The 70,464-nt window shown below is 48.0% G+C and overlaps 5 protein-coding genes across 5 annotated transcripts; all 5 read left to right on the forward strand.

Moving 5' to 3' along the window:
- The first annotated feature begins 3,539 nt into the window (after positions 1-3,539).
- Positions 3,540-7,440, forward strand: LOC146036967 (tumor necrosis factor-like). The gene is made up of 4 exons (XM_083160794.1): positions 3,540-3,837; positions 4,313-4,358; positions 6,491-6,547; positions 6,865-7,440. Exons 1-4 carry the CDS (start codon positions 3,673-3,675, stop codon positions 7,260-7,262), a joined length of 666 nt encoding a protein of 221 aa, XP_083016920.1. The 5' UTR covers positions 3,540-3,672; the 3' UTR covers positions 7,263-7,440.
- A 9,958-nt stretch (positions 7,441-17,398) lies between these two features.
- LOC146036743 (tumor necrosis factor-like) lies at positions 17,399-20,465 on the forward strand. The gene is made up of 4 exons (XM_083160632.1): positions 17,399-17,563; positions 18,057-18,102; positions 19,165-19,221; positions 19,550-20,465. Exons 1-4 carry the CDS (start codon positions 17,399-17,401, stop codon positions 19,945-19,947), a joined length of 666 nt encoding a protein of 221 aa, XP_083016758.1. The 3' UTR covers positions 19,948-20,465.
- A 17,169-nt stretch (positions 20,466-37,634) lies between these two features.
- On the forward strand, positions 37,635-40,157 carry LOC146036745 (tumor necrosis factor-like). Its single transcript, XM_083160633.1, has 4 exons — positions 37,635-37,819; positions 38,294-38,339; positions 38,996-39,052; positions 39,381-40,157. Exons 1-4 carry the CDS (start codon positions 37,655-37,657, stop codon positions 39,776-39,778), a joined length of 666 nt encoding a protein of 221 aa, XP_083016759.1. The 5' UTR covers positions 37,635-37,654; the 3' UTR covers positions 39,779-40,157.
- A 7,740-nt stretch (positions 40,158-47,897) lies between these two features.
- On the forward strand, positions 47,898-50,290 carry LOC146036746 (tumor necrosis factor-like). Its single transcript, XM_083160634.1, has 4 exons — positions 47,898-48,119; positions 48,633-48,678; positions 49,508-49,564; positions 49,893-50,290. The coding sequence occupies exons 1-4, from the start codon at positions 47,955-47,957 to the stop codon at positions 50,288-50,290; spliced, it is 666 nt and encodes a 221-aa protein (XP_083016760.1). The 5' UTR covers positions 47,898-47,954.
- A 15,912-nt stretch (positions 50,291-66,202) lies between these two features.
- LOC146036747 (tumor necrosis factor-like) lies at positions 66,203-68,752 on the forward strand. The gene is made up of 4 exons (XM_083160635.1): positions 66,203-66,424; positions 66,899-66,944; positions 67,846-67,902; positions 68,231-68,752. Exons 1-4 carry the CDS (start codon positions 66,260-66,262, stop codon positions 68,626-68,628), a joined length of 666 nt encoding a protein of 221 aa, XP_083016761.1. The 5' UTR covers positions 66,203-66,259; the 3' UTR covers positions 68,629-68,752.
- Positions 68,753-70,464: the final 1,712 nt, after the last annotated feature.

Consider the following 70,464-nt stretch of genomic DNA (forward strand, 5'->3'; position numbering starts at 1 on the left):
CTGTGAGTACCGCTATACATCAGCATCCTCTATGACCCAGTCCTGTGAGTTCCGCTATACATCAGCATCCTCTATGACCCAGTCCTGTTAGTACCGCTATACATCAGCATCCTCTATGACCCAGTCCTGTGAGTACCGCTATACATCAGCATCCTCTATGACCCAGTCCTGTGAGTACCGCTATACATCAGCATCCTCTATGACCCAGTCCTGTGAGTACCGCTATACATCAGCATCCTCTATGACCCAGTCCTGTGAGTACCGCTATACATCAGCATCCTCTATGACCTGGTCCTGTGAGTACCGCTATACATCAGTGTTCTCTATGACCTGGTCCTGTGAGTACCGCTATACATCAGCATCCTCTATGACCCAGTCCTGTGAGTACCGCTATACATCAGCATCCTCTATGACCTGGTCCTGTGAGTACCGCTATACATCAGTGTTCTCTATGACCTGGTCCTGTGAGTACCGCTATACATCAGCATCCTCTATGACCTGGTCCTGTGAGTACCGCTACACATCAGCATCCTCTATGACCCAGTCCTGTGAGTACCGCTACACATCAGCATCCTCTATGACCCAGTCCTGTGAGTACCGCTACACATCAGCATCCTCTATGAGCTAGTCCTGTGAGTACCGCTACACATCAGCATCCTCTATGAGTCCTGTCCTGTTGAGCAAACATAGTGAGTAATGTATGTCGTGTGAGACACTCTCTCATAGTATTTGATAGAGGAAAATGTGCTTTTGTCTATTAATATCGTGTTGTTATGCAACATCCTGTGACCCGGGGGAGCGACAGATCATCTTTACATTGACACATTTACATATTTATTACACTTTTACACAATCATCTGTCTTTTCATAACCAGATTTAGTTAACTATGTATTGTTCCCATACAGAATGTTTGGGTTGCGGTGATCGCTTTCTGTGACTGGGGAATTTTTATCAGTGATGCAACTTCATATGAAGAGCGGTGTAATGTATGAGATATATATTACCTAGAGAGCTCGGGACATCTGGACTTCCAGTGGATGGTTCTTTCCTTAATATGGAGCACCAATCCTAAAATAAACTACATTACATTTCTCTCTCTTTTATGGGGATACGGTCATTTGGTCTACATCAAGAAGGTTGACAAGCATTGGCTCGACATGTAGAAAGGTCGACATGGGGTCCAGGTCGACATGAGTCTAGGTCAACATTGATTAGATGGACAGGGTCATAAGGTCGCCACATGCATTAGGTCGACATGGGCAAGCAAGCATAAAATACCGACAGGCGGTATTTTATGCCCTACCATCCACTGGGGCGTGGTGGGCGCTCGGCACTGAGCCCGAAGCATTGCGAGCCATGGGAGGGGACGCGGTGCACTTCAACCTGTGTCCATGTTGACTGTGTCGACATTCGGGTAAAAAAAACCAGTGAAAAACCCCATGTCGGCCTTTTGGCTGTCGACCTTGCCCATGTTGACCTAATAACCCTGTCGACCTAGACCCATGTCAACCTTTCTGCATGTTGTCCTAATGGTGTCGACCCAATGCTTGTTGACCAACTTCTTGTAGACCTAATGATACATACCCCTTTTATGCACGACCCCTAATGCCGTCAAAGTGTACCCCTGCGTTCCCCATGCTTCAGGCACCCTACTATATTTTATTCTCCCGCCATGCCGTAGTGGATGGTAGGGCATGAAATGTCGGCTCAAAAAAAACATGAAAAACTGATGTTGGCCTTTTGACTGTCAACCTTCCCATTGTCAACCTTCGAACCCTATCGACCTTAGCCATGTCGACCTTTAGTGGTCGACCCAATGCATAATCCCCCTCCTCCAAAACTGGCTGCCCAGCACATTTACGCACTTGGTCAGGATCGGGGTTGTCAGGTGCAGTGCGGTGAAGTGAGGCAGAGTGTCCGGGAGCGGTGTGGGAGAGTGCTGGCGCTACCGGCAGGCTATACATCGTGATCTCTGACCGCGTCATGCTACACAAAGCCCCACAGCTGGTGACAGGAGCAGCCGGGCAGCGTCTAAACGGGTGCTGAAATGCTGCCCGGTATTAAACTGCACATGCTCAGTCTAATCCAGAAATTCCAGGATTAAAAACTCCAATCCCGGCAATTTTAGGGCCAAATCCTGGGATCCATAGGTGCCGATTTATGTTTTTGCTGGTGGGTGCTCAAGCCAATAATATAGAGAAGTGGCTTAATGGGGAAGGGGTGTGGCCACAAAATAATACCAATTTATATTATGGAGCACAGTTGTCTCCAATATTAAAATTACGGCAACAGAGTTCCACATACATAAATTTCCCCCACAGTGCAGGTACATAAATGCCCCCACAGTGTAGGTACATAAATGCCCCCACAGTGCAGGTACATAAATGCCCCCACAGTGCAGGTACATAAATTTCCCCCACAGTGCAGGTACATAAATGCCCCCACAGTGCAGGTACATAAATGCCCCCACAGTGCAGGTACATAAATGCCCCCACAGTGCAGTTACTCCGTGGACAGAATACACTCTTCCTGGCATACTGTTTCCCAGGTGGCGGGTCTGGCGATGTGGGTGCTGCAGCCGCAAATTAGCAAGTTAATATGGCGGCCCAGCAGTGGGACTCGGGCCCATGGGTGCTCATCAATTTCCGTGGGTGCTCGGGCCCTTGAGTGTCTGCGGGCGGCGGGCCTGCAGAAACTCGTGAGATGATGACATCATCATCTCGCAAGTGCTTCTGTCATGCTGCGGAGGCAGTCCTGGCAGGCGCTGCGGCTGTTAGAGATGCGGAGAGTCGGCAAATAGGGCAGGGAGGCTTTTTCAGACACCCGGATTCCGGGAGAATCCCAGAATCCGGGAGATTGAAAAAGCCACCAAAATCAGGAGATTCCCCAAAAATCTTATTGGTTGCTATGAGCAATATCACCACTTTTCACTGTTAGAAGCTTTAGTAAATTTACCCCCCAGTGTTTCTGCTACCTGGTGATGTCAGCAGCCATTAAAGTCCAGCATAAGATATCGACCATTGCTTCACAGAAAATAGAGGAAGCATCACCATCGGTTCTGAAACATCGATGGTTGACAACCTTTTTTGTCTGTTGGTCATCTTTAGCCCGATCCCCTCCAGCCCGATCTGCTTGGCGAGCTGCTTAACGATGACACCCAGCGTCTGGCCAGGGAATAAAGAGAAACATGCAACAACTGTGCACAATCAGATATCCCTGCTTGAACACAGATGACCATTAACCAATTAGTTCCCCATAGCCCAGACACAAACGAATATATTCAAGGCTATTTTAGGAACTCTACGGACAGTCATCGTTTGCATTAATTAACAAGTACAACCCGGGTTACACCATAGACCCGCTCGTTTCTAAAAATGACACCAGTAAAAATAAAGCAGAAGTCTCTTTGTGTTCCAGGATTGCAGCGACGTTGCTTTTCCTGAGGAGTTTCTCTTTCAAAACGTTTTTTTCATTTTCCACCAATGCAGTGGGAGGAGCCAGAGCCTGATGTCACTGGGGAAATTCTGGAGCCCGGCTTTATATTGCTGCAGGAGACAGATGCAGTTAAAAAGCAGAATCCACCTCCAAAAGCAGCACATCCAGCCCCAGGACAATATAAAGGGAATAGTACAATTCATACAAGGGAAAAAGTCAAAACAAAACACAGTAAGATGGAGCTGACACAGGTACGCACTGAGGAACCTCTGCTGCAGCACGTGCAGAAGAGTCGGACACCCTGGTACCATTGGCTGAGCATCTGTTCCTTCATCATCTTGCTGGGAGCCACTATCATCCTGACTCTTCTCCACTTTCAGATCATCCCCACTACAAATAAGGTGAGTGTCTCCCTAATGCCTCCAGACTAAACTCCTGCTGATAATTATCCATTTGTATTAATAATAATAATAATTATATAGATCTGCATTGTATCTGCGCTGTTAGCACACTTCTGGGTGCTATAATAGTTGCAACCAATTTATAATAAAACTTTAAGAGACATGGGAGGGGGATTCCAGTCTTGCTGTCCACCAGAGGTCCAGAAAAGTTTACAAGTAATGCTGGTACTTGTAGTTCTACAGCAGCTGCAGCACTACAAGTTGCCTAAACGCGATCAGCGCTGAACTTTCCAACAGAGGCGGACGACTAATCCTCGTAATACCGGGTTACCAAGCTAATATAAGGAAGTACTTCCTCCTGTACCTAGCCAGTATAATACATGAAGGAGATAAGAATGATCCGTGAGATCAGCTCTGTGCCTGAATCACCGCACACCACTTTGTCACTGACTGGTTTTCTGTATGTTTGTTATAGGAGGAATTTCAGATGCCGGAAGTCCTTCACATCAAGAGTTATTTAGGTAAGTTTGGTTCCACGCTGAAATCTTTGTTACCCAGGGAGTGGAGAGATGTAAACAAGCTTTAATAAGTGAACTGCAAATGCTGTGCTGTTTGCAAAAGAGGTATAACACATGCATTGCTAAATGGCGCCCGATAACTCCAGTTGCACCAGTTATATGTTTGCATAGAAGAGTTAGAGTTAGGTAAAACACATAGGGGGAGATTCTCTAAGAATCTCCGCCCCCCTTCGCCGCCCATCGCATACTTAATTATCGCATATGCTGTAACATATGCGATAATTAAGGCAAAGGACAGCTCTTGCGTTAAGAGCTGTCCTTTGCGGTGAGAGTCGCCGGGTCCCAGCAGGTCCCGGCGGCTCTCCCAGAGCCGGCCCTAGCCTAAATGTCACCCTAGGCAAGATTTTGGCTGGTGCCCCCTAGCACCGCCACTAGTTCCGCCTCTGACCCTGCTCCACTTTCCCAGCAACATCAACCCTCATCATAGCAGTCATCATTTTGGTGCTCCTACCCACAATATTTTAAATAGAAACAGTGCACACATTCGGTGCTCAGCCCAAACAGGGGTGTGTTCTTGCTGGGAAGGGGCATGGCCACACAATAGTACCCCCAATTCTAATTATGCCACACAGTAGTGCAACTTTATTCACATTATATCTTGCGATGGTGTCCCTTATTCTAGTTCCATCACACAGTAGTACATGACACACATAATGTCCCTTACACATATGCTGAACACTATTGCACAAGCAACCCACCCGCAGATAGCACTCGCACAGCCACTAACACTGTGAACTCTGCCTCTGCTTGGATACAGATGTTTCCTCATACATCTTGACTCAATAAGCCATGCAGCTCCTGGCCAGTTCTGCTAACGTTGGGTGCCTTTTTTGCTGAAAATTCGACTTATTTGCATTGTTATGTGACCAGCACTATTTCATATGCAGATACAGCCTCAGTCACAAACAGAATATAGGCATGCTGCATATCATTTTAATCAGCAGAAGCTGCTGATGCCCCTAGGCATTCCAAATGCCCTAGGCAATTGCCTAGTTTGCCTATGCCTAAGGCCGGCTCTGGGCTCTCCCCTCCCTCCCACTCCCGGCGCTGCTGCTGCTGCGCCGGGCTCTCCTCCTCCCTGCACCCGGAAGAGGATAAGTGCAGGGAGGAGGTCACAGGTCCGGGCAGCACTGCGCTGTGCTGCCCGGACACAGGTGAGGGGGGAGGGGGCGATGCGGGGCGGCGGGGGGTCGATGCGGGGCGGCAGAGGGTTGCGATAGAAGCCCATTGGCTTCTATGGGGCATCGCCAGATTTTTCTGGCGATGCCCCCCGGCGCGGTAACCCGGCGGGGGATGCTTACAGCATCCCAAAATGCGGTAAAAACCCCGATAACGGGGTTTTTACCGCATTTTTAGCTTAGAGAATCCCGCCCATAGAATTAATTTACTAAGATGATTGTTATATTGAAGATACTCAGATACTGGGCCAGATACACTAAGCTTCAAAAGTGATAAAATGGAGAGTGTTAAACAACCAGCCAATCAGCTCCTGCCTGCCATGTCACAAACCATGTTTGAAAAATGTCCAAGCAGGAGCTGATTGGCTGGTTGTTTATCTCCATTTTATCACTTTTGAAGCTTAGTGCATCTGGCCCTCTATCTTTTAGAAGGTGCTAAAAAATAAGTAGAATCTGTTTGCTATCAGCATCATCTCATCTTCAACAGAACTGCCATCTTAGTAAATTTACCTCAGAGATGCTGATTGTGAAAAAAGCAAACAAAAGTAGCTATGCCCAAAACTTGGCACAACCACAATGCAACTGCACAGTATACTAATAAAGGTGTGCCGCATTTGGGCTACATGCAAAAGCAGACAGTATTGACCCTGCATGCAATTTGAATAAAGGTATTTACTGCCCTTGTATTGCAGCATGGTTTGTTAAAGATGCACTCAGAGTATAGTATATAGTATATTAGTGTATTAGTATAGTCCCTATAGTAGGTACCGTATATGTAGGTAACGGTTCCTCGCTGTTTACAGTATATATAGTGCCAGCTATAATAGCTACAAGCTGCAGATACGATTGCACAAAAGTCCAATGTGTTAATGTGATTTTTTATTTGTATTTCTACAGAGTCTGTACCGCAAACCCAGGCAATGACCGGAAAGCGAGTAGCGGCCCATATGCGAGGTAAGTGATTTCTCCGACCTTCTCATTCTGGTGCTCATTTATCAAAGAGGGATAAAACTCACAGTGAGTGATAATACTTGCTGCATATGTAAAATGATGCTCCAGCAAATAAGCTCCCGACTGTCACATTTTTGAAAAATAACAGTAGGGAGCTGATTGGCCGGCGCATCACTTATCATATGCTTCAAGTTACATATCATCCTTGAGTTTTATCAATGGGCCCTTATCGTTGAACCACCATGAGCAGCTCTTATCTCTGCATGTTCCCTGTTGGGGTAACCTGTACCTAACATGTATGTATTCCTTGATCTTTGCAGGGATAGTAGAAGGAGGCGAAATAATCTGGCAGCAATCTGCCACGTTGAATTTCTTCAAGGATACGGATATCGTTCTCGAGGATAACAAAATGATCATCCCAAAAGACGGCCTCTACTTTGTTTACACCCAGGTGGTGTTCACAGGGATGAACTGCTTGGACATGAAAGACAAAGACCTGACCCACTCGGTCAGTCGAAAAGGTTACGACAAAATTGAGGCGCCCATCCTCACATCAACCAAAACAGTTTGCGAGAACCCGTCGGACTCCTCCTGGACCCAACCTATCTACCAAGGTGGACTTTTCAATCTTGAGGAGGGAGATATTCTTTCCACCGAAACTACAAACGTCCAATATATCAACTCCAACAATGTCTACTTTGGTATTCTTGCAATTTAACCAGATGGACCCTATTGGACGTTCACCAGATTGGGTGATACTCCCAGGAGATTGTCATCTGGACTTCATATTCAAATCTCCAGCATTAAAACGGGCGCAAAGTGCCCTGTTTGACAACCACTAGGTCACTATGGACATGAGGACCTCCTGAGAAGAAGCTATGGGACATCACTGGTAGAACCTGTCAGAACACTGCAGTCTATTGGACCATCGAGATTATATTGTGGCGGGAGAAACCGCTGAGTCCTTCTATCACTTGAGCTTTAAAACTACGCATTTCAATGTTTCTCTCTTCGTCGCAAGACTCAGTTTTGCAAATGTTTATTTAATAACTATTTATTTATTTTATTTATGTAATTTTTATGGTTGTGTATTAGTGTTGTTGGGGCCAAATTAGATATTTGTATGCATACAGTGTATGTACTCCTCACTAGTACATCTTGCTAAATGGTTAAATGCTGCAGGTCTTCTGCATCTTGTTGCTCTGCCGCAATTGTGTCAATACAGATCCCAGTAAACCGCGCGGCATGCTGGGAGTTGTAGTTGTTACACAAGAGCTGCTGGGTTATTGGTTTTTAGAGGCCTCCTTCAAACTGTACTGTTGTTTCACAGTAGAAACTTGCAATTAATGTGTTGGCACCTTGTGTCGTGTCTATAATTGGGTGTGAACTCAAGGGTGTAACTACCATAGGTGCAGGCAGTGCAGCTGCTATGGGGCCCAGATCTGAAAGGGGCCCACCTTCCCTGTCAATGTTACTTGTGTTATATAAATTTTTTTACCATAAGGGCCCTTACACTTTTTGCTATGGGGCCTACAAATATCTAGTTACACCCTTTACACCCTGTAACCACCCTTTGAAGCTAGCGGAAAAATTTCTTTTCTCTCAAGGTTTTTTAATATAGAGACACAATTACTGAGCAAAGGACAAATATCGGTACTACATTGCTGAGCAATGCTTGTTTTCACTGTTATCATGTAACACTATCTTGAGTTGTAAAATACCAGATTGTAGCAGGGGCCGATTTTACGGTCTCTTCGTTACTTGGTGTTGTTGTTAACTCTGTATTTATATTTTGTAAATGTTATACTAATTCTTCCTTTGTATGTTTTAACCCCTTTAGGGGTTAACCACAGTGCGGATGGGAATTGTCTCCACCCTGTATGTATTTTAGCATACAAGTACAATAAGTAAATAAATGAGATATTTATATGTATTTTTATTTTTCTTGCTGTTCTGTGATATTCACATGATAAGAACCATATGGTCCATGTCTTCAGCCCATGTACACGCACAAACTTGCACGCTAGGGGTAATTTTTGTTGGGAGCCAGTTAAACCACAAGTACATTTTGTGAATCCTGGGAGGAAACTGGAGTTCTCAGAGGAACCCCATGCAAGAATGGGGAGAATATACAAACTCCACACAGGACCGTAGTAGGAATCAAACCCCACACTGCAGTGCTGTGAGGTAGTAATGCTAACTATTACACCATCTGTACTGTCCCATTACAATCCGTACTGTCCTTGTTGACCTCTAAGGGCTTAATTCAGACTTAATCGCAGGTGGGGTAGATTTAACATGTGCCGAGTTAGATTTGGATGGGGAGTGTTCAAACTGAGACTGAATTGCAGTGTAAAAATAAAGCAGCCAGTATTTACCCTGCACAGAAACAATATAACTTACCCAAATCTAACTCTCAGTGCCTATGTTACATCTGCCCCACCTGCAGTGCAGCAAGGTTTTGTCCATCTGCAAATAAATGTGCCTTGCTATCAAGTCTGAATTAAGCCCTAAGTGTCCAGGACATATAGCCCCATAGTGCCTCGGAGGGTTATGTGTGCTGTATATAAATATGATGGGCTTGCCTGAAGAGATGAGTTTTCAGGGAACGCTTGAAAGTTTGGAGGCTGGTGGAGAGTCTTATTGTGCGTGGAAGGGCATTCCATAGGATGGGAGCAGCCCGATGAAAGTCCTGTAATAGTGAATGGGAACTGGTGATCCGTGCAGAAGAGAGACGCAGATCTTGTGTAGAGTGCAGTGGTCGAGATGGGAGATATTTTGTGATAAGTAAGGAGATATAAGCTGGTGCAGTATGGTTAATAGCTTTATATGCTAGTAGAAGTGTTTTATATTGAATAGGGGAAGATACAGGCAACCAACTGCAGAGCGGATCAGCAGATGATGAGCATCTTACAAGGATCAGCCTAGTAGCAGCATTTAGAATAGTTGCAGTGGCGAGAGTCTGTTCTTGGGAAGACCAGTTAGGAGACTATTGCAATAATCAATGCGGGATATAATGAGTGCATGGATAAGAGATTTAGTAGTGTCTTGTGTGAGATACAGTCGTATTTTGGATATGTTTTTTAGATGCATGTAACATGATTTGGAGACAGATTGAATGTGGCGAAGAAAGGACAGTCGAGGATGACCCCTAAGCAACGAGCTTAAGGGGTAGATATCAGAATGGTAACTGTTCTTGGCTGGTGGGAATATAAGTAATTCCGTTTTGGATTTATTGGGGGAAATTTACTAAAGGAAATTTGTAATAAAATAGGTGTATTTGTATCCAGAAATACACTTATTTTTGACATTTACTATCCCAAAAATACGGCAATTCGTATTCGTATTGATAGCACATCAATACGAATACGAATTGCCATATTTTCGGGATAGTAAATGTCAAAAATAAGTGTATTTCTGGATACAAATGCACCTATTTTTTACAAATTTCCTTTAGTAAATTTCCCCCATTGAGTTTGAGTTGGCGAGAAGACATCCAAGATGAGATGGCAGAGAGACATTCAGAGACTCGGCCCAAAACCTCTGGGGACAACTCTGGGGATGATAGATAGATTTGAGTATCATCCGCATATAAGTGATACTGAAATCCAAAATAGATGATTAGTTTGCCAAGAGAGGAAGTATAGATTGAGAAAAGCAGAGGACCTAAGACTGAGCCTTGCGGAACTCCGACTGATAGAGGTAGTGAAGAGGAGGTAGAGTCAGAGAAGTGAACACTGAAAGAGTGATCAGATCAGTAAGATGAGATCCAGGAAAGGGCTGTATCATTAAGACCTAGGGAGTATAGAGTTTGTAAGAGAAGAGTGTGATCCTCATTGTCAAATGCATCAGAAAGATCTAGAATAATAAGTAGTGAGTAATGGCCTTTAGACTTAGCAGTTACCAGATCATTCACCACTTTAGTCAGTGCTGTCTCAGTGGAGTGTTGAGAGGGAAAGCCTGACTGAAGTGGATCTAATAGGGTGTGAGAGTTAAGAAATTGTGTGAGGCGAGAGTAGACAAGTCTCTCCAGAGGCATGGAGAGGCATGGGAGCTGAGAGATAGGACGGTAGTTAGAGAGAGTTAGGGTCAGAATTGTGTTTAATTGGAATTGGAATTAAATGAGATTGCCGTGATAACCCTGTCCAGACTGTTTGTGATGAGACGGCCTGGTGTACCATTCTTGCTTCATTCCCAGCACTGGCTACGTATCACACTAGTGACATCTTTCAGACAGCAGGGCTGCAGGACAGCTATTGCTGATGACCCTGTGCAGCCAAGCGCTCGCAACAGTTGGCCAGCTGTAGAGTGTACCTGGCCTCAGTCTTCCTGCTGGCCAGGACAAGCTCTATAGATAGAGATAAATGGCTTTGGCTATATTCTCACAACCATCAAAATGTATGTATTTGTTCACTATGAATTTATTTAGTCATTTGCTAATGACAGTTTTTATATCTCATTTTTACTTTTTATAATTGGTTGGGGTTTTATTCCACAGATTTGGTGGAGCAAATTCCTCGCTCATTTAAATTCCAAAAAATCAAAGGCTCCCACCCATCTGAATTCTCCGTTGTCTGCACATGGAGGAGGCTCGAAGCTTATTGACCCTGCAAGAAAAGGGGTACTTGTGTATTTTGGCAGCGCCCATCGCATCGCATACCATAACGCATGCGATGGTATGCGATGCGACGCAATTTCGTGCCATAGTGTGCGATGGCATACAATTTTCAAATTGTATGCCATTTTACATGGCATACAATGCCATACCATGCGATGTGATGCGATTAAACATTGTATAAGCACCCTAATGGGTGCTTATACAATGTTAAGCACCCTAATGGGTGCTTACAATGTTAAATGCACCCCCACGCCACCCCCCCTCTATAAACGTGAACCCAAAGCGTGGCGAGCGCAGCGAGCCCGCGTGGGGCGGCGGTACGCGTCCTACGACCTTTTCATGCCCCCACTATCCACGTCGGCGTGGAGTTGAGAATAGAAAGTGTGGCGAGCGCAGCGAGCCACCGAGCCCGAAGCGTGGCGAGCGCAGCGAGCCCCGCGAGGGGACGCAGATACCTTCACAGGAATCCGCGACCCCTGGGGGGCTTCACAGGTGTCCGCGTGGCGAGCCACGTGAGGGGACACGGACACCTGTGAAGCCCGCCAGGGGACGCGTATACCTGTGCTCACTGTGCTCGCCACGCTTCAGGCTCGGTGGCTGCGCTCTCCACACTTTCTATTCTCAACTCCACACCGACGTGGATAGTGGGGGTATGAAAAGGTCGTAGGACGCGTACCGCCGCCCCTTGCGGGCTCGCTGCGCTCGCCACGCTTCGGGTTCACGTTTATAGTGGGGGGGTGGCGTGGGGGTGCATTTAACATTGTAAGCACCCATTAGGGTGCTTATACGATTTTTCATTGCATAGGGGGTCAAAATCGCGTCGCATCGCATGTCATCGGGTACATGGCATGCGATGCGTTCATCGAACGATGCTGAAATCGGGCGCCGCCAAAATACACAAGTACCGAAAAGGTGTCTGACATGAAAGCACCAATGCCAAATGTTTCAAAAATCAGGACAACAAAAACCAAAACAGTATTGGGATCTCACAGTCATTGTCCTCTCCATGGTCTCCTCAGGAAACATGGTCAAGCAAGGACACATTGAGCTTAAAGAAATTTCATGTTCTCTACTAAAAAACACAACACGTGTAATTAAACTGTGCAGCGGCAATGGAGATGGGGCAGATTGTACTTCCTAGGATATGTGACAGGTCGGGACATTAAGGTGGTTGCGTGGACAACAGGATTGTGCCCAAAACCAGAACAGTTTTGTAATATCTGGGGTATTTGGAAGGAAAATGGCTGGCTTGGCAACCTGCACTCTAGATAAACCAATATGCAGCCTGCAAGGCCGGATTAACAATGGACCTGATGGAGCTGCAGCTCCAGGCCCACTCTCCAAATAGGCCCATTTTATAGATGAAGTCTGGGGCTTTCCAATGAGCCTAGCCCTGCATCGCTAGCCCCCGGGAACCGGAGATAACGCCGGGCAAAGCTGGAACTTTTGCCCTATAGGATAACACCCACTAATTCCGACCCTCACCCAGTTCCAACAGCTACCAGTTCCCCCTCCTGGCATCACAGAACCTCATTTGAACTCAAATCGCTGGGCCTTCATTCTGATACCAGGCTGGTTCATATGGATTAATTGGTTCCAGAGATATTGCGGATAAACTGATTTTTTTATTTCTGAAATGTAATTTCATGGCTGCTCATGTTCTTTGAGGGCAGATTACTCTGGAACCAAACGGCCCAGTTTCATGGGACCAAAATCACATGTAAATGAGTCAGTTGTTATAAGATATAGCAGGTTAAACGATATAGCCGGTTAAAGGGGGGTGGGGGAGGGGGGGTTCTCTCCCCTTCGCACCAGAAAATGCAGGGACTAGGCTGGTGTAAAAGGGGTCAGCCCGGGAATGTCCCTGCATAATGCTGGAACTATATCCCCAGGTAAATCCCTGCATTTGGTGTGAAAGGGGTATTATTTCAAATAGCCGGGACCTGCAATGCTCTGAATACAATCCGTTTGGTATAGTGTGTATTTTGGTTCAATCCATTTGGTACAATTTAAATTTGCCTAAATCTGTGTGGAATAACATGAATTTTGACTCAATCCGTGTGCCATTGTGTGAATTTTGGCTCAGTCGGTGTGAATTTTGGCTCATTTCCGGAGAGAAAGGGAAGGTATGACCAGGAGTTAGAGAGAATGATGGAGGGAGGGATAGACAGAGTGACAGGTAGGGTGACAGAATGGGGGGGGGGGGGGGGGACATGGAGGAAAGAGATAGATGGGGAAAGAGGTGGGAAGAGGTGGGAAGGAGAAAGAATAGAGCAATGGAGGGGGGAGGGGGAGAGAATGATAGAGTGAGAGAGAGAGATAGAGCTTGTTATCTCTACTTTGGCACCGGGACAACAGCAGCAGCAGCGGATCTCCTAAGTAGCTTCCCCTCCTCAGCAGCGGAAGTCCTCATTGGCGTCCCCTCAGCGGCAGCATATCTCTTCAGTGGTGTCCCCTCATATCTGGCACCACGGGGTCTCTGCTAGCGCCAGCATCATTTTCGCGCCGGGGCTGGTCACCAGGTAGTGACGTTGAGCCCCGGCAGCATCAGGGAGACAGGGGAGAGAGCAGAGGTTGGATTAGCCACACCAGCTCCTCCCCTTCAGGCCAAACCAAAGGTGCTGCTGGCGGAGGGGAAAAATGGAGGTACAGCGCGCGGTGATGACAGGGGAAGAAACTGGAGGGACAGGAGTCAGGACGGCGGCACTGCGGATACCTACTAAGAAAGGTCGAATGGGTGCAGGGGATGCCTGCTTAGCCCTCGGGCCCCCCAAAGGCCTGGGCCCCATAGCAGTTGGACCCCCTGCACCCTCCATAGTTACGCAACTATATATATATATATATATATATATATATATATATATGTTGGAAACAATTGTAAGATGGCGCCCTTTAAGGTGACCTTACGGATTAGGTCAAACAAGCCTTCAAGTAATCCTTATACTTTCTAAAAGTAAATAAAGTAAAGTCCATAAATTTTCAAACGTTTATTAAAAGTCTCTTTTTCCACTCGGTATTAGTGGTTGGTTCAGACCATTAAAAGGTTCAGATATTTCAAGATAGCAAACAAATATTTGTTTATAATTATTTGAAAGTATTTACACAAATAGAGACACACCCATGAGCAGACCACCCAACCAGAACACTGGTCACGCCCCAACATTATTAGGTGCTGCCCACAACCCCTATTATTGCGCATAATAGGCCTTTGATAATTTTCAGCTCCAGGCCCATTTAGACCTTAATCTGGCACCAGAGGCGTAGCTAGGGCCGAGCCGGCGGAGCGTGAGCTCCGGGCACCGAAAGTTCACAGGGTGCCGGAGCCACACACCGCAAACGGCATCCCTGCCCTGCTGTATACCGCCCGCTGTCTTCTGAGTTTTACTCAGAAGTCAGAGTCTAAAGTCTACAGAAAAATGGCCGCCGGCCTCCTGCACTGAAGACATGTCTAGTGCAGGAGGCCGGTACAGAGGGTGGGGTAGTGGGGTTGTGGACTGGATGTAGGGGGCAAGCAGGAAGTAGCCTGTGTCGAACACAGGCTGTGCGTTCCACGGACTTGACTGCTGCCTGCCACGTGTCCACTGTCTGGCGTCGAGAATGGAGGGTGGCACTTTGTTGCATGGACCCCCCTGGAGTCAGGTGAGCGTTGCCCACCCCCCCCCCCCCCGCCCCCCCCCCCTGTCCAGGCCGGTTCATAGGCGACCGCCCCCTAACCACCCATGTCCCGTTTCCTCGCTGCCCACCCAGTGCCGCCATGGGGATGAGGGCTGTCCACAGCGCTTCCACTGCTGCGCTGCCAGGAGGTTGATCACGGCAAACTCCACGGCCCGCACCTCCCCCCCCTGCCATGGAGCATACCCTCCAATTGTACCGATTCTGCCGGTACAGTACCGCTTTTTAACGGTCTGTACCGGCAAAAATCAAAGTGTACCGATGTACCGATTTTTCATAGCCAGCTTCTCCGACTCTGGGAGTTGTAGTTCCTAGTTGTAGGAAGTAACCGCTGGCTGCTCTTCTGGCAGCAAGAGCCGTGAGGGGGGAGTGGCTGGCCAAGACTACATCTCCCGAGGTGCCCTGCGGGGGGGCCTCGGCAGTCTCAGTTAGGGATGGCCATCGTTGCCTTTGCCATCGATGGTTGCCATTGATGGCAAAAGTGCAACAGCCCATCGATAGTGTATAACCATTCTATGGATAACCATCAATATTTTTGCATATCGATGGTCATCCATTTTCTCTGATTGAGTGGCCTGTGGGCCAATCAAAATGCGGGGGCGGGGCTTCGCGGGTGTCGGGGGTGGAGCTATGCTCCGTGTCCCGGCACTGTAGGGAAAAAGCAAAAACGAAACTATTCGTTTAAGCTTTACATCGATGGTGGGAAGCCATCTGGTTCTCCCCCATCGATGGCAAAACCATTCGACATCGGCCATAAACCATCGATGATTTCTAATCATCGATGGTCGATGGCCATCCCTAGTCTCAGTGTGCCCGCCTCCCCCCCCGGCTCACATGACTGTAGTCCTGCCGCCTGCCCGGGGTTCTCCGCATAACACATATGCGGAGGTGCTGTGAATGACAAGCGCCGCCTCAACAGTAAGGGTATGCCAGCCCTCCCTCTTGCTGTGAGCCAACAAAATTAACCGGCTCCGTGGAGCCGAGAGATGAGCAGGCCTCCCGCTACAGCACATGGCCAGGGGGCGGGGTCTAACGCTGTGCTAGCCTGCTGGGGAAAGATAAGGTAGGCGGCAGCAGTACTACTTGTGTGGGGCTGGGTTGTTATTGTTCACATATTGTTCTATATATCGGGCTGGCTGGCAACTGGTGGGGGTCCTCTTAAAAAAAAAAGGCACAGTACACACTCGGAAAGGGGGTGTGGCCACGCCCACTTTAACTGCGACCACGCCCACTTTAACCAGTGGCCACACCCCCTTCCCGAATGTCTACCGATTTTTGCCCTCCAAATGTTGGAGGGTATGCATGGAGTAGATCGAGGGCCGCATCCACCTACCCTCCCTGGACCGGGTCGGAGAGGAGTGGAATGGAGGGGGGAAGGGATCGCCTGGTGCACTGACCGGACCTGCACCGGCCCTGGGTAAGACAGGGGGAGCAGCCTGTGGTGTCCTGTTGATAGGCAGGGGGAGCAACCAGTTGGGTCCTGTTGATAGACAGGGGGAGTAGCCTGTGGGGTCCTGTTAATATACAGGGGGTGCAGCCTGTGGGGTCCTGTTATTATACAGGGGGAGCAGCCTGTGGGGTCCTGTTATTATACAGGGGGAGTAGCCTTTGGGGTGCTGTTATTATACAGGGGGAGCAGCCTGTGGTGTCATTTTGATACAGGGGGAGCAGCCTGTGGGGTTCTTTTAATATACAGGGGAGCAGCCTGCGGGGTCCTGTTATTATACAGGGGAAGCAGCCTGTGGTGTCCTGTTGCTATACAGAGGGAGCAGCCTGTGGGGTCATGTTGGTATTATTATTATTATTATATATTATTATACAGGGCGAGCAGCCTGGGGGTGCATATATAATAATGTAATAGGGTGGCGGGGGGGGGGGTGCAAAGCATGCCCTTACTCCAGGCACTGTGGCACCTAGCTACACCGCTGTCTGGCACTGTGCTAGATACACTTGGTTATAGAGCGTATCTAGCAAATTATTATTATTATGCATTGGGGGGGGGGGGGGGTTAATCCTTAACGCTTTAAAAAAATGTTTGTGGCCAGGGAATAAAGAGAAACGTGCAACAACTGTGCACAATCAGATATCCCTGCTTGAACACAGATGACCATTAACCAATTAGTTCCCCATAGCCCAGACACAAACAAATATATTCAAGGCTATTTTATGAACTCTACGGACAGTCATCATTTGCATTAATTAGCAAGTACAACCCGGGTTACACCATAGACCCGCTCCTGTCTAAAAATAACACCAGTAAAAAAAAAAAAATGCAGAAAATAAAGCAGAAGTCTCTTTGTGTTCCAGGATTGCAGCGACGTTGCTTTTCCTGCTGAGGAGTTTCTCTTTCAAAACGGTTATTTCATTTTCCACCAATGCAGTGGGAGGAGCCAGAGCCTGATGTCACTGGGGAAATTCTGGAGCCCGGCTTTATATTGCTGCAGGTGACAGATGCAGTTAAAAAGCAGAATCCACCTCCAAAAGCAGCACAACCAGCCCCAGGACAATATAAAGGGAATAGTACAATTCATACAAGGGAAAAAATCAAAACAAAACACAGTAAGATGGAGCTGACACAGGTACGCACTGAGGAACCTCTGCTGCAGCACGTGCAGAGGAGTCGGACACCCTGGTACCATTGGCTGAGCATCTGTTCCTTCATCATCTTGCTGGGAGCCACTATCATCCTGACTCTTCTCCACTTTCAGATCATCCCCACTACAAATAAGGTGAGTGTCTCCCTAATGCCTCCAGACTAAACTCCTGCTGATAATTATCCATTTGTATTACTAATAATAATAATAATTATTATTATTATTATTATATAGATCTGCATTGTACCTGCGCTGTTAGCACACGTCTGGGTACTATAATAGTTGCAACCAATTTATAATAAAACTTTAAGAGACATAGGAGGGGGATTCCAGTCTTGCTGTCCACCAGAGGTCCAGAAAAGTCTACAAGTAATGCTGGTACTTGTAGTTCTACAGCAGCTGCAGCACTACAACTTGCCTAAACGCGAGCAGCGCTGTACTTTCCAACAGAGGCGGATGATTAATCCTCGTAATACCGGGTTACCAAGCTAATATAAGGAAGTACTTCCTCCTGTACCTACCCAGTATAATACAGGAAGGAGATAAGAATGATCCGTGAGATCAGCTCTGTGCCTGAATCACCGCACACCACTTTGTCACTGACTGGTTTTCTGTATGTTTGTTATAGGAGGAATTTCAGATGCCGGAAGTCCTTCACATCAAGAGTTATTTAGGTAAGTTTGGTTCCACGCTGAAATCTTTGTTACCCAGGGAGTGGACTGGAGAGATGTAAACAAGCTTTAATAAGTGAACTGCAAATGCTGTGCTGTTTGCAATAGAGGTATAACACATGCATTGCTCAATGGCGCCCGATAACTCCAGTTGCACCAGTTATATGTTTGCATAGAAGAGTTAGAGTTAGGTAAAACACATAGAATTAATTTACTAAGATGATTGTTATATTGAAGATACTCAGATACTGGGCCAGATACACTAAGCTTCAAACGTGATAAAATGGAGAGTGTTAAACAACCAGCCAATCAGCTCCTGCCTGCCATGTCACAAACCATGTTTGAAAAATGTCAGGCAGGAGCTGATTGGCTGGTTGTTTATCTCCATTTTATCACTTTTGAAGCTTAGTGCATCTGGCCCTCTATCTATTAGAAGGTGCTAAAAAATAAGTAGAATCTGTTTGCTATCAGCATCATCTCATCTTCAACAGAACTGCCATCTTAGTAAATTTACCTCATAGATGCTGATTGTGAAAAAAGCAAACAAAAGTAGCTATGCCCAAAACTTGGCACAACCACAATGCAACTGCACAGTATACTAATAAAGGTGTGCCACATTTGGGCTGCATGCAAAAGCAGACAGTATTGACCAGGGCTGGGCAACACCGACCCTTCAGATGTTAATGAACTACACATCCCAGGATGCTTTGCATTAGTTTTGCTATGTGGCCATGCTGAAACTGATGCAAGGCATGCTGGGATGTGTAGTTTATTAACATCTGGAGGGCCGGTATTACCCAGCCCTGGTATTGACCCTGCATGCAATTTGAATAAAGGTATTTACTGCCCTTGTATTGCAGCATGGTTTGTTAAAGATGCACTCAGAGTATAGTATATAGTATATTAGTGTATTAGTATAGTCCCTATAGTAGGTACAGTATATGTAGGTAACGGTTCCTCGCTGTTTAGAGTAAATATAGTGCCAGCTATAATAGCTACAAGCTGCAGATACGATTGCACAAAAGTCCAATGTGTTAATGTGATTTTTTATTTGTATTTCTACAGAGTCTGTACCGCAAACCCAGGCAATGACCGGAAAGCGAGTAGCTGCCCATATGCGAGGTAAGTGATTTCTCCGACCTTCTCATTCTGGTGCTCATTTATCAAAGAGGGATAAAACTCACAGTGAGTGATAATACTTGCTGCGTATGTAAAATGATGCTCCAGCAAATAAGCTCCCAACTGTCACAGTTTTGAAAAATAACAGTAGGGAGCTGATTGGCCGGCGCATCACTTATCATATGCTTCAAGTTATATATCATCCTCGAATTTTACCACTCGTTGATAAATGGGCCATTATCGTTGAACCACCATAAGCAGCTCTTATCTCTGCATGTTCCCTGTTGGGGTAACCTGTACCTAACATATATGTATTCCTTGATCTTTGCAGGGATAGTAGAAGGAGGCGAAATAATCTGGCAGCAATCTGCCACGTTGAATTTCTTCAAGGATACGGATATCGTTTTCGAGGATAACAAAATGATCATTCCAAAAGACGGCCTCTACTTTGTTTACACCCAGGTGGTGTTCACAGGGATGAACTGCTTGGACATGAAAGACAAAGACCTGACCCACTCGGTCAGTCGAAAAGGTTACGACAAAATTGAGGCGCCCATCCTCACATCAACCAAAACGGTTTGCGAGATCCCGTCGGACTCCTCCTGGACCCAACCTATCTACCAAGGTGGACTTTTCAATCTTGAGGAAGGAGATATTCTTTCCACCGAAACTACAAACATCCAATATATCAACTCCAACAATGTCTACTTTGGTATTCTTGCAATTTAACCAGATTGACCCTATTGGACGTTCACCAGATTGGGTGATACTCCCAGGAGATTGTCATCTGGAGTCATATTCAAATCTCCAGCATTAAAACGGGCGCAAAGTGCCCTGTTTGACAACCACTAGGTCACTATGGACATGAGGACCTCCTGAGAAGAAGCTATGGGACATCGCTGGTAGAACCTGTCAGAACACTGCAGTCTATTGGACCATCGACATTATATTGTGGCGGGAGAAACCGGCTGAGTCCTTCTATCACTTGAGCTTTAAAACTACGCATTTCAATGTTTCTCTCTTCTGTTTTGCAAATGTTTATTTAATAACTATTTATTTATTTTATTTATGTAATTTTTATGGTTGTGTATTAGTGTTGTTGGGGCCAAATGAGATATTTGTATGCATACAGTGTATGTACTCCTCACTAGTAAACCTTGCTAAATGGTTAAATGCTGCAGGTCTTCTGAATCTTGTTGCTCTGCCGCAATTGTGTCAATACAGATCCCAGTAAACCGCGCAGCATGTTGGGATTTGTAGTAGTTACACAAGAGCTGCTGGGCTACTGGTGAAACAACTGTACTGTTGTTTTACAGTAGAAACTTGCAATTAATGTTTTGGCACCTTGTGTTGTGTCTATAATTGGGTGTGAACTCAAGGGCGTAACTAGCATAGGTGCAGGCAGTGCAGCTGCTATGGGGCCCAGATCTGAAAGGGGCCCACCTTCCCTGTCAATGTTACTTGTGTTATATACTTTTTTTTACCATAAGGGCCCTTACACTTTTTGCTATGGGGCCTACAAATATCTAGTTACACCCTTTACACCCTGTAGCCACCCTTTGAAGCTAGCGGAGAAATTTCTTTTCTCTCAAGGTTTTTTAATATAGAGACACAATTACTGAGCAAAGGACAAATATCAGTACTACATTGCTGAGCAATGCTTGTTTTCACTGTTATCATGTAACACTATCTTGAGTTGTAAAATACCAGATTGTAGCAGGGGCCGATTTTACGGTCTCTTCGTTACTTGGTGTTGTTGTTAACTCTGTATTTATATTTTGTAAATGTTATACTAATTCTTCCTTTGTATGTTTTAACCCCTTTAGGGGTTAACCACAGTGCGGATGGGAATTGTCTCCACCCTGTATGTATTTTAGCATACAAGTACAATAAATAAATAAATGAGATATTTATATGTATTTTTTTTTTTTTGCTGTTCTGTGATATTCACATGATAAGAACCATATGGCCCATGTCGTCAGCCCATGTACACGCACAAACTTACACGCTAGGGGTAATTTTTGTTGGGAGCCAGTTAAACCACAAGTACATTTTGTGAATCCTGGGAGGAAACTGGAGTTCTCAGAGGAACCCCATGCAAGAATGGGGAGAATATACAAACTCCACACAGGACCGTAGTAGGAATCAAACCCCACACTGCAGTGCTGTGAGGTAGTAATGCTAACTATTTCACCATCTGTACTGTCCCATTACAATCTGTACTGTCCTTGTTGACCTCTAAGGGCTTAATTCAGACTGGATCGCAGGTGGGGTAGATGTAACAAGTGCAGAGAATTAGATTTGGATGGGGAGTGTTCAAACTGAAACTGAATTGCAGTGTAAAAATAAAGCAGCCAGTATTTACCCTGCACAGAAACAATATAACTTACCCAAATCTAACTCTCAGTGCCCATGTTACATCTGCCCCACCTGCAGTGCAGCAAGGTTTTGTCCATCTGCAAATAAATGTGCCTTGCTATCAAGTCTGAATTAAGTGTCCAGGACATATAGCCCCATAGTGCCTCGGAGGGTTATGTGTGCTGTATATAAATATGATAGGCTTGCCTGAAGAGATGAGTTTTCAGGGAACGCTTGAAAGTTTTGAGACTAGCGGAGAGTCTTATTGTGCGTGGAAGGGCATTCCATAGGATGGGAGCAGCCCGATGAAAGTCCTGTAATAGTGAATGGGAGCTAGTGATCCGTGCAGAAGAGAGACGCAGATCATGTGCAGAGCGGAGTGGTCGAGATGGGAGATATTTTGTGATAAGTAAAGAGATATATGCTGGTGCAGTATGGTTTTATGGCTTTATATGCGAGTAGAAGTGTTTTATATTGAATAGGGGAAGATACAGGCAACCAACTGCAGAGCGGATCAGCAGACGATGAGCATCTTACAAGGATCAGCCTAGCAGCAGCATTTAAAATAGTTGCAGTGGCAAGAGTCTGTTCTTGGGAAGACCAGTTAGGAGACTATTGCAATAATCAATGCGGGATATAATGAGTGCATGGATAAGAGATTTAGTAGTGTCTTGTGTGAGATACAGTTGTATTTTGGATATGTTTTTTAGATGCATGTAACATGATTTGGAGACAGATTGAATGTGGTGAAGAAAGGACAGTTCAGAGTCAAAGATGACCCCTAAGCAACGAGCTTGAGGGGTAGATATCAGAATGGTAACTGTTCTTGGCTGGTGGGAATATAAGTAATTCCGTTTTGGATATATTGAGTTTGAGTTGGCATCCAAGATGAAATGGCAGAGAGACATTCAGAGACTCGGCCCAAAACCTCTGGGGACAACTCTGGGGATGATAGATAGATTTGAGTATCATCCGCATATAAGTGATACTGAAATCCAAAATAGATGATTCGTTTGCCAAGAGAGGAAGTATAGATTGAGAAAAGCAGTAGACCTAAGACTGAGCCTTGCAGAACTCCGACTGATAGAGGTAGTGAAGAGGAAGTAGAGTCAGAGAAGTGAACACTGAAAGAGTGATCAGATCAGTAAGATGAGATCCAGGAAAGGGCTGTATCATTTAGACCTAGGGAGAATAGAGTTTGTAAGAGAAGAGTGTGATCCACATTGTCAAATGCATCAGAAAGATCTAGAATAATAAGTAGTGAGTAATGGCCTTTAGACTTAGCAGTTACCAGATCATTCACCACTTTAGTCAGTGCTGTCTCAGTGGATTGTTAAGAGCGAAAGCCTGACTGAAGTGGGTCTAATAGGGTGTGAGAGTTAAGAAATTGTGTGAGGCGAGAGTAGGCAAGTCTCTCCAGAGGCATGGAGAGGCATGGGAGCTGAGAGATAGGACGGTAGTTAGAGAGATTTAGGGGGAAATTTACCAATATGAAAAACCTAGTTTTTCGTATTGGTATTTTCCCTACGACTGCATATGACTGTTTAAGTCGTATGCAAAGTCGTGTTCCGGAGGATCAGTTACAAAGCAGTCATATACGACTGCTTTGTAACCCTCCGATGGTGTAATGATTCGTATTAGCGGCCGTATATACGGCCGCTAATACGAATTATTTCTAGCAGTCTGCACGGATCAGTCAGATCCGTGCAGGCTGCATGGTGTAAAAAAAAATAGAAAAAATAAATAAATAAAAAAAAAACCGGCGTGGGGTCCCCCCCACAGCCGAAACCAGCACCAGGCTAAAGGAGCCGGGGCCGGTAATTAAAAATCAGGGAACCCGACAAATAGGGGTTCCCCGATTTTTAACAACCAGCCCCAGGCTCCAGGTCCGGGGCTGGTTCCCAAAATACGGGGGACAAAATGAGTAGGGGTCCCCCGTATTTTAAGAACCAGCCCCAGGCACAACCAGCCGGCAGGGTAATGTCACAGCCGGGGGACACTTATAATATAAGGTCCCGCGGCCAAAACATTCTCCCTACCGACCAGTCAGCCTGGCCAGGGGCCCTGGGGGAGTGGGGACCCCCCCAATGAAGGGGTCCCCCCCCTCCAGGACTTACCTGACCAGGCTGAAGCCTGGTGCTGTCCTCGATGCCCCTGGGCGGTGGGCATCGAGCTGATAAATGGTGTAAAAAAAAGATGAACCTATTGTTTTTTACTGTGGCACTACAAGTGCCAGCAAGCCTCCCCAGCAAGCTGGGACTTGGAGAACCACAAGTCCCAGCCTGCTGGGCATTAAAGGGCCCGCTGGCACTTGTAGTTCTACAGTTAAAAAAATAGTGCACAAAACACACTGACACACTTTTAAAATAAAACTTTATTACACACAAAGCCCACACATACTAATACTTACCTATCTTCTTCCCATAGGTCGCCCTGGTCCTGTGTCGGCGTCTTCTGGTCCTGTGTCGTCTTCTTCCTCCATGTCGACCGTCGCTGTCGCCGTCCGGATCCGACGAAATCCATTTGGGAAGCTGTGGAAGGAAACCATACTCACCTGTCCCAGCGCGACGTAGTCCAGGTAAGGGTCTTTGCAAAAAAACAAAACGAACACCCCGAAACCAGACCGGACTGACGGAGACGCACGTGTGTTTGTTTACATCGTGCGGCTCCGCCTCCCGAATGCCGCTATTGGCCGCCTTGCGGCCTAGCGGCTCCTGATTGGCCGCTAGGCCGCAAGGCGGCCAATAGCGGCATTCGGTAGGTGGAGCCGCACGATGTAAACACCGTGCGTCTCCGTCAGTCCGGTCTGGTTTCGGGGTGTTCGTTTTGTTTTTTTGCAAAGACCCTTACCTGGACTACGTCACGCTGGGACAGGTGAGTATGGTTTCCTTCCACAGCTTCCCAAATGGATTTCGTCGGATCCGGACGGCGACAGCGACGGTCGACATGGAGGAAGAAGACGACACAGGACCAGAAGACGCCGACACAGGACCAGGGCGACCTATGGGAAGAAGATAGGTAAGTATTAGTATGTGTGGGCTTTGTGTGTAATAAAGTTTTATTTTAAAAGTGTGTCAGTGTGTTTTGTGCACTATTTTTTTAACTGTAGAACTACAAGTGCCAGCGGGCCCTTTAATGCCCAGCAGGCTGGGACTTGTGGTTCTCCAAGTCCCAGCTTGCTGGGGAGGCTTGCTGGCACTTGTAGTGCCACAGTAAAAAACAATAGGTTCATCTTTTTTTTACACCATTTATCAGCTCGATGCCCACCGCCCAGGGGCATCGAGGACAGCACCAGGCTTCAGCCTGGTCAGGTAAGTCCTGGAGGGGGGGGACCCCTTCATTGGGGGGGTCCCCACTCCCCCAGGGCCCCTGGCCAGGCTGACTGGTCGGTAGGGAGAATGTTTTGGCCGCGGGACCTTATATTATAAGTGTCCCCCGGCTGTGACATTACCCTGCCGGCTGGTTGTGCCTGGGGCTGGTTCTTAAAATACGGGGGACCCCTACTCATTTTGTCCCCCGTATTTTGGGAACCAGCCCCGGACCTGGAGCCTGGGGCTGGTTGTTAAAAATCGGGGAACCCCTATTTGTCGGGTTCCCCGATTTTTAATTACCGGCCCCGGCTCCTTTAGCCTGGTGCTGGTTTCGGCTGTGGGGGGGACCCCACGCCGTTTTTTTTTTTATTTATTTATTTTTCATTTTTTTTACACTGTAGCCTGCACGGATCTGACTGATCCGTGCAGGCTAAAACGCAAATAGAACAGGAAAATGGTGTTCTATTTTCCTGTCGTATTTGCGTGGGTGTTTTACACCACTAAGCAGCCGTATTATCAGTACGGCTGCTTAGTAAATCAGAAACCACCATTCTTTTGAATGGTGATTTCTGTCGTATCCTATCGATGGTGTAGGGCATTCGTATTTGTAACTACAAATACGAATGTTCCATCTTTAGGACTACGAATTGTTGTATTTTTGGGATTGTAAATCCCGAAAATACAAATTCGTAAAAAAAAGGTGTATTTCTCCCTACGAATACACCTTTTTTCTACGAATCCATTTTGGTAAATGTCCCCCTTAGGGTCAGAATTGTGTTTAATTGGAATTGGAATTAAATGAGATTGCCGTGATAACCCTGTCCAGACTGTTTGTGATGAGACGGCCTGGTGTACCATTCTTGCTTCACTCCCAGCACTGGCTGGGTATTACACTAGTGACATCTTTCAGACAGCAGGGCTGCAGGACAGCTATTGCTGATGACCCTGTGCAGTGTAAATGAAGGCCGGATTGATATATCACTCCATCTGTCGTATGTGTATGGCTAATCCCCACTGGTCCATGCTGATAGGAACTCGGGCCAAGAGCTCGCAACAGTTGGCCACCTGTAGAGTGTACCTGGCCTCAGTCTTCCTGCTGGCCAGGACAAGCTCTATAGATAGAGATCAATGTATTTGGCTATATTCTCACAACCATTAAAATGTATGTGGTGCGCAACAATCACAAATCAAAATACATTGTATATTGGGGAAGGGACTGGTCCTGATGAAGCTAACGGCGATACGTGCGTGGACCACACACACTTAGTGTGTTAAACTCCCATATCCCTTCCCCAATATACAATGTATTTTGATTTGTGATTGTTGCACACCACAGGCAGTACCAGAGAGACTATCGGACAGGAGTCGTGGGGTCAGACCCTGACCACGATCTCCTCCATTCCTGCTGCACAGCAGCCAGCTGTTTGTGCTGCTAAAGGAGTCCGGCGTCCATACTGCCTACCTGTAACATTAGCGTGTAACCGGAATACAAAGTTGCACTTATAGGGGAGCCGCACTGTGACCATCACACTGCAGTGTCTCCCAGTGTAACACCGGCATACAAACTACAATAACACTGCCTGTGTGTATACCCGGAGAACAGACAGGTGTACAGAGAGAACCTGGGCGTATGAGCGGCATGCTATAATGCTATAAGCAATACTCCTGCCGACCTCATTCGCCGTTAGGAGCTCCTCCACGTATTTACAGCCGAAGTGCTACCTAATACAAATAAATAAACTGTAATATTCAGTAAAAATTTGAATGTATGAACCAACCAATTTATTGTACCAATCTCCATTGTGGGTACACACTGGGCGATTGTGATAAGACGCATTTAATCACATGATAATAATTTTAAGGGGACTCACCCAGTAGGGGCCCACTGCATAATATCCCCACACTTGTTTCTACAATACAATGATGATTGGTGAACTAAACGCATAATAAACAGTGTCTTACACCATATCCACAGCCAACCAACCAACTGTATTTATTAAAGCCTGAGTTTGGTAGTGTATGAGCGGCATATGCTATAGGCAAAATACCCGAATCCGCCTCACCAACCTCACTGTGGCCTCTTTCATACACCTACAGTGGCATATCTTTCTGTTATAATGCAATTTAATTGAGGAAGTATAATACTCCATATCCAACCAATTTATTGCATACGAAATTACGTGTGGATACACACCAGGCGATTTTGAACAAGACACACCAAATCATCATAAAATAAATGTGAGGGGGCCCGAACAGTGGGGATACTTGTGATATTATTGAAGGCAGTGATCAGTGCACCCATCAAGTGTGGCACTGATACAACCACTGTCCATAACTTTCATTAAGGGATATCGAAACACACTAAGCAAGGATTCATTCCTTTTTTATCTTTACCTTGTCAAAACTTTACCCATGTATGTTATGTGTTTTATATATCGCCATTTTAAGATGTAATAATTAAAAGGTAATTTGGTACTCTTTACCTCGAACGGCGCCCATCGCGACCATCGCGACCATCGAATGCACTAAAAAACGGGTGCGATGCGATGCCCGCGATTTCCCATAGGGATCAATGTTAAAAGTGAGATTGGACGCGATTTTAGTGTTCAATGCCTCAATGCCCGCGATTTTTCCATAGGAAACAATGTTAAATGGGCCACAGAGCCCAAAGAGTCACCCTAAAGTCTGAAATGGCCCCCACAATTGTTAACGCCACCCCACGATCAACGTCAACCCGAAGCGTGGCGAGCGCAGCGAGCCCGCGAGGGGCGGCGGTACGCGTCCTCCGACCTTTTCATACCCCCACTATCCACGTCGGTGTGGAGTTGAGAATAGAATAGTGTGGCGAGCGCAGCGAGCCACCGAGCCCGAAGCGTGGCGAGCGCAGCGAGCTCCGCGAGGGGATGCGGATACCTTCACAGGTAAACGCGTCCCTTCGCGGGCTTCACAGGTATCCGCGTCCCCTCGCGGGGCTCGCTGCGCTCGCCACGCTTCGGGCTCGGTGGCTCGCTGCGCTCGCCACACTATTCTATTCTCAACTCCACGCCGACGTGGATAGTGGGGGTATGAAAAGGTCGGAGGACGCGTACCGCCGCCCCTCGCGGGCTCGCTGCGCTCGCCACGCTTCGGGTTCACGTTGATCGTGGGGTGGCGTTAAAAATTGTGGGGGCCATTTAAGACTTCAGGGGGACTATTAGGGCTCTGTGGCCCATTTAACATTGTTTCCTATGTAAAAATCGCGGGCATTGAGGCATTTAACACTAAAATCGCGTCCAATCTCACTTTTAACATTGATCCCTATGGGAAAATCGCGGGCATCGCGTCGCACCCGTTTTATATGTGCATGCGATGGCCGCGATGCCCGCGATTTTTTACCCCCGACGCCCGCGATGCCAATCGCGGGCGCCGTTCTAGGTAAAGAGTACCGTTAATTTTTATTAAAACCACCTCTCTTTACCAGTGCGCCACACTAATGACAGCCTTCTCTTTCTCAAAAACTGTATCTAATCTTCTGTTCTAGTGGCAGCACACCCTAAAATAAAGACTTATTTAAAGTCTCATCATTATACAAAAGGGTTATATCACATACACAGATATCCTCACCTGTGCGATTGGAAAAAAGCCTTTTTTTTGTGTGTGTTCAATCCGCAAGCATGTTAGGATATCGATATCGGGGGTACCGCGAATTGCGGGAGGGGGGGTGTCGCGGGGGTCCCGCGAATCGCGGGAGGGGGACGCGGGGTTCCTTCGAATCGTGGGAGGGGGGGCGCGGGGGTCCCGCGAATGGGGGTAGGGTGGGAGGAGGGATGCGGGGGGTGTCGTGAATCATGGGAGGGGTGTGTGAATCGCAAGGGTTGTGTCACGGAGGGGGCGCGAATCGCGGGAGGGGGCGCCGGAGGTGCTGTGGGGTTCCGTGAGTCGCGGGAGGGGGGTGGTCGCGGGGGTCCCGCGAATCACGTGATGGAGAAGCCGCGGGGGTCCCGCGAATCGCATGAGGGGGGGTTGCGGGGGTCCCGCGAATGGGGGGAGTGGGGGTCGCGGGGGGTCCCACGAATGGGGGGAGGGGAGGTCGCGGGGGTGCCGCGAATGGGGGGTCGCGGGGGTGCCGCGAATGGGGGAGCGGGGGTCGCGGGGGTGCCGCGAATCGCGGAAGGGGGGGTGGCGGGGGTCCCGCGAATGGGGGGAGGGGGGTCGCGGGGGGTGCTGCGAATCGCGGGAGGGGGGTCGTGGGTGTCCGAGGGGGTTTGCTGGCAGAAGGGAGGGGGGGTGCGGGAATAATGGTGGATGGTGGCTGTGGAGTAATGGTGGATGGTGGGCGTGTACTGTAGCCCTGGCTGGGCAGGGGGAGGTGATGTCAAGGGGGTGGGATGTGTAGAACGTTATACACATAGAACACTTTTCCCTGGGGGGGGCGGGTTTGTGTATCCTGCTGGGCAGGAACGTTAGCTACACAGAGGTTGAGTGACAGATCTGGCTAAATATATAAGATATATATATATATATATATATATATATATATATATATATATATATGTGGGAAACAATTGTAAAATGGCGCCCTTTAAGGTGACCTTACGGATTAGGTCAAACAAGCCTTCAAGTAATACTTATACTTTCTAAAAGTAAATAAAGTAAAGTCCATAAATTTTCAAACGTTTATTAAAAGTCTCTTTTTTTCCCCTCGGTATTGGTGGTTGGTTCAGACCATTAAAAGGTTCAGATATTTCAAGATAGCAAACAAATATTTCTTTATAATTAGTTGAAAGTATTTACACAAATAGAGACACACCCATGAGCAGACCACCCAACCAGAACACTGGTCACGCCCCAACAATATTAAGTGCTGCCCACAACCCCTATTATTGCGCATAATAGGCCTTTGATAATTTTCAGCTCCAAGCCCATTTAGACCTTAATCTGGCACCAAAGGTGTAGCTAGGGCCGAGCCGGCGGAGCGTGAGCTCCGGGCACCGAAAGTGCACAGGGCGCCGGAGCCACACACCGCGAACGGCATCCCTGCCCTGCTGTGTACCGCCCGCCCGCTGTCTTCTGAGTTTTACTGACTCTAAAGTGTACAGAAAAATGGCAGCCACTGAGGACATGTGTGGTGACCGGGGTGCGTAGGGAGGATCCTCCCCTTACCTTGCGTCTTCGGGGCACTTCAGGTTCTTCAGATTTTCCGTGGACAGGAAAGGGACACTTCAAGGAAAGGGGAACAACGTTCTGCGGTACAACTCAGATTTATTATGAGATAAAGACGTCCTGTGCCCACTGACCCTAACAGCACAGCAACACTTGGGACTTAAGGCACATTAACAAGTACAATAGTTGTGAACATGGACTGGCACTATTAGTATTTACCGAATAGAACAATAAAGTGTGACAACCTCATCACAATACACAGGTGCCCACTAGGGCCTACAGACTCCACGTGTTCAAGGTACCGTGACGGGGTCCGGGGCCAAACACCCCCGCTTTGAGGTTACTACTGGATCAAATAGACGGCACGGCACCATTAACACGGAAGGTTACTTTTGACATATTCACACGTTAAACCATGCATGATATACCACAATAATAGTTATAACGGTAAGCAGTAATCAGATGACTGGTGCACCAGGATACCCTCTCAACCAAAGAACCTGAGGTGACGTCACCTTAACTATAACTTAGTCTCTGACTACCTGTGCACAGGGGGGAACGAGGAATGTCAATCCTGGGGAGATATTCCGTATCATGAGGGGTCTCTATATCTCCTTTTGGGGAAAAGCTGTGTGCCACAGGGTTGCTGGGCCAGGCCTTGAAAGGGTTACGCTGAGTACCCAGGGTGGTATATTCTGTGTCCGGCCACCAGGTGGCGCTGTCCTCCAATCAACAGTGAGGTCTCTGCTACACGTGGAGTCCTATATAGGGAAGGATGTGCCCTGCACTGTGGGGTACACCCAATTAGGTGCCCTCGCTCCCTTGTCCTACATCCCTAATGGGGGTTATTTATCTGGTGCCAAACCCGGGTGAGACCCCGGCTGCTGGGTGGCTGGGGGATAAGTCCCTTTTTGTCCTGGGCTGGGAGAGTGCTATGCGAGCACCAGTGGCTGGGGGAAGGCAGCGTGTGATGGAGGGCAGGGGATTGATACCTGACGGCTGGTCACTGCTGCAGGCTCCTGCCCGTCACGCTCTGGCTCTCCTCGCTGTCGGGATACCCGCTGGGCCTCATCCGCTTCACCGGGCTCACTAGTGGGGGCGCTGCAGCCGCAGCGTTGCCCCACTCCGTGGCTTCCCCGGCTCTCTTCTTTTGGTCCTCTCTCCGGTGGCACAGCGCTGCAGCGTCCAGTTTCTCTGCGCCGCGGCTGTAGGAAGACGCGTCACTGCTCCCGTCTCCGCTCCTTCCTTCCAGGGGTCGGCGGGGGTCACACTGCCGTGTGCTGCGGCTCCGGTGCCCTGTCACTAGGGCTGCGGCGAATCCTCCGACGCCGTCTCTCACGTGGAGGTCGGCGGGGGTCACCCTGTTCCTCCACACCGCGCTTCCTCCCCGCGCATCATAACACCACAGTAACAATAACAGTGCTTTTCAGCTTACAATACATACATAACCGGTTATAGGCAAATATCTAATCCTGGTACCGCCGGGGAAGTGTACCCCGAGTACTCCTTTCGGAGCGCCTTAGTTCAGGCTCGGGGGCCACCTCCTCGGCCGTGCGTAATTCAACTGGCGGCCTAGGCTGGGTCTGCCGTGGCATAATGGACCAGCCCACCGTCATTAATAGCTCGAGAGGGTCAGTGGGCAGCGGAGGCGAGAGGACCGTTTCACTCTTCGGCTCTTCATCCCCACCATCCTTTGGTGCTTCTTTTAGCTTCGGGTCCTGTCTTAGGCGGAGCCTACGCTGACTTCTATGGGCCGATGCTGGAGGGGCGCCGTCGAGCTCCGCGGTCTGGCCACCCGCCACTATTAACATGGATTCAACTGCGCTCGAGTTCAGCCCCCGTTTTGAGTTCACTTCGGTATGTGGCCGCTTCCTCTTCATTGGTTCGCTTTGTACTTGAACCTGTGAACTCTGTTGGCCACATCTGTACGCTTTCCCGTTACTTCTTCCTACCCCATCTTCTGTCCCTTCGGGGCACACACCACTCCGTTGGGGCGGATCCTGCGGGGGGTAGTACCGTGGATGACTTCTGTGGCTCGGGTAATTCCAACGGCGCTCTCTTCTTGCAGCATATCGGGTGCCTCTGACTGGAACGCCACCAGGGCCAGTGATGTCGACTGCCCGGAGGCCCTTTCTTCCCCTGATGATGTCGAACTCCACCGGCTCCCCGGCTTCGAGGCTTCTGTAAAGATCTCTCGCATTCTTCTTTGGGATAGCTGTGAAGTGAACGAAGACATCCCTTTCTGTATCAGCACAATTGATAAAACCGTATCCCCGTCGTACATGGAACCAGACCACCCTTCCCTGGTTCTTTACGCGGGCTGAAGGGTACCGATCCGATGTGGCAGGTGATTCGCTCGCACTTATGTAGCATTGTCTGCCATAGCAAGCCTGCCCATCTTCTGGGGCTGGACCTAAGTTTCCCATGCTCCCCGAGGTTCGGCCCTCGACCTCTGGGCGTTGGTGTTTAAATCTTCGTCCCGGTTGCCGTCTCTCTCTGTGCTTCCGGCCTCCTGGCTTCGGTAGTACGTCGGACGTCCCTGCCCCTCCAACCGGTCGGGAGGCTGCCGCCCATACTCTCGGGGCGGTACCCACCTGCTTCGGGCCGGACTTTGTCTTTCAGTTCTCCATCTTGGTTCTGCATAGCTCGGTGCCGGTGCACTTGCCATCCGACGCATTTCTCTCTGCATCTCCGCCATCCCAGCGGCCAGTTCCTCCATTTACTTCTGGAGCGTCTACATCGCATCTCTGTCGGGCTGCTGGCCACCTTGCACCGCCAAGCCTTGGGTCTGTTTTGCCCTGTCAGTGGAACTGGCTGTGGCTCCGGTTGCGTTCGCTCCTTCTTTGAAGCCGATCAGTTCTGGATACCCCTCTTCCCTATTTTTAGGGTTACCAATGATAGCGAGGGCCGCCGTCTTGAAGTCCCGGAAGGTCTTGCCAGGTATCTGCGACCTCAGCAGCCGTAATTGGACCTTGACATTTTCTTGGGCCACCCCTTTGACGAATTGAACTGTTAAGGCCTCGTCGGCGTTTCGCACCTCCTCCGGGTCCACAGCCTGGATAGCCTTTAACATCTCCTGTAGGCTCAGGGCGTAGTCCCGTAGGGACTCATTTGGCTGTTGCTTGCGAGCATACAATTTCATCTTCAGCTCAGGGATGGTCTTCGTTTCGAATGTCATGAAGATTTTCTTTAGCATGTCTGTCGCACTTTTTCTATCTTCCGCTGACCATGAGGCCACTTCTCTGCGCGCCGATCCAGTCAGCTGCCCCATCAGCATTTCCACCTTCTGCCGTTCGCTAGGCTTATACATCCGGAACGTGGATTCTATGTTGTTCCTGAAGTCCACAAATGGGGTTTTCTGTAGCTGGTCATCGTCTCCGCTATAGGTCAGGAGCCACGGGGCTCCGAAATAGTACGGTAGGGTGATGGCCGCGGCCGGTGTCGCATCTTCTGCGTCTTGAACGTCCTGTTCTTGATTCTGTGGGTTTGGCGGCTGAGCCGCCCCTCCGCCTTGTTGCTGCTCCATCTTTCACCGAGCTGTCACTCTCCTGATGCACCCGGATCCTGTTCGTGACGCCAAAAGATGTGGTGACCGGGGTGCGTAGGGAGGATCCTCCCCTTACCTTGCGTCTTCGGGGCACTTCAGGTTCTTCAGATTTTCCGTGGACAGGAAAGGGGCACTTCAAGGAAAGGGGAACAACGTTCTGCGGTACAACTCAGATTTATTATGAGATAAAGACGTCCTGTGCCCACTGACCCTAACAGCACAGCAACACTTGGGACTTAAGGCACATTAACAAGTACAATAGTTGTGAACATGGACTGGCACTATTATACCGAATAGAACAATAAAGTGTGACAACCTCATCACAATACACAGGTGCCCACTAGGGCCTACAGACTCCACGTGTTCAAGGTACCGTGACGGGGTCTGGGGCCAAACACCCCCGCTTTGAGGTTACTACTGGATCAAATAGTCGGCACGGCACCATTAACACCATTAACACGGAAGGTTACTTTTGACATATTCACACGTTAAACCATGCATGATATACCACAATAATAGTTATAACGGTAAGCAGTAATCAGATGACTGGTGCACCAGGATACCCTCTCAACCAAAGAACCTGAGGTGACGTCACCTTAACTATAACTTAGTCTCTGACTACCTGTGCACAGGGGGGAACGAGGAATGTCAATCCTGGGGAGATATTCCGTATCATGAGGGGTCTCTATATCTCCTTTTGTGTGCCACAGGGTTGCTGGGCCAGGCCTTGAAAGGGTTACGCTGAGTACCCAGGGTGGTATATTCTGTGTCCGGCCACCAGGTGGCGCTGTCCTCCAATCAACAGTGAGGTCTCTGCTACACGTGGAGTCCTATATAGGGAAGGATGTGCCCTGCACTGTGGGGTACACCCAATTAGGTGCCCTCGCTCCCTTGTCCTACATCCCTAATGGGGGTTATTCATCTGGTGCCAAACCCGGGTGAGACCCCGGCTGCTGGGTGGCTGGGGGATAAGTCCCTTTTTGTCCTGGGCTGGGAGAGTGCTATGCGAGCACCAGTGGCTGGGGGAAGGCAGCGTGTGATGGAGGGCAGGGGATTGATACCTGACGGCTGGTCACTGCTGCAGGCTCCTGCCCGTCACGCTCTGGCTCTCCTCGCTGTCGGGATACCCGCTTGGCCTCATCCGCTTCACCGGGCTCACTAGTGGGGGCGCTGCAGCCGCAGCGTTGCCCCACTCCGTGGCTTCCCCGGCTCTCTTCTTTTGGTCCTCTCTCCGGTGGCACAGCGCTGCAGCGTCCAGTTTCTCTGCGCCGCGGCTGTAGGAAGACGCGTCACTGCCCCCGTCTCCGCTCCTTCCTTCCAGGGGTCGGCGGGGGTCACACTGCCGTGTGCTGCGGCTCCGGTGCCCTGTCACTAGGGCTGCGGCGAATCCTCCGACGCCGTCTCTCACGTGGAGGTCGGCGGGGGTCACCCTGTTCCTCCACACCGCGCTTCCTCTCCGGTCAGCCTCTCCTTCCCGCTCTCCAGTCTCTCCTCTTCGCCCATCACACGTTGGGCGCGAAGCGCTGGGGGCAGTCTTAACCCCTAGCGTCCCGGGCGTTAACCCCTGGATTGCAGGGAAGTGTTGGGGCACCACACATGTCTAGTGCAGGAGGCCGGTACAGAGGGTGGGGTAGTGGGGTTGTGGACTGGATGTAGGGGGCTAGCAGGAAGTAGCCTGTGTCGAACACAGGCTGTGCGTTCCACGGAATTGACTGCTGCCTGCCACGTGTCCACTGTCTGGCGTCGAGAATGGAGGGTAGCACTTTGTTGCATGGATCCCTCTGGAGTCAGGTGAGCGTTGCCAGCCCCCCCGCCCCCCCCCCTGTCCAGGCCGGTTCAGAGGCGATCACCCCCTAACCACCCATGTCCCGTTTCCTCGCTGCCCACCCAGTGCCGCCATGGGGGTGAGGGCTGTCCACAGCGCTACCACTGCCATGCTGCCAGGAGGTTGATCACGGCAAACTCCACGGCCCGCACCTCCCCCCCCCTGCCATGGAGTGGCCGCATCCACCTACCCTCCCTGGATCGGGTCGGAGAGGAGGGGAACGGAGGGGGGAAGGGATGGCCTGGGGCGCTGACCTGGCTGCACCAGCCCTGGGTAAGACAGGGGGCGCAGCCTGTGGTGACCTGTTGATAGGCAGGGGAAGCAACCAGTGGGGTCCTGTTGATAGACAGGGGGAGCAGCCTGTGGGGTCCTGTTAATATACAGGGGAGCAGCCTGTGGGGTCCTGTTATAATACAGGGGGAGCAGCCTGTGGGGTCCTGTTATTATTCAGGGGGAGCAGCCTGTGGGGTGCCGTTATTATACAGGGGAAGCAGCCTGTGGTGTCCTGTTGCTATACAGAGGGAGCAGCCTGTGGGGTCATGTTGGTATTATTATTATTATACAGGGTGAGAAGCCTGGGGGTGCATATATAATAATGTAATAGGGTGGCGGGGGGGGGGGGGCAAAGCATGCCCTTGCTCCGGGCACTGTGGCACCTAGCTACACCGCTGTCTGGCACTGTGCTAGATACACTCGGTTATAGAGCGTATCTAGCAAATTATTATTATTATGCTTTGGGGGGGGGGTTAATCCTTAACGCTTTAAAAAATGTTTGTGACCAGGGAATAAAGAGAAACGTGCAACAACTGTGCACAATCAGATATCCCTGCTTGAACACAGATGAATCATTAACCAATTAGTTTCCCATGGCCCAGACACAAATTAATATTTTCAAGGCTATTTTAGGAACTCTACGGACAGTCATCATTTGCATTAATTAGCAAGTACAACCCGGGTTACACCATAGACCCGCTCGTGTCTAAAAATAAAACCAGTAAAAAAAAAAAAATGCAGAAAATAAAGCAGAAGTCTCTTTGTGTTCCAGGATTGCAGCGACGTTGCTTTTCCTGAAGAGTTTCTCTTTCAAAACGGTTATTTCATTTTCCACCAATGCAGTGGGAGGAGCCAGAGCCTGATGTCACTGGGGAAATTCTGGAGCCCGGGCTTTCATACCCTCCAACTGTACCGATTTTGCCGGTACAGTACCGTTTTTTAACAGTCTGTACCGGCAAAATCACTTTGTACCGAATGTACCGGTTTTTTTTTTTGTAACTCACTGTCACTGTGAAAAATCATTCCATCTCCGCTCCTGAGTCCTGGCTGTCAAAGTTCCTGTGCTTGCTGCTGCCCTGCGCCGGCTCTCCCCTCCCAAGTTCCGTTCCCATGAGCAGACTGAGGGCGCGAATGAGGTCATGTGAGGCCAGACAGGGTGCGCCGTGCGGTGGTCAGCCGGGGCACGCATGAGGTTGTATCTCTCAGGACTCGGACCCCCTCTGCCTGCAACACAGCCTGATCCTCCACTGTCTCATGAGTCTGCAGCAAGTAGGTGTAGGCGCTAGTCTAAATTATAACACTAGCTGCGCTCTGTGAGTCACAGTAAAATATACAGCCATCGTGTTCCACCTGTTTTGTGCAGGGTCTGACATGATGGCTTAGTATAAGTGGCCTGCATCTGCCCCTAAATCACTCCGGCTGTGTCTTCTACAGTATATCCAGCATTGTGTCGCGACCACCAGCTGTGTATTGATGAAGTGTCCCCCGCAGCCTCCTGAGCGGTGAGTGTGCAGGCTCTGCCTGTGTTCTGGCCATGGGGGATCACCGCAGTTTATATTTTCTGTGTGCCTGGCTCCCTCCTCTGCCTCCTGTAACGTTTGGTGGGCTGTTATACTACTTTGAGGTCTGGGGCTGTAGGTAGATAGGACTCAGCCATTGTAGATATCTGGCTCCCCCACCCTTGTTTATACTTGCCAGATAATAATAATATATATTATAATGCTCACGATCGGAAAGGGATGACACGCCCCCTTTCCCAGTGGACACACCCCTTTGCATGTAGCCACGCCCCTTTCTGGGGGGGGTGTACCGATTTGTGCCCTTCAAATGTTGGAGGGTATGGGCTTTATATTGCTGCAGGTGACAGATGCAGTTAAAAAGCAGAATCCACCTCCAAAAGCAGCACAACCAGCCCCAGGACAATATAAAGGGAATAGTACAATTCATACAAGGGAAAAAGTCAAAACAAAACACAGTAAGATGGAGCTGACACAGGTACGCACTGAGGAACCTCTGCTGCAGCACGTGCAGAGGAGTCGGACACCCTGGTACCATTGGCTGAGCATCTGTTCCTTCATCATCTTGCTGGGAGCCACTATCATCCTGACTCTTCTCCACTTTCAGATCATCCCCACTACAAATAAGGTGAGTGTCTCCCTAATGCCTCCAGACTAAACTCCTGCTGATAATTATCCATTTGTATTACTAATAATAATAATTATATAGATCTGCATTGTACCTGCGCTGTTAGCACACGTCTGGGTGCTATAATAGTTGCAACCAATTTATAATAAAACTTTAGGAGACATGGGAGGGGGATTCCAGTCTTGCTGTCCACCAGAGGTCCAGAAAAGTCTACAAGTAATGCTGGTACTTGTAGTTCTACAGCAGCTGCAGCACTACAACTTGCCTAAACGCGAGCAGCGCTGTACTTTCCAACATAGGCGGAGGACTAATCCTCGTAATACCGGGTTACCAAGCTAATATAAGGAAGTACTTCCTGCTGTACCTACCAGTATAATACATGAAGGAGATAAGAATGATCCGTGAGATTAGTTCTGTGCCTGAATCACCGCACACCACTTTGTCACTGACTGGTTTTCTCTATGTTTGTTATAGGAGGAATTTCAGATGCCGGAAGTCCTTCACATCAAGAGTTATTTAGGTAAGTTTGGTTCCACGCTGAAATCTTTGTTACCCAGGGAGTGGAGAGATGTAAACAAGCTTCAAAAGTGATAAAATAGAGTGTTAAACAACCAGCCAATCAGCTCCTGCCTGCCATGTCACAAACCATGTTTGAAAAATGTCAGGCAGGAGCTGATTGGCTGGTTGTTTATCTCCATTTTATCACTTTTGAAGCCTAGTGCATCTGGCCCTCTATTATCTTTTAGAAGGTGCTAATCTTCAACAGAACTCCCATTTTAGTAAATGTACCTCATAAATACTGATTCTGAACAAAGCAAACAAAAGTAGCTATGCACAAAACTTGGCACAACCACAATGCAACTGTACAGTATACGAATAAAGGTGTGCCGCATTTGGGCTGCATACAAAAGCAGACAGTATTGACCCTGCATGCAATTTGAATAAAGGTATTTACTGCCCTTGTATTGCAGCATGGTTTGTTAAAGATGCACTCAGAGTATAGTATATAGTATATTAGTGTATTAGTATAGTCCCTATAGTAGGTACAGTATATGTAGGTAACGGTTCCTCGCTGTTTAGAGTATATATAGTGCCAGCTATAATAGCTACAAGCTGCAGATACGATTGCACAAAAGTCCAATGTGTTAATGTGATTTTTTATTTGTATTTCTACAGAGTCTGTACCGCAAACCCAGGCAATGACCGGAAAGCGAGTAGCTGCCCATATGCGAGGTAAGTGATTTCTCCGACCTTCTCATTCTGGTGCTCATTTATCAAAGAGGGATAAAACTCACAGTGAGTGATAATACTTGTTGCGTATGTAAAATGATGCTCCAGCAAATAAGCTCCTGACTGTCACATTTTTGAAAAATAACAGTAGGGAGCTGATTGGCCGGCGCATCACTTATCATATGCTTCAAGTTATATATCATCCTCGAATTTTACCACTCGTTGATAAATGGGCCCTTATCGTTGAACCACCATGAGCAGCTCTTATCTCTGCATGTTCCCTGTTGGGGTAACCTGTACCTAACATGTATGTATTCCTTGATCTTTGCAGGGGTAGTAACAGGAGGCGAAATAATCTGGCAGCAATCTGCCATGTTGAATTTCTTCAAGGATACGGATATCGTTCTCGAGGATAACAAAATGATCATTCCAAAAGACGGCCTCTACTTTGTTTACACCCAGGTGGTGTTCACAGGGATGAACTGCTTGGACATGAAAGACAAAGACCTGACCCACTCGGTCAGTCGAAAAGGTTATGACAAAATTGAGGCGCCCATCCTCACATCAACCAAAACGGTTTGCGAGATCCCGTCGGACTCCTCCTGGACCGAACCTATCTACCAAGGTGGACTTTTCAATCTTGAGGAAGGAGATATTCTTTCCACCGAAACTACAAACGTCCAATATATCAACTCCAACAATGTCTACTTTGGTATTCTTGCAATTTAACCAGATGGACCCTATTGGACATTCACCAGATTGGGTGATACTCCCAGGAGATTGTCATCTGGAGTCATATTCAAATCTCCAGCATTAATACGGGCGCAAAGTGCCCTGTTTGACAACCACTAGGTCACTATGGACATGAGGACCTCCTGAGAAGAAGCTATGGGACATCGCTGGTAGAACCTGTCAGAACACTGCAGTCTATTGGACCATCGACATTATATTGTGGCGGGAGAAACCGGCTGAGTCCTTCTATCACTTGAGCTTTAAAACAACGCATTTCAATGTTTCTCTCTTCGTCGCAAGACTCAGTTTTGCAAATGTTTATTTAATAACTATTTATTTATTTTATTTATGTAATTTTTATGGTTGTGTATTAGTGTTCTTGGGGCCAAATGAGATATTTGTATGCATACAGTGTATGTACTCCTCACTAGTAAATCTTGCTAAATGGTTAAATGCTGCAGGTCTTCTGAATCTTGTTGCTCTGCCGCAATTGTGTCAATACAGATCCCAGTAAACCGCACGGCGTGATGGGAGTTGTAGTTGTTACACAAGAGCTGCTGGGCTACTGGTTTTTGGAGGCCTCCTGCAAACTGTACTGTTGTTTCACAGTAGAAACTTGCAATTAATGTGTTGGCACCTTGTGTCGTGTCTATAATTGGGTGTGAACTCAAGGGCGTAACTAGCATAGGTGCAGGCAGTGCAGCTGCTATGGGGCCCAGATCTAAAAAGGGGCCCACCTTCCCTGTCAATGTTACTTCAGGGTTGCCGACTTTAAGATTCTCCTCTCCGGGAGAAGCCCGGAGAGGAGAGTTTCAGCAGCCGCTCAGGGGGCGGGGTTTACGAGTGACATCACTAAGCCCGCGCCCCCATGTTGTTAAAGCAGCGAATTCATTGATCTCCGTGGAGGGGGCGGGGCTAAAATGACGCGATTTTGCCGTTTTAGCTCCGCCCCCTCCTCTGAGACCCGAGGATTGCGGCATTTTAATGCCGCAATCCGGGGGTCAGCGGGGGTCCCCCCTGAATCCGGGAGGGTTGCCCACCCTTCCGGGGGCCGGGAGGGGGTACCCGATTTTCGGGAGACTCACGGAAATTCCGGGAGGGTCGGCAACCCTGTGTTACTTGTGTTATATACATTTTTTTTACCATAAGGGCCCTTACACTTTTTGCTATGGGGCCTACAAATATCTAGTTACACCCTTTACACCTGTAGCCACCCTTTGAAGCTAGCAGGGAAATTTATTTTCTCTCAAGGTTTTTTAATATAGAGACATAATTACTGAGCAAAGGACAAATATCAGTACTACATTGCTGAGCAATGCTTGTTTTCACTGTTATCATGTAACACTATCTTGAGTTGTAAAATACCAGATTGTAGCAGGGGCCGATTTTACGGTCTCTTCGTTACTTGGTGTTGTTGTTAACTCTGTATTTATATTTTTTAAATGTTATACTAATTTCTTCCTTTGTATGTTTTAACCCCTTTAGGGGTTAACCACAGTGCGGATGGGAATTGTCTCCACCCTGTATGTATTTTAGCATACAAGTACAATAAATAAATAAATGAGATATTTATATGTATTTTTTTTTTTTTTGCTGTTCTGTGATATTCACATGATAAGAACCATATGGCCCATGTCGTCAGCCCATGTACACGCACAAACTTACACGCTAGGGGTAATTTTTGTTGGGAGCCAGTTAAACCACAAGTACATTTTGTGAATCCTGGGAGGAAACTGGAGTTCTCAGAATGGGGAGAATATACAAACTCCACACAGGACCGTAGTAGGAATCAAACCCCACACTGCAGTGCTGTGAGGTAGTAATGCTAACTATTACACCATCTGTACTGTCCCATTACAATCCGTACTGTCCTTGTTGACCTCTAAGGGCTTAATTCAGACATAATCGCAGGTGGGGTAGATTTAACATGTGCAGAGTTAGATTTGGATGGGGAGTGTTCAAACTGAGACTGAATTGCAGTGTAAACATAAAGCAGACAGTATTTACCCTGCACAGAAACAATATAACTTACCCAAATCTAACTCTCAGTGCCCATGTTACATCTGCCCCACCTGCAGTGCAGCAAGTTTTTGTCCATCTGCAAATAAATGTGCCTTGCTATCAAGTCTGAATTAAGCCCTAAGTGTCCAGGACATATAGCCCCATAGTGCCTCGGAGGGTTATGTGTGCTGTATATAAATATGATAGGCTTGCCTGAAGAGATGAGTTTTCCGGGAACGCTTGAAAGTTTGGAGGCTAGTGGAGAGTCTTAATGTGCGTGGAAGGGCATTCCATAGGATGGGAGCAGCCCAATGAAAGTCCTGTAATAGTGAATGGGAACTGGTGATCCGTGCAGAAGAGAGACGCAGATCTTGTGCAGAGCGGAGTGGTCGAGATGGGAGATATTTTGTGATAAGTAAGGAGATATAAGTATATGGTGCAGTATGGTTAATAGCTTTATATGCTAGTAGAAGTGTTTTATATTGAATAGGGGAAGATACAGGCAACCAACTGCAGACCGGATCAGCAGACGATGAGCGTCTTACAAGGATCAGCCTAGCAGCAGCATTTAGAATGGATTGCAGTGGTGAGAGTCTGTTCTTGGGAAGACCAGTTAGGAGACTAGTGCAATAATCACTGCGGGATATAATGAGTGCATGGATAAGAGATTTAGTAGTGTCTTGTGTGAGATACGGTCGTATTTTGGATATGTTTTTTAGATGCATGTAACATGATTTGGAGACAGATTGAATGTGGCGAAGAAAGGACAGCTCAGAGTCGAGGATGACCCCTAAGCAACGAGCTTGAGGGGTAGATATCAGAATGGTAACTGTTCTTGGCTGGTGGGAATATAAGTAATTCCGTTTTGGATATATTGAGTTTGAGTTGGCATCCAAGATGAGATGGCAGAGAGACATTCAGAGACTCGGCCCAAAACCTCTGGGGACAACTCTGGGGATGATAGATAGATTTGAGTATCACCCGCATATAAGTGATACTGAAATCCAAAATATGATGATGATTCGTTTGCCAAGAGAGGAAGTATAGATTGAGAAAAGCAGTCGACCTAAGACTGAGCCTTGCAGAACTCCGACTGATAGAGGTAGTGAAGAGGAGGTAGAGTCATAGAAGTGAACACTGAAAGAGCGATCAGATAGGTAGGATGAGATCCAGGAAAGGGCTGTATCATTAAGACCTAGGGAGAATAGAGTTTGTAAAAGAAGAGTGTGATCCGCATTGTCAAATGCATCAGAAAGATCTAGAATAATAAGTAGTGAGTAATGGCCTTTAGACTTAGCAGTTACCAGATCATTCACCACTTTAGTCAGTGCTGTCTCAGTGGAGTGTTGAGAGTGAAAGCCTGACTAAAGTGGGTCTAATAGGGTGTGAGAGTTAAGAAATTGTGTGAGGCGAGAGTAGACAAGTCTCTCCAGAGGCATGGAGAGGCATTGGAGCTGGGAGATAGGACGGTAGTTAGAGAGAGTTAGGGTCAGAATTGTGTTTAATTGGAATTAAATGAGATTGCCGTGATAACCCTGTCCAGACTGTTTGTGATGAGACGGCCTGGTGTACCATTCTTGCTTCACTCCCAGCACTGGCTGGGTATCACACTAATGACATCTTTCAGACGGCAGGGCTGCAGGACAGCTATTGCTGATGACCCTGTGCAGTGTAAATGAAGGCCGGATTGATATATCACTCCATCTTTCGTATGTGTATGGCTAATCCCCACTGGTCCATGCTGATAGGAACCCGGGCCAAGCGCTCGCAACAGTTGGCCACCTGTAGAGTGTACCTGGCCTCAGTCTTCCTGCTGGCCAGGACAAGCTCTATAGATAGAGATCAATGGCTGTGGCTATATTCTCACAACCATCAATATTTATGTATTTGTTCACTATGAATTTATTTAGTCATTTGCTAATGACAGTTTTTATATCTCATTTTTACTTTTTATGTTTGGTTGGGGTTTTATTCCACAGATTTGGTGGAGCAAATTCCTCTCTCATTTAAATTCCAAAAAATCAAAGGCTCCCACCCATCTGAATTCTCCGTTGTCTGCACACGGAGGAGGCTCGAAGCGTATTGACCCTGAATGAAAAGGCGTCTGACATGAAAGCACCAATGCCAAATGTTTCAAAAATCAGGACAACAAAAACCAAAACAGTATTGGGATCTCACAGTCATTGTCCTCTCCATGGTCTCCTCAGGAAACATGGTCAAGCAAGGACACATTGAGCTTAAAGAAATTTCATGTTCTCTACTAAAAAACACAACACGTGTAATTAAACTGTGCAGCGGCAATGGAGATGGGGCAGATTGGACTTCCTAGGATATGTGACAGGTCGGGACATTAAGGTGGTTACGTGGAAAACAGCATTGTGCCAAAAACCAGAACAGTTTTTTAATATCTGGGGTATTTGGAAGGAAAATGGCTGGCTTGGCAACCTGCACTCTAGATAAACCAATATGCAGCCTTCAGGGCCGGATTAACAATGGACATGATGGAGCTGCAGCTCCAGGCCCACTCTCCAAATAGGCCCATTTTATAGATGAAGACTGGGGCTTTCCAATGAGCCCAGCCCTGCATCGCTAGCCCCCGGGAACCGGAGATAACGCCGGGCAAAGCTGGAACATTTGCCCTATAGGATAACACCCACTAATTCCGACCCTCACCCAGTTCCAACGGCTGCCAGTTCCCCCTCCTGGCATCACAGAAGCTCATTTGAACTCAAATCGCTGGGCCTTCAATCTGATACCAGGCTGGTTCATATGGATTAATTGGTTCCAGAGATATTGCGGATAAACTGATTTTTTTATTTCTGAAATGTAATTTCATGGCTGCTCATGTTCTTTGAGGGCAGATTACTCTGGAACCAAACGGACCAGTTTCATGGGACCAAAATCACATGTAAATGAGTCAGTTGGTTTAAGATATAGCAGGTTAAACGATATAGCCGGTTAAAGGGGGTGGGGGAGGGGGGGGTTCTCTCCCCTTCGCACCAGAAAATGCAGGGACTAGGTTGGTGTAAAAGGGGTCAGCCCGGGAATGTCCCTGCATAATCCTGGAACTATATCCCCAAATAGCCGGGACCTGCAGTGCTCTGAATACAATCCGTTTGGTATAGTGTGTATTTTGGTTCAATCCATGTGGTACAATTTAATTTTGCCTTAATCTGTGTGGCATAACATGAATTTTGACTCAATCCGTGTGCTATTGTGTGAATTTTGGCTCAGTCTGTGTGAATTTTGGCTTATTCCTGGAGAGAAAGGGAAGGTATGACCAGGAGTTAGAGAGAATTATGGAGGGAGGGATAGACAGAGTGACAGGTAGAGTGACAGAATGGGGGGGGGGGGGACATGGAGGAAAGAGATAGATGGGGAAAGAGGTGGGAAGGAGAAAGAATAGGGGCAGAGCAATGGAGGGGGGAGGGGGAGAGAATGATAGAGAGAGAAAGAGAGAGATAGAGCTTGTTACCTCTACATTGGCACCGGGACAACAGCAGCAGCAGCGGATCTCCTAAGTAGCTTCCCCTCCTCGGCAGCGGAAGTCCTCTTTGGCGTCCCCTCAGCGGCAGCATATCTCTTCAGTGGTGTCCCCTCATATCTGGCACCACGGGGTCTCTGCTAGCGCCAGCATCATTTTCGCGCCGGGGCTGGTCACCAGGTAGTGACGTTGAGCCCCGGCAGCATCAGGGAGACAGGGGAGAGAGCAGAGGCTGGATTAGCCACACCAGCTCCTCCCCTTCAGGCCAAACCAAAGGTGCTGCTGGCGGAGGGGAGAAATGGAGGTACAGCGCGTGGTGATGGCAGGGGAAGAAACTGGAGGGACACGAGTCAGGACGGCGGCACTGCGGATACCTACTAAGAAAGGTCGAATGGGTGCAGGGGATGCCTGCTTAGCCCTCGGGCTCCCCAAAGGCCTGGGCCCCATAGCAGTTGGACCCCCTGCACCCTCCATAGCTACGCAACTATATATATATATATATATGTTGGAAACAATTGTAAGATGGCGCCCTTTAAGGTGACCTTACGGATTAGGTCAAAAAAGCCTTCAAGTAATCCTTATACTTTCTAAAAGTAAATAAAGTAAAGTCCATAAATTTTCAAACGTTTATTAAAAGTCTCTTTTTCCACTCGGTATTAGTGGTTGGTTCAGACCATTAAAAGGTTCAGATATTTCAAGATAGCAAACAAATATTTGTTTATAATTATTTGAAAGTATTTACACAAATAGAGACACACCCATGATCAGACCACCCAACCAGAACACTGGTCACGCCCCAACATTATTAAGTGCTGCCCACAACCCCTATTATTGCGCATAATAAGCCTTTGATAATTTTCAGCTCCAGGCCCATTTAGACCTTAATCTGGCACCAGAGGCATAGCTAGGGCCGAGCCGGCGGAGCGTGAGCTCCGGGCACAAAAAGTTCACAGGGCGCCGGAGCCACACACCGCGAACGGCATCCCTGCCCTGCTGTATACCGCCCGCCCGCTGTCTTCTGAGTTTTACTCAGAAGTCAGAGTCTAAAGTCTACAGAAAAATGGCCGCCGGCCTCCTGCACTGAAGACATGTCTAGTGCAGGAGGCCGGTACAGAGGGTGGGGTAATGGGGTTGTGGACTGCATGTAGGGGGCTAGCAGGAAGTAGCCTGTGTCGAACACAGGCTGTGCGTTCCACGGACTTGACTGCTGCCTGCCATGTGTCCACTGTCTGGCGTCGAGAATGGAGGGTGGCACTTTGTTGCATGGACCCCCCTGGAGTCAGGTGAGCGTTGCCAGCCCCCCCCCCTGTCCAGGCCGGTTCAGAGGCGATCACCCCCTAACCACCCATGTCCCGTTTCCTTGCTGCCCACCCAGTGCCGCCATGGGGGTGAGGGCTATCCACAGCGCTACCACTGCCGCACTGCCAGGAGGTTGATCACCGCAAACTCCACGGCCCGCACCTCCCCCCTTCCTGACATGGAGTGGCCGCATACACCTACCCTCCCTGGACCGGGTCGGAGAGGAGGGGAACGGAGGGGGGAAGGGATGGCCTGGGGCACTGACCGGGCCTGCACCAGCCCTGGGTAAGACAGGGGGAGCAGCCTGTGGTTGTCCTGTTGATAGGCAGGGGGAGCAGCCTGTGGGGTCCTGTTGATAGACAGGGGGAGCAGCCTGTGGGGTCCTGTTATAATACAGGGGGAGCAGTCTGTGGGGTCCTGTTATTATTCAGGGGGAGCAGCCTGTGGGGTCCTGTTATTATACAGGGGGAGCAGCCTGTAGGGTCCTGTTATTATACAGGGGGAGCAGCCTGTAGGGTCCTGTTATTATACAGGGGGAGCAGCCTGTGGGGTGCCGTTATTATACAGGGAAAGCAGCCTGTGGTGTCCTGTTGCTATACAGAGGGAGCAGCCTGTGGGGTCATGTTGGTATTATTATTATTATTATTATTATTATTATATATTATTATACAGGGCGAGCCGCCTGGGGGTGCATATATAATAATGTAATAGGGTGGCGGGGGGGGGCGAAGCATGCCCTTGCTCCGGGCACTGTGGCACCTAGCTACACCGCTGTCTGGCACTGTGCTAGATACACTCAGTTATAGAGCGTATCTAGGGGGGGGGGGGGGGGGGGGGTTAATCCTTAACGCTTTAAAAAAATGTTTGTGGCCAGGGAATAAAGAGAAACGTGCAACAACTGTGCACAATCAGATATCCCTGCTTGAACACAGATGACCATTAACCAATTAGTTCCCATAGCTCAGACACAAACTAATATTTTCAAGGCTATTTTAGGAACTCTACGGATAGTCATCATTTGCATTAATTAGCAAGTACAACCCGGGTTACACCATAGACCCGCTCCTGTCTAACAATAACACCAGTAAAAAAAAAATAATGCAGAAAATAAAGCAGAAGTCTCTTTGTGTTCCAGGATTGCAGCGACGTTGCTTTTCCTGAGGAGTTTCTCTTTCAAAACAGTTATTTCATTTTCCACCAATGCAGTGGGAGGAGCCAGAGCCTGATGTCACTGGGGAAATTCTGGAGCCCGGCTTTATATTGCTGCAGGTGACAGATGCAGTTAAAAAGCAGAATCCAACTCCAAAAGCAGCACAACCAGCCCCAGGACAATATAAAGGGAATAGTACAATTCATACAAGGGAAAAAGTCAAAACAAAACACAGTAAGATGGAGCTGACACAGGTACGCACTGAGGAACCTCTGCTGCAGCACGTGCAGAGGAGTCGGACACCCTGGTACCATTGGCTGAGCATCTGTTCCTTTGTCATCTTGCTGGGAGCCACTATCATCCTGACTCTTCTCCACTTTCAGATCATCCCCACTACAAATAAGGTGAGTGTCTCCCTAATGCCTCCAGACTAAAATCCTGCTGATAATTATCCATTTGTATTAATAATAATAATAATAATAATAATAATAATAATAATAATAATAATAATAATAATTATATAGATCTGCATTGTACCTGCGCTGTTAGCACACTTCTGGGTACTATAATAATTGCAACCAATTATAATAAAACTTTAAGAGACATGGGAGGGGGATTCCAGTCTTGCTGTCCACCAGAGGTCCAGAAAAGTCTACAAGTAATGCTGGTACTTGTAGTTCTACAGCAGCTGCAGCACTACAAGTTGCCTAAACGCGAGCAGCGCTGTACTTTCCAACAGAGGCGGACGACTAATCCTCGTAATACCGGGTTACCAAGCTAATATAATGAAGTACTTCCTCCTGTACCTACCCAGTATAATACATGAAGGAGATAAGAATGATCCGTGAGATTAGTTCTGTGCCTGAATCACCGCACACCACTTTGTCACTGACTGGTTTTCTGTATGTTTGTTATAGGAGGAATTTCAGATGCCGGAAGTCCTTCACATCAAGAGTTATTTAGGTAAGTTTGGTTTTGCTGTGCTGTTTGCAATAGAGGTATAACACATGCATTGCTCAATGGCGCCCGATAACTCCAGTTGCACCAGTTATATGTTTGCATAGAAGAGTTAGAGTTAGGTAAAACACATAAAATTAATTTACTAAGATAATTGTTATATTGAAGATACTCAGATACTGGGCCAGATACACTAAGCTTCAAAAGTGATAAAATGGAGAGTGATAAACAACCAGCCAATCAGCTCCTGCCTGCCATGTCACAAACCATGTTTGAAAAATGTTAGGCAGGAGCTGATTGGCTGGTTGTTTATCTCCATTTTATCACTTTTGAAGCTTAGTGCATCTGGCCCTCTATCTATTATCTTTTAGAAGGTGCTAAAAAATAAGTAGAATCTGTTTGCTATCAGCATCATCTCATCTTCAACAGAACTGCCATCTTAGTAAATTTACCTCATAGATGCTGATTGTGAAAAAAGCAAACAAAAGTAGCTATGCCCAAAACGTGGCACAACCACAATGCAACTGCACAGTATACTAATAAAGGTGTGTCGCATTAGGGCTGCATGCAAAAGCAGACAGTATTGACCCTGCATGCAATTTGAATAAAGGTATTTACTGCCCTTGTATTGCAGCATGGTTTGTTAAAAATGCACTCAGAAAGTATAGTATATAGTATATAGTATATTAGTCCCTATAGTATGTACAGTATATGTATGTAACAGTTCCTCGCTGGTTAGAGTATATATAGTGCCAGCTATAATAGCTACAAGCTGCAGATACGATTGCACAATAGTCCAATGTGTTAATGTGATTTTTTATTTGTATTTCTACAGAGTCTGTACCGCAAACCCAGGCAATGACCGGAAAGCGAGCAGCTGCCCATATGCGAGGTAAGAGATTTCTCCGACCTTCTCATTCTGGTGCTCATTTATCAAAGAGGGATAAAACTCACAGTGAGAGATAATACTTGTTGCGTATGAAAAATGATGCTCCAGTAAATAAGCTCCTGACTGTCACATTTTTGAAAAATAACAGTAGGGAGCTGATTGGCCGGCGCATCACTTATCATATGCTTCAAGTTATATATCATCCTCGAATTTTACCACTCGTTGATAAATGGGCCCTTATCGTTGAACCACCATGAGCAGCTCTTATCTCTGCATGTTCCCTGTTGCGGTAACCTGTACCTAACATGTATGTATTCCTTGATCTTTGCAGGGGTAGTAACAGGAGGCGAAATAATCTGGCAGCAATCTGCCACGTTGAATTTCTTCAAGGATACGGATATCGTTCTCGAGGATAACAAAATGATCATTCCAAAAGACGGCCTCTACTTTGTTTACACCCAGGTGGTGTTCACAGGGATGAACTGCTTGGACATGAAAGATAAAGACCTGACCCACTCGGTCAGTCGAAAAGGTTACGACAAAATTGAGGCGCCCATCCTCACATCAACCAAAACGGTTTGCGAGATCCCGTCGGACTCCTCCTGGACCCAACCTATCTACCAAGGTGGACTTTTCAATCTTGAGGAAGGAGATATTCTTTCCACCGAAACTACAAACGTCCAATATATCAACTCCAACAATGTCTACTTTGGTATTCTTGCAATTTAACCAGATTGACCCTATTGGACTTTCACCAGATTGGGTGATACTCCCAGGAGATTGTCATCTGGAGTCATATTCAAATCTCCAGCATTAATACGGGCGCAAAGTGCCCCGTTTGACAACCACTAGGTCACTATGGACATGAGGACCTCCTGAGAAGAAGCTATGGGACATCACTGGTAGAACCTGTCAGAACACTGCAGTCTATTGGACCATCGACATTATATTGTGGCGGGAGAAACCGGCTGAGTCCTTCTATCACTTGAGCTTTAAAACTACGCATTTCAATGTTTCTCTCTTCTGTTTTGCAAATGTTTATTTAATAACTATTTATTTATTTTATTTATGTAATTTTTATGGTTGTGTATTAGTGTTGTTGGGGCCAAATGAGATATTTGTATGCATACAGTGTATGTACTCCTCACTAGTAAATCTTGCTAAATGGTTAAATACTGCAGGTCTTCTGAATCTTGTTGCTCTGCCGCAATTGTGTCAATACAGATCCCAGTAAACCGCACGGCGTGCTGGGAGTTGTAGTTGTTACACAAGAGCTGCTGGGCTACTGGTTTTTAGAGGCCTCCTGCAAACTGTACTGTTGTTTCACAGTAGAAACTTGCAATTAATGTGTTGGCACCTTGTGTCGTGTCTATAATTGGGTGTGAACTCAAGGGCGTAACTAGCGTAGGTGCAGGCAGTGCAGCTGCTATGGGGCCCAGATCTGTAAGGGGCCCACCTTCCCTGTCAATGTTACTTGTGTTATATACATTTTTTTACCATAAGGGCCCTTACACTTTTTGCTATGGGGCCTACAAATATCTAGTCACACCCTTTACACCCTGTAGCCACCCTTTGAAGCTAGCAGAGAAATTTCTTTTCTCTCAAGGTTTTTTAATATAGAGACACAATTACTGAGCAAAGGACAAATATCAGTACTACATTGCTGAGCAATGCTTGTTTTCACTGTTATCATGTAACACTATCTTGAGTTGTAAAATACCAGATTGTAGCAGGGGCCGATTTTACGGTCTCTTCGTTACTTGGTGTTGTTGTTAACTCTGTATTTATATTTTGTAAATGTTATACTAATTTCTTCCTTTGTATGTTTTAACCCCTTTAGGGGTTAACCACAGTGCAGATGGGAATTGTCTCCACCCTGTATGTATTTTAGCATACAAGTACAATAAATAAATAAATGAGATATTTATATGTATTTTTTTTTTTTTTTTTTTTTGCTGTTCTGTGATATTCACAGGATAAGAACCATATGGCCCATGTCATCAGCCCATGTACACGCACAAACTTACACGCTAGCAGGGGCAAACGCAGGATTTTCAGAAGGGGGTTTCCAGAGGGGCGGATCAAAGCACGGAGATGGACACTTAGGTGACCCAGTATATGCCGTATCAGTTAAAGTATTATAGATAGACCAAATGTATATTAATTTTATATATATATATATATATATATATATATATATATATATATATATATATATACACATGGGCGTCAACAGCAGTGTAGACCCCTGGGTATAGCAATGTATTGGGGCCCCTACTGATCCTCCAGCTGTACGGGTGGGGATAGCTTTGATGTCCCGCGGGTGGTAGGGGGTATTAAATCAACCGCTCAGCATGTGGGGCCTGGATCAGTAATTTCCACTAATTATCCCTTTACTGCACTGATGGTGGGAGATAGGGTGGGAGAAGGGGGCATTGGGCTGAATGAAGGGGCCCTGATACATAACTTCCAGAGTGGTAGAGGATGTTTAATACGCAGAGGAGGGGTGTATAGTGGAGTGGGCTTATTATTCATAATTTTCTGGTGGGAGTACAGCTTGCTTGATTTTAATGGAATTAAAAACTAGAGAGTCCCACCTACCAAATGGTTCTGGAGACTAGGGGATCAGAGCTCAGGAGGCAGAGCAATCTGCCAACGAGTATATAAAACTACATGACAGGGTATTGTCTAATCGCTGTGCCCATATATCCACCCAAAAATGACACAACTCTCCTGTTGGATAAAATTGGCCACAGCGGCCATCTTTATTGAAACAATACAAGTTTAACAATAACCAAAACATTCCCCACGGAGGTGGTCCCCGAGGCCCCCAATAAATTTATCCACACGTTCAAGCACTTCCAGGAGTTCTTACCCCCAGCCGATAGCGATTGGCTCGAGGGCACCAATTGTCAACACCCAGTGCTCATTACTTAACCTCACCCAGGGGAGTCCAGCCCCCTCATGGGGCCCTCCCCGCCGCATAATTAAGCCTCAATGCCACTAACCTCGAGGACCCCCCTCCGCACAGGCCACTGTGACAAAAAGACATTCTATCAATTATTTTACCTAAAACCTTCTAAAAATAGGGAGGGTGGGTGGGAGCTGTTAAAAAAAATTCTCCCAGTGACCCCTATTTCCCGCCTGAACCCTGCTTATAAACCCTTCCAACACCCCGTTAAGCCCCTCCCCCTATGACCCTCTCCTTTGACACCCCTTCTATGACTATCCTGCTAATCAGCTCCCTACAAACCCTGTCAGGGGAGCCTACCCCTAGGCTTTGCCTCAAGTCCGGCTCCTACATGACAGGGTATTGTCTAATCGCTGTGCCCATATATCCACCCAAAAATGACACAACTCTCCTGTTGGATAAAATTGGCCACAGCGGCCATCTTTATTGAAACAATACAAGTTTAACAATAACCAAAACATTCCCCACGGAGGTGGTCCCCGAGGCCCCCAATAAATTTATCCACACGTTCAAGCACTTCCAGGAGTTCTTACCCCCAGCCGATAGCGATTGGCTCGAGGGCACCAATTGTCAACATCCAGTGCTCATTACTTAACCTCACCCAGGGGAGTCCAGCCCCCTCATGGGGCCCTCCCCGCCGCATAATTAAGCCTCAATGCCACTAACCTCGAGGACCCCCCTCCGCCACCAAGCACGGGATTAAACCCTTAACCCCGTGCGCCCCCCCCACATCCGGAACGCTGTTTCAACTCCCTCTTGTAGTCCCAAAGACCAAATATCTATCCCTACAGCATTCAGGTGCACACCGTCCCCTCTCCAAAATGCCCCGGCACCAGACTCCAGTTCCCTGTGCCTCACCACCACAGCCCCGTTCCTGGCCATAAAACGCCCAATCGCCCTGTTAACTTTAATCCGTGCCTTATTGAGCTTGTCAGCCGACCTTGCATCCCTCCAATATTGGCGTGGCACAATGTCCGACCAAACCGTGATCACTTCCGGAAACATTGCCCATAAACGCAGGAGATCAAACTTGATATCCCGTATCAACTCCCTAAATGGCCTGCCCCCAAGGTCGTTCCCACCCACATGCAACACTAATATATCGGGAGCCCTATCGAGTCGAACAAAACGGTGAAATTCCTGCAATACTCCACTCCATACCATACCGCGCTTCCCCAGCCAGCGGACCAATGCCTCCTCTCTATCCAAACCCAGCTGGCGGCCGTTCGGTCTGACATCCGCCCGTAAAGCTCACCAAAAGACATATGAATGTCCTAAAATCCAAATCAGGCACGGAGACTGTCCTAAAAACAGAAAAACACACAGTCAACCTCAACAATCCCCTAAGCGAACATAGGAACGAAAACGAGACGATTCCCACCGCCCAATACGCTTAATTAACTCATCACCAAACCCCATTCTAGCAGCCTCAGTTGCGGCCCCAATACGGAAAGAGTGACCAGCGTATTCCTCCCCCTTGAGGCCCAACGTCCGCAGGACTGCTCTAAACACACTTGTGAACTGGAACCGTGACAAAAAGGACCCATTTGCATGCACCAACAAAGGATCACTTCCCCTGCCCACTCTGACTTCCTTAAACCTCCTTAGCCGTGCCACCGGGCACATATCCGACCCTGGTACTGAGAAGAGAACTACCCTCTTCCCCCTCCCTAACTGATCCGTCTTTGACCTCCTCACCAATAGCTCCACCCTATCCGAGTATAAATCTACATCCTCTTCCAACAAGCCCCCCGGCCTGGACACACTTGGACTCACGAGCTCGCCTATCCGCAACGCTCCGAAGAAGGCAAGCGAGAAGGCTACCCCGAACAACCTTTCCTCGAAATTGGAACTACAAACCGCCCCTAACTTCACGCCCATATTCTGCAACAACTGAAAGGAAACCGGCCTTCTCTGATCCTGTACCACACGGCCTCTCCTCCAACCTTTCAATGCTTGCGCAATCAGGAAATTCTTAGTGACATCAGGCCTACCGCCTGCACGAAACCCAAAAGCCAAGCCCGCCATGCAGCGCGTGATTTTTGCCACTGACCAACCAATCTCCTTACAATGGCCTATATATAACAGAACGGCCAACTCATCGTCATCCTCCTTCAAACCTGCTACCTCACGCCATTCCAACCAGCTCCGCCAGTCCTGATTATACGCCGACCATGTATTCGGGGCCAAAGATTCCCTGATGAGCTGGTCAACTACCCGTCCAGCAGATCCCAGAGCCGACTCGGGAACCCGGTCCCCTCCCTGTCCGCCTCTGGCGCCAACTCCCGGAAACGCTCCCACTGTGAACGAGATAAAGAATCCGCAATACCGTTAGAGACACCGGGGACGTGCCTCGCCACCACCCACAAATTCAACGCCAGACATTCCAATACTAACTGCTGCAAAATAGTGACCACTGGCGGTGAAGATGCCGACAATTGGTTAATGGCCATGACAACCCCTAAATTATCGCAGTGAAAACAAATCTTCCTATTGCGGAACAACTCCCCCCAAACCACTACTGCAACCAAAATAGGAAACAACTCCAACAATGCCAAGTTTTTCACCATGCCCCTCTGCACCCAAGACTCAGGCCACCGGCCTACACACCAATGTCCCTGGCAATATGCCCCAAAACCGCCACTCCCGGCCGCGTCTGTGAAGAGGTCTAGCTCCGTGGCCACGCATGCGTCCGACATCCACAAAGCTCTGCCGTTAAAAGCCTCCAAAAATGTTGCCCATACCCGCAAGTCACCTTTCAATTCACTACCTAATCTGACAAAATGATGAGGAAAAACCACCCCTGCTGTCGCTGCTGCCAGCCTCCTGCTGAATATGCGGCCCATAGGCATAATGCGACACGCGAAGTTTAATTTACCCAGCAAGGACTGCAATTCCCGCAATCTAATTTTCTTCACCAGCAATGCCCTCCCTACCTCAGCCTTCAAACCCAGCAGTTTCTCCTCGGGCAAGCGGCACTCCATATTCTCGGTATCAATGACAATCCCTAAAAAACTGATCACTGTCACAGGGCCCTCCGTCTTACCAGGTGCAAGCGGGACCCCAAAGTCTGCCGCCACCCTTTCAACCGTCCTCAACAACAAGTCGCATACCCCAGTCCCCCCAGGACCAATACATAAGAAGTCATCTAGGTAATGAATAACTGAACTGCACCCAGAGACATCCTTAACCACCCACTCCAAAAAGGAACTAAAGGCCTCAAAATAAGCACACGACAAGGAGCAACCCATCGGTAAACATCGATCAACAAAAAACTCCCCGTCCCAACAACATCCTAACAAACGCAAACTAGTTGGGTGAACCGGCAGCAAACGAAATGCCGATTCAATATCAGTTTTTGCCAACCGGGCCCCTTTCCCAAAACGCTTCACCCACTGAACAGCCGCGTCAAACGGTGTATAAACCACCGAGCAGATGTCGGGGTCAATGCCATCATTGACCGACGCCCCTTTTGGAAAAGATAAATGGTGCATAAGACGAAACTTATTCGCCTCCTTTTTAGGCACCACCCCTAAAGGTGAGACTATCAAATCTGGCCATGGTGGCGACCCAAAAGGTCCCGCCATACGACCCAGCTGTACCTCCTTAAACAATTTATCCTGAACCACTTCTGGGTGTTCCCTTGCGGACTTCAAATTCCTCCTAAAAACCCCTGAAACCCGCACGTCGGAAGGTATCTTAAAACCTTCCTTAAACCCCTCCTCCAACAACGCGGCTGTCTGCTGGTCGGGATATCTACGTAGATAGCCCAGCATCCTTTCCAGCCGAATCGGCGTCTCCCCCTTTTGAATTACCGTCCCGTGACTTCCCCCTGAAGCATTTATTTGCACCATGGGTCCCTCCACACGAGGAACATTCATGCTTAAATTTGCATTTTGCCCCAAACCGGCATGACCCGTCGTTGAAGGCAAAACAGAGTCCCTTCTGCATGGCCGTCCCGTTTGTGGCCTCCCTCGGCCCCCCCCCGTCCCCACGAAAGGGCTGCCCGCTTTTCATGGGAGCCGTCACCTTTAACCATAAAGCAATATCCTTATGGTCCCAACGTATGTTAGGGCGCACCGCCTTCCTCTGTCTAAACTGTTCATCATACCGGAGCCAAGCCAGGCCCCCATACACACGGTACGCCTCCCCTATCGCATCCATGTAACAAAACAAACCTGAACAATTGTCAGGTGCCTTTTCCCCAATCACGCTAGCTAAAATAGCAAATGCTTGTAACCAGTTCGTGAACGACCGCGGTATCAGCCGATACCGCCGACGTTCCTCCTCCTCCTTCTTCTCCTCCTTACGGGGCCTATCCAGATTAAAACGCTCCAAAGGGAGCAGTGAAAATATATCCACGTATTCCCCTTTCCAAATCTTCTCCCTCACTTCTTGCTTCAGGTGGGCCCCCAATGGCCCCTCAAAACAGACATACACCTCCCCTTTTGCAGTGTCACTGAGCCTCCCACTCTCTTCCTGCGTCTCCCCACTGCACCCTTGTGCCCCTGCACTGCTGCTGCTTTGCCCACCGCCGGCCACCGGCACCCCGCTGCTAGCCGGCACCCCACTGCTAACCGGCACACTACTGCTGACTGGCACGCTACTGCTGGCTGGTGTGCCCGCATTCTGCGGCACCCACGCCGCCGCCGGGGACGGCCCCGCCCCCTGCCGCAAACCAGCCAACCAATCTGCAAAACCACTCAACAATTCAGTAAAACCCCTGCTCATCTCCCCTTGGAGGGCTAACCCTCCCCCCCCTGACTCTGCGCTAAAGCATTAACAGACATAGAGACAGACTCACCAGGCTGCCTGGGGGCTGTGAACCCAGCAGCCGCAGATCCAGCGTCCTGACGGGCCCCAGCCAATGTGGAAGGACCAGGTACTTCTCCATCATCTGCTGACGGTGGCATCTCTCTTCTCCTGTCATCGCGACCCTCAGGTACAGCGCCAGCCGGCGTGACCTCACTGGAGGCGGAGCCAGATGGGCGCCGCTCACTCCGTGTACCAGGCCTGCGTTCCTCAGCCCGTACTTCTGCCCCCCTGGCACGACTCACCTCGCGCTGGGCAGCGGCATGCACCGCATGCCCGGCCGCTCCAGGTCCAGTACCCCGCACCGCCGGATCTTCATGCACGGGGGGGGATCCCCCCCCCCGCGGAGGGTTCCGCCTGCTAGCTGGATTCCTCTTAGACCTGGTCCTGCGGGCGGAAGGTGCCCGGCCCGCAGCCCGGCCTGGAGGGTCCCTGACGGGGCTCCGTGAACGGCGCTGAACCCTGGGGGACACCGATGGGCTGAAGCGCTCCGGAGGCCTAGACCTCCGAGGCCGTGCGCCCGCTGAAGCCGCCTCTTGCGTTGCTGCTCCCAGTCCCCCCAGCAGACCGGACATCTGCTGCTGCAGCCAATCCGCCCCTCTAGTGCCCGCTGCCTCCCTAAGGGCAGCAAGCGCAGCGGATACCTCCGCATCAGCGTCGCCTGGGGAAGCCATGGGAGATGCCAAAGCTGCTTAGCTGTTGAGCTGTTGAAAAAAATTCTCCCAGTGACCCCTATTTCCCGCCTGAACCCTGCTTATAAACCCTTCCAACACCCCGTTAAGCCCCTCCCCCTATGACCCTCTCCTTTGACACCCCTTCTATGACTATCCTGCTAATCAGCTCCCTACAAACCCTGTCAGGGGAGCCTACCCCTAGGCTTTGCCTCAAGTCCGGCTCCTACATACCAGGTGTGTGGAGCTGGAGCAGTAACCAGCTGCTGGAAGGCTGATATCTCTGGTTCTGGGAACAGTAGAGACAAGCTACTAGTGTCCTTCAAAGGGGGAGAGTCCCAGCTTTTGTAATATACCCTCAGAAAAACTCTAAGTCAGACAGAACCTTAAATATCTGACTGGGAAGAGCAATTAACAGGCTTGGATGGGGAACACTGCTTTGAAGTCAGATATCTCCGGTTCCCCTGGGCCGATTTTTAAAATTCTTGGACCCATGGAAAGAGGGGACCCTCAGCTTTCAGCCTAGGACCCAGGGGCGTAACTATAGCCCCGCAGCCCCCGCCATGGCGGGGAGGCGCTGAGTAACTATGGGCGCCGGTCTCCGCTGCGGGGCTATGTTACGCTGTGTAAGGCTGGCCGGGACATGTGGGCAGACAGCGCGGCCCCCTCCCATCCGCCCGCCCTCGGACAGTTAATAACCCCCCTTACCCCTCCTCGTGCCACCACCGCCACATTCTCGCAGCGCAGATCTCCAGTCCTTCAGGCTCCGGACCGTCTCCTCCTGATGTACAGTGCTATTGAAAACCGCCCCTCAGAATATGGCTGCCCCCTAACAGCAGACACTTTTTGTAGGGATGCTAGAGGAGGCGGCGGCCTCCTCTAGCATCCTTAAAATCTGTCTGTTATTAGGGGGCAGCCATTTTGTGATGGTATTATTTCATTAGCACTCTATGTCAGGAGGAGACGGTCCGGAGCCTGGAGGAGATCTGCGCTGCGGGAATGCGGCGGCGGCAGGGGGGTAAGAAGGGGTGTGTTTAACTCTTGGAAGACCTAGGGGGGGGCGGCGCCTCCTATAATGGCGGGGGGGCGCAAAAATCCTAGCTAAGCCGCTGCTAGGACCCTTAGACTCCTGGGGGGGTGTTTCTGGGTACTCAGAAACCCCCCTGCGTGCGCTACTGGCTAGGGGTAATTTTTGTTGGGAGCCAGTTAAACCACAAGTACATTTTGTGCATCCTGGGAGGAAACTGGAGTTCTCAGAGGAACCCCATGCAAGAATGGGGAGAATATACAAACTCCACACAGGACCGTAGTAGGAATCAAACCCCACTGCAGTGCTGTGAGGTTGTAATGCTAACTATTACACCATCTGTACTGCCCCATTACAATCCGTACTGTCCTTGATGACCTCTAAGGGCTTAATTCAGACTTGATCGCAGGTGGGGTAGATGTAACAAGTGCAGAGTTTTAGATTTGGATGGGGAACGTTCAAACTGAAACTGAATTGCAGTGTAAAAATAAAGCAGCCAGTATTTACCCTGCACAGAAACAATATAACTTACCCAAATCTAACTCTCAGTGCCCATGTTACATCTGCCCCACCTGCAGTGCAGCAAGGTTTTGTCCATCTGCAAATAAATGTGCCTTGCTATCAAGTCTGAATTAAGTGTCCAGGACATATAGCCCCATAGTGCCTCGGGGGGGGGGTTATGTGTGCTGTATATACATATGATAGGCTTGCCTGAAGAGATGAGTTTTCAGGGAACGCTTGAAAGTTTTGAGGCTAGCGGAGAGTCTTATTGAGGATGGAAGGGCATTCCATAGGATGGGAGCAGCCCGATGAAAGTCCTGTAATAGTGAATGGGAGCTGGTGATCCGTGCAGAAGAGAGACGCAGATCATGTGCAGAGTGGAGTGGTCGAGATGGGAGATATTTTGTGATAAGTAAGGAGATATATGCTGGTGCTGTATGGTTAATAGCTTTATATGCGAGTAGAAGTGTTTTATATTGAATAGGGGAAGATACAGGCAACCAACTGCAGAGCGGATCAGCAGACGATGAGCATCTTGCAAGGATCAGCCTAGCAGCAGCATTTAGAATGGATTGCAGTGGTGAGAGTCTGTTATTGGGAAGACCAGTTAGGAGACTATTGCAATAATCAATGCGGGATATAATGAGTGCATGGATAAGAGATTTAGTAGTGTCTTGTGTGAGATACGGTCGTATTTTGGATATGTTTTTTAGATGCATGTAACATGATTTGGAGACAGATTGAATGTGGCGAAGAAAGGACAGCTCAGAGTCGAGGATGACCCCTAAGCAACGAGCTTGAGGGGAAGATATCAGAATGGTAACTGTTCTTGGCTGGTGGGAATATAAGTAATTCCGTTTGAGTTTGAGTTGGCATCCAAGATGAAATGGCAGAGAGACATTCAGAGACTCGGCCCAAAACCTCTGGGGACAACTCTGGGGATGATAGATAGATTTGAGTATCACCCGCATATAAGTGATACTGAAATCCAAAATAGATGATTTGTTTGCCAAGAGAGGAAGTATAGATTGAGAAAAGCAGTCGACCTAAGACTGAGCCTTGCAGAACTCCGACTGATAGAGGTAGTGAAGAGGAGGTAGAGTCAGAGAAGTGAACACTGAAAGAGTGATCAGATCAGTAAGATGAGATCCAGGAAAGGGCTGTATCATTAAGACCAAGGGAGAATAGAGTTTGTAAGAGAAGAGTGTGATCCACATTGTCAAATGCATCAGAAAGATCTAGAATAATAAGTAGTGAATAATGGCCTTTAGACTTAGCAGTTACCAGATCATTCACCACTTTAGTCAGTGCTGTCTCAGTGGATTGTTGAGAGTGAAAGCCTGACTGAAGTGGGTCTAATAGGGTGTGAGAGTTAAGAAATTGTGTGAGACGAGAGTAGACAAGTCACTCCAGAGGCATGGAGAGGCATGGGAGCTGAGAGATAGGACGGTAGTTAGAGAGAGTTAGGGTCAGAATTGTGTTTAATTGGAATTGGAATTAAATGAGATTGCCGTGATAACCCTGTCCAGACTGTTTGTGATGAGACAGCCTGGTGTACCATTCTTGCTTCACTCCCAGCACTGGCTGGGTATCACACTAGTGACATCTTTCAGACAGCAGGGCCGACAGCTATTGCTACTGACCCTGTGCAGTGTAAATGAAGGCCGGATTGATATATCACTCCATCTTTCGTATGTGTATGGCTAATCCCCACTGGTCCATGCAGATAGGAACTCGGGCCAAGCGCTCACAACAGTTGGCCACCTGTAGAGTGTACCTGGCCTCAGTCTTCCTGCTGGCCAGGACAAGCTCTATAGATAGAGATCAATGGCTTTGGCTATATTCTCACAACCATCAAAATGTATGTATTTGTTCACTATGAATTTATTTAGTAATTTGCTAATGACAGTTTTTATATCTCATTTTTACTTTTTATGTTTGGTTGGGGTTTTATTCCACAGATTTGGTGGAGCAAATTCCTCGCTCATTTAAATTCCAAAAAATCAAAGGCTCCCACCCATCTGAATTCTCCGTTGTCTGCACACGGAGGAGGCTGGAAGCTTATTGACCCTGAAAGAAAAGGCATCTGACATGAAAGCACCAATGCCAAATGTTTCAAAAATCAGGACAACAAAAACCAAAACAGTATTGGGATCTCACAGTCATTGTCCTCTTCATGGTCTCCTCAGGAAACATGGTCAAGCAAGGACACAATGAGCTTAAAGAAATTTCATGTTCTCTACTAAAAAACACAACACGTGTAATTAAACTGTGCAGCGGCAATGGAGATGGGGCAGATTGGACTTCCTAGGATATGTGACAGGTCGGGACATTAAGGTGGTTGCGTGGACAACAGGATTGTGCCCAAAACCAGAACAGTTTTGTAATATCTGGGGTATTTGGAAGGAAAATGGCTGGCTTGGCAACCTGCACTCTAGATAAACCAATATGCAGCCTGCAAGGCTGGATTAACAATGGACCTGATGGAGCTGCAGCTCCAGGCCCACTTTCCAAATAGGCCCATTTTCTAGATGAAGACTGGGGCTTTCCAATGAGCCCTGCCCTGCATCGCTAGCCCCCGGGACCTGGAGATAACGCCGGGCAAAGCTGGAACTTTTGCCCTATAGGATAACACCCACTAACTCCGACCCTCACCCAGTTCCAACGGCTGCCAGTTCCCCCTCCTGGCATCACAGAACCTCATTTGAACTCAAATCGCTGGGCCTTCATTCTGATACCAGGCTGGTTCATATGGATTAATTGGTTCCAGAGATATTGCGGATAAACTGATTTTTTTATTTCTGAAATGTAATTTCATGGCTGCTCATGTTCTTTGAGGGCAGATTTCTCTGGAACCAAACGGCCCAGTTTCATGGGACCAAAATCACATGTAAATGAGTTATTTGGTATAAGAAATAGCAGGTTAAACGATATAGCCGGTTAAAGGGGGCTGAGGGAGGGGGGGTGGTTTTCTCTTCCCTTCGCACCAGAAAATGCAGGGACTAGGCTGGTGTAAAAGGGGTCAGCCCGGGAATGTCCCTGCATAATCCTGGAACTATATCCCCAGGTAAATCCCTGCATTTGGTGTGAAAGGGGTATTATTTCAAATAGCCGGGACCTGCAGTGCTCTGAATACAGCCGGGCAGCCCCCCACTCTATACCCGGCTGTCAATGGTTGTCACTTCTGCCCGGCGGCTGTCCCCCAGTTACCGCGAGCATGTATTCCCCCTTGGCACCTAGGTAAGCAGCATTTACAGTATGTAGCATCATTTTAAAATAGCCATTATGGTGTTTGGCATAATACATAATGGAAATTATGGTGTGTGACTTAACATGTAATAGGCATTATGGTGTAAATTTTTAATGCACGCCTTTGGCGCGCAATGTCCCTCTTTGTGAAGCATATTGTGAATTTTGGCTCAATCCGTTTGGTATAGTGTGTATTTTGGCTCAATCCATGTGGTAAAATTTAAATTTGCCTTAATCTGTGTGGCATAACATGAATTTTGACTCAATCCGTGTGCCATTGTGTGAATTTTGGCTCAGTCGGTGTGAATTTTGGCTCATTCCATCTGGCATAATGCGCAAGAGGCAAGTATAGTATAAGGGGTTACTATTGTGTTGCATGATTTGTATAAGGGGTATATGGTGTGGTAAATTTAGGTGACCACATAAAAGGTGCTGAAATGTTGTCTACCAAGTTTTGGCTTTCAGTATTTTTTTTTACAACTGGAGTGTCACCTCAATCCGCAAGCATGTTAGGATATCGATATCGGGGGTACCGCAAATTGCGGGAGGGGGGTGTCGCGGGGGTCCCGCGAATCGCGGGATGGGGGGGTCGCGGGGGTCCCGCGAATAAGGGTAGGGTGGGAGGAGGGATGCGGGGGGTGTCGTGAATCATGGGAGGGGTGTGTGAATCGCAGGGGGTGTGTCACGGAGGGGGCGCGAATCGCGGGAGGGGGCGCCGGAGGTGCTGTGGGGTTCTGTGAGTCGCGGGAGGGGGGTGGTCGCGGGGGTCCCACGAATCACGTGATGGAGAAGCCGCGGGGGTCCCGCGAATCGCATGAGGGGGGGTTGCGGGGTCCCGCGAATGGGGGGAGTGGGGGTCGCGGGGGGTCCCACGAATGGGGGGAGGGGGGGTCGCGGGGTGCCGCAAATGGGGGGAGGAGGGGTCCCGGGGATGCCACGAATGGGGGGAGGGGGGGTCGCGGGGGTGCCGCGAATTGTGGGAGGGGGGGTGGCGGGGGTCCCGCGAATCGCGGGAGGGGGGGGGTGCCGCGAATGGGGGGAGGGGGGTCGCGGGGGGTGCTGCGAATCGTGGGAGGGGGGTCGTGGGTGTCCGAGGGGGTTTGCTAGCAGAAGGGAGGGGGGGTGCGGGAATAATGGTGGATGGTGGCTGTGGAGTAATGGTGGAAGGTGGGCGTGTACTGTAGCCCTGGCTGGGCAGGGGGAGGTGATGTCAAGGGGGTGGGATGTGTAGACCGTTATACACATAGAACACTTTTCCCTGGGGGGAGGCGGGTTTGTGTATCCTGCTGGGCAGGAACGTTAGCTACACAGAGGTTGAGTGACAGATCTGGCTAAATATATACGATATATATATATATATATATATATATATATATATATATATATATATATATATATATGTGGGAAACAATTGTAAAATGGCGCCCTTTAATGTGACCTTACGGATTAGGTCAAACAAGCCTTCAAGTAATCCTTATACTTTCTAAAAGTAAATAAAGTAAAGTCCATAAATTTTCAAACGTTTATTAAAAGTCTCTTTTTTCACTCGGTATTAGTGGTTGGTTCAGACCATTAAAAGGTTCAGATATTTCAAGATAGCAAACAAATATTTGTTTATAATTAGTTGAAAGTATTTACACAAATAGAGACACACCCATGAGCAGACCCAACCAGAACACTGGTCACGCCCCAACATTATTAAGTGCTGCCCACAACCCCTATTATTGCGCATAATAGGCCTTTGATAATTTTCAGCTCCAGGCCCATTTAGACCTCAATCTGGCACCAAAGGTGTAGCTAGGGCCGAGCCGGCGGAGCACGAGCTCCGGGCACCGAAAGTTCACAGGGCGCCGGAGCCACACACCGCAAACGGCATCCCTGCCCTGCTGTGTACCGCCCGCCCGCTGTCTTCTGAGTTTTACTGACTCTAAAGTGTACAGAAAACTGGCCGCCGGCCTCCTGCACTGAGGACATGTCTAGTGCAGGAGGCCGGTACAGAGGGATTGGTAGTGGGGTTGTGGACTGGATGTAGGGGGCTAGCAGGAAGTAGCCTGTGTCGAACACAGGCTGTGCGTTCCACGGACTTGACTGCTGCCTGCCACGTGTCCACTGTCTGGCGTCGAGAATGGAGGGTGGCACTTTGTTGCATGGACCCCTCTGGAGTCAGGTGAGCGTTGCCTGCCCCCCCCTGTCCAGGCCGGTTCAGAGGCGATCACCCCCTAACCACCCATGTCCCGTTTCCTCGCTGCCCACCCAGTGCCGCCATGGGGGTGAGGGCTGTCCACAGTGCTACCACTGCCATGCTGCCAGGAGGTTGATCACGGCAAACTCCACGGCCCGCAACTCCCCCCCCCCCCCCCCTGCCATGGAGTGGCCGCATCCACCTACCCTCCCTGAACCGGGTCGGAGAGGAGGGGAATGGAGGGGGGAAGGGATGGCCTGGGGCGCTGACCTGGCTGCACCAGCCCTGGGTAAGACAGGGGGAGCAGCCTGTGGTTACCTGTTGATAGGCAGGGGGAGCAACCAGTGGGGTCCTGTTGATAGACAGGGGGAGCAGCCTGTGGGGTTCTGTTAATATACAGGGGAGCAGCCTGTGGGGTCCTGTTATAATACAGGGGGAGCAGCCTGTGGGGTCCTGTTATTATTCAGGGGGAGCAGCCTGTGGGGTGCCGTTATTATACAGGGGAAGCAGCCTGTGGTGTCCTGTTGCTATACAGAGGGAGCAGCCTGTGGGGTCATGTTGGTATTATTATTATTATACAGGGTGAGAAGCCTGGGGGTGCATATATAATAATGTAATAGGGTGGCGGGGGGGGCAAAGCATGCCCTTGCTCCGGGCAATGTGGCACCTAGCTACACCGCTGTCTGGCACTGTGCTAGATACACTCGGTTATAGAGCTTATCTAGCAAATTATTATTATTAACGCTTTAAAAAATGTTTGTGACCAGGGAATAAAGAGAAACGTGCAACAACTGTGCACAATCAGATATCCCTGCTTGAACACAGATGAATCATTAACCAATTAGTTCCCCATGGCTCAGACACAAACTAATATTTTCAAGGCTATTTTAGGAACTCTACGGACAGTCATCATTTGCATTAATTAGCAATTACAACCCGGGTTACACCATAGACCTGCTCCTGTCTAAAAATAACACCAGTAAAAAAAAAAATGCAGAAAATAAAGCAGAAGTCTCTTTGTGTTCCAGGATTGCAGCGACGTTGCTTTTCCTGCTGAGGAGTTTCTCTTTCAAATCGGTTATTTCATTTTCCACCAATGCAGTGGGAGGAGCCAGAGCCTGATGTCACTGGGGAAATTCTGGAGCCCGGCTTTATATTGCTGCAGGTGACAGATGCAGTTAAAAAGCAGAATCCACCTCCAAAAGCAGCACAACCAGCCCCAGGACAATATAAAGGGAATAGTACAATTCATACAAGGGAAAAAGTCAAAACAAAACACAGTAAGATGGAGCTGACACAGGTACGCACTGAGGAACCTCTGCTGCAGCACGTGCAGAGGAGTCGGACACCCTGGTACCATTGGCTGAGCATCTGTTCCTTCATCATCTTGCTGGGAGCCACTATCATCCTGACTCTTCTCCACTTTCAGATCATCCCCACTACAAATAAGGTGAGTGTCTCCCTAATGCCTCCAGACTAAACTCCTGCTGATAATTATCCATTTGTATTAATAATAATATTAATTATATAGATCTGCATTGTATCTGCGCTGTTAGCACACTTCTGGGTACTATAATAGTTGCAACCAATTTATAATAAAACTTTAAGAGACATGGAAGGGGGATTCCAGTCTTGCTGTCCACCAGAGGTCCAGAAAAGTCTACAAGTAATGCTGGTACTTGTAGTTCTACAGCAGCTGCAGCACTACAAGTTGCCTAATGCGATCAGCACTGAACTTTCCAACAGAGGCGGACGACTAATCCTCGTAATACCGGGTTACCAAGCTAATATAAGGAAGTACTTCCTCCTGTACCTACCCAGTATAATACAGGAAGGAGATAAGAATGATCCGTGAGATCAGCTCTGTGCCTGAATCACCGCACACCACTTTGTCACTGACTGGTTTTCTGTATGTTTGTTATAGGAGGAATTTCAGATGCCGGAAGTCCTTCACATCAAGAGTTATTTAGGTAAGTTTGGTTCCACGCTGAAATCTTTGTTACCCAGGGACTGGAGAGATGTAAACAAGCTTTAATAAGCAAACTGCAAATGCTGTGCTGTTTGCAATAGAGGTATAACACATGCATTGCTAAATGGCGCCCGATAACTCCAGTTGCACCAGTTATATGTTTCATAGAAGAGTTAGAGTTAGGTAAAACACATAGAATTAATTTACTAAGATGATTGTTATATTGAAGATACTCAGATACTGGGCCAGATACACTAAGCTTCAAAAGTGATAAAATGGAGAGTGTTAAACAACCAGCCAATCAGCTCCTGCCTGCCATGTCACAAACCATGTTTGAAAAATGTCAGGCAGGAGCTGATTGGCTGGTTGTTTATCTCCATTTTATCATTTTGGAAGCTTAGTGCATCTGGCCCTCTATCTATTATCTTTTAGAAGGTGCTAAAAAATAAGTAGAATCTGTTTGCTGTCAGCATCATCTCATCTTCAACAGAACTGCCATCTTAGTAAATTTACCTCATAGATGCTGATTGTGAAAAAAGCAAACAAAAGTAGCTATGCCCAAAACTTGGCACAACCACAATGCAACTGCACAGTATACTAATAAAGGTGTGCCGCATTAGGGCTGCATGCAAAAGCAGACAGTATTGACCCTGCATGCAATTTGAATAAAGGTATTTACTGCCCTTGTATTGCAGCATGGTTTGTTAAAGATGCACTCAGAAAGTATAGTATATAGTATATTAGTATATTAGTATAGTCCCTATAGTAGGTACAGTATATGTATGTAACGGTTCCTCGCTGTTTAGAGTATATATAGTGCCAGCTATAATAGCTACAAGCTGCAAATACGATTGCACAAAAGTCCAATGTGTTAATGTGATTTTTTATTTGTATTTCTACAGAGTCTGTACCGCAAACCCAGGCAATGGCCGGAAAGCGAGTAGCTGCCCATATGCGAGGTAAGTGATTTCTCCGACCTTCTCATTCTGGTGCTCATTTATCAAAGAGTGATAAAACTCACAGTGAGTGATAATACTTGCTGCGTATGTAAAATGATGCTCCAGCAAATAAGCTCCCAACTGTCACATTTTTGAAAAATAACAGTAGGGAGCTGATTGGCCGGCGCATCACTTATCATATGCTTCAAGTTATATATCATCCTCGAATTTTACCACTCGTTGATAAATGGGCCCTTATCGTTGAACCACCATGAGCAGCTCTTATCTCTGCATGTTCCCTGTTGGGGTAACCTGTACCTAACATGTATGTATTCCTTGATCTTTGCAGGGGTAGTAACAGGAGGCGAAATAATCTGGCAGCAATCTGCCACGTTGAATTTCTTCAAGGATACGGATATCGTTCTCGAGGATAACAAAATGATCATTCCAAAAGACGGCCTCTACTTTGTTTACACCCAGGTGGTGTTCACAGGGATGAACTGCTTGGACATGAAAGACAAAGACCTGACCCACTCGGTCAGTCGAAAAGGTTACGACAAAATTGAGGCGCCCATCCTCACATCAACCAAAACGGTTTGCGAGATCCCGTCGGACTCCTCCTGGACCCAACCTATCTACCAAGGTGGACTTTTCAATCTTGAGGAAGGAGATATTCTTTCCACCGAAACTACAAACGTCCAATATATCAACTCCAACAATGTCTACTTTGGTATTCTTGCAATTTAAACAGATGGACCCTATTGGACATTCACCAGATTGGGTGATACTCCCAGGAGATTGTCATCTGGAGTCATATTCAAATCTCCAGCATTAAAACGGGCGCAAAGTGCCCTGTTTGACAACCACTAGGTCACTATGGACATGAGGACCTCCTGAGAAGAAGCTGTGGGACATCGCTGGTAGAACCTGTCAGAACACTGCAATCTATTGGACCATCGACATTATATTGTGGCGGGAGAAACCGGCTGAGTCCTTCTATCACTTGAGCTTTAAAACTACGCATTTCAATGTTTCTCTCTTCGTCGCAAGACTCTGTTTTGCAAATGTTTATTTAATAACTATTTATTTATTTTATTTATGTAATTTTTATTGTTGTGTATTAGTGTTGTTGGGGCCAAATGAGATATTTGTATGCATACAGTGTATGTACTCCTCACTAGTAAATCTTGCTAAATGGTTAAATACTGCAGGTCTTCTGAATCTTGTTGCTCTGCCGCAATTGTGTCAATACAGATCCCAGTAAACCGCGGGGCATGCTGGGAGTTGTAGTTGTTACACAAGAGCTGCTGGGCTACGGGTTTTTGGAGGCCTCCTGCAAACTGTACTGTTGTTTCACAGTAGAAACTTGCAATTAATGTGTTGGCACCTTGTGTCGTGTCTATAATTGGGTGTGAACTCAAGGGCGTAACTAGCATAGGTGCAGGCAGTGCAGCTGCTATGGGGCCCAGATCTGAAAGGGGCCCACCTTCCCTGTCAATGTTACTTGTGTTATATACATTTTTTTACCATAAGGGCCCTTACACTTTTTGCTATGGGGCCTACAAATATCTAGTTACACCCTTTACACCCTGTAACCAACCTTTGAAGCTAGCGGAGAAATTTATTTTCTCTCAAGGTTTTTTAATATAGAGACACGGGCCTTATTCTAGTTCACTCTTTCTGACAAAATCCTTCTTAGATGGACAAAACCATATGCACTGCAGGTGGGGCAGATGTAAAATGTGCAGAGAGAATTAGATTTGGATGGGGTTTTACTTCAAATTGATATCTATATTGCAGTGTAAAAATAAAGCAGCCAGTATTTACCCTGCACAGAAACAAAATAACTCACCCAAATCTAATTATCTCTGTACATTTTACATCTGCCCCCCTGCAGTGCACATGGTTTTGTCCAAGAAGGATTTTGTCAGAAAGAGTGAACCAGAATAAGAGACACAATTACTGAGCAAAGGACAAATATCAGTACTACATTGCTGAGCAATGCTTGTTTTCACTGTTATCATGTAACACTATCTTGAGTTGTAAAATACCAAATTGTAGCAGGGGCTGATTTTACAGTCTCTTCGTTACTTGGTGTTGTTGTTAACTCTGTATTTATATTTTGTAAATGTTATACTAATTTCTTCCTTTGGACAGGTGTGCTATTGGTTGGCGCTGGTCCCAGGGAACTTACTGGTGTGTTACACAAACCCAAGCTGCTGTACCTCAAGAAACAGGGGGGGGTCTGGCCCCCTGTAGTAATAGAAATTGTGGATAGGGTTTTTTTTGAGGTGGCGCTAAGGGTGTGTGTAGTGGCAAGCAATGAATATGAGAAGGTTATGGTGATAGAAAAGAGATTTATTAACAATTAACAGTATGGGTGCAGTAATAGGCACAAGTGGTGATAGGGGGGGGGGGGGGGGTGCTGCAACAGCACTCTGAGATGATGTTAATGTCCCACAGCTCTCAGGGGTGCAAGGTTATGCACTGGGGTGGCAGCAACGGGTGGCTCGCCTAGCGAATTAGGCTAGCAGATGGTACATGGTGCCAGAGAACAGGGGAACAAAAAGTCAGGGGCGCAAG

Source organism: Crinia signifera, chromosome 9, assembly GCF_055691185.1.
Source record: "Crinia signifera chromosome 9, ASM5569118v1, whole genome shotgun sequence".
Classification (NCBI taxonomy): domain Eukaryota; kingdom Metazoa; phylum Chordata; class Amphibia; order Anura; family Myobatrachidae; genus Crinia; species Crinia signifera.

What these genes read in the sequence shown, in the direction of transcription:
- LOC146036967 (XM_083160794.1), top strand. Translation starts at nt 3,673, where the DNA reads ATGGAGCTGACACAGGTACGCACTGAGGAACCTCTGCTGCAGCACGTG. An exon ending in TCACATCAAGAGTTATTTAG is followed by an intron (nt 4,359 to 6,490) that starts GTAAGTTTGGTT and finishes GTATTTCTACAG; the next exon opens with AGTCTGTACCGCAAACCCAG. An exon ending in AGTAGCGGCCCATATGCGAG is followed by an intron (nt 6,548 to 6,864) that starts GTAAGTGATTTC and finishes TGATCTTTGCAG; the next exon opens with GGATAGTAGAAGGAGGCGAA.
- LOC146036743 (XM_083160632.1), top strand. Translation starts at nt 17,399, where the DNA reads ATGGAGCTGACACAGGTACGCACTGAGGAACCTCTGCTGCAGCACGTG. An exon ending in TCACATCAAGAGTTATTTAG is followed by an intron (nt 18,103 to 19,164) that starts GTAAGTTTGGTT and finishes GTATTTCTACAG; the next exon opens with AGTCTGTACCGCAAACCCAG. An exon ending in AGTAGCTGCCCATATGCGAG is followed by an intron (nt 19,222 to 19,549) that starts GTAAGTGATTTC and finishes TGATCTTTGCAG; the next exon opens with GGATAGTAGAAGGAGGCGAA.
- LOC146036745 (XM_083160633.1), top strand. Translation starts at nt 37,655, where the DNA reads ATGGAGCTGACACAGGTACGCACTGAGGAACCTCTGCTGCAGCACGTG. An exon ending in TCATCCCCACTACAAATAAG is followed by an intron (nt 37,820 to 38,293) that starts GTGAGTGTCTCC and finishes TGTTTGTTATAG; the next exon opens with GAGGAATTTCAGATGCCGGA. An exon ending in TCACATCAAGAGTTATTTAG is followed by an intron (nt 38,340 to 38,995) that starts GTAAGTTTGGTT and finishes GTATTTCTACAG; the next exon opens with AGTCTGTACCGCAAACCCAG.
- LOC146036746 (XM_083160634.1), top strand. Translation starts at nt 47,955, where the DNA reads ATGGAGCTGACACAGGTACGCACTGAGGAACCTCTGCTGCAGCACGTG. An exon ending in TCACATCAAGAGTTATTTAG is followed by an intron (nt 48,679 to 49,507) that starts GTAAGTTTGGTT and finishes GTATTTCTACAG; the next exon opens with AGTCTGTACCGCAAACCCAG. An exon ending in AGCAGCTGCCCATATGCGAG is followed by an intron (nt 49,565 to 49,892) that starts GTAAGAGATTTC and finishes TGATCTTTGCAG; the next exon opens with GGGTAGTAACAGGAGGCGAA.
- LOC146036747 (XM_083160635.1), top strand. Translation starts at nt 66,260, where the DNA reads ATGGAGCTGACACAGGTACGCACTGAGGAACCTCTGCTGCAGCACGTG. An exon ending in TCATCCCCACTACAAATAAG is followed by an intron (nt 66,425 to 66,898) that starts GTGAGTGTCTCC and finishes TGTTTGTTATAG; the next exon opens with GAGGAATTTCAGATGCCGGA. An exon ending in AGTAGCTGCCCATATGCGAG is followed by an intron (nt 67,903 to 68,230) that starts GTAAGTGATTTC and finishes TGATCTTTGCAG; the next exon opens with GGGTAGTAACAGGAGGCGAA.